The sequence below is a fragment of the Crocodylus siamensis genome, chromosome 10 (assembly GCF_052110815.1).
Source record: "Crocodylus siamensis isolate JL-2025a chromosome 10, ASM5211081v1, whole genome shotgun sequence".
In the NCBI taxonomy this organism is placed as follows: Eukaryota; Metazoa; Chordata; order Crocodylia; family Crocodylidae; genus Crocodylus; species Crocodylus siamensis.
Genome location: NC_143404.1, coordinates 18,847,463 through 18,919,551, shown reverse-complemented (window position 1 = coordinate 18,919,551; position 72,089 = coordinate 18,847,463). Strand labels below are relative to the sequence as shown.

General features: G+C 46.9%; 1 protein-coding gene across 1 annotated transcript; it reads right to left on the bottom strand.

Annotated features, from left to right (window-relative positions):
- Positions 1-14,853: 14,853 nt before the first annotated feature.
- Positions 14,854-64,932, bottom strand: ADRB2 (adrenoceptor beta 2). The gene is made up of 2 exons (XM_090064614.1): positions 63,649-64,932; positions 14,854-16,617 (listed from the first exon to the last, which is right to left on the bottom strand). Exons 1-2 carry the CDS (start codon positions 64,790-64,792, stop codon positions 16,583-16,585), a joined length of 1,179 nt encoding a protein of 392 aa, XP_089920740.1. The 5' UTR covers positions 64,793-64,932; the 3' UTR covers positions 14,854-16,582.
- Between the last annotated feature and the right edge of the window lie 7,157 nt (positions 64,933-72,089).

The window sequence follows — 72,089 nt, the reverse complement described above, 5'->3', positions numbered from 1 at the left end:
ATTGTATGCAGAAATTGCTGGCTAGGGATAATTGTGTCACTACATATCTGAGGGGGAAACCCAATTAGCTCTTTATTCATATTCCTGAAAATGAAATGTTCTTGGAATGTCTTTTTTGTGGAAAAAGTAAAGAGAAAACAGATATGGTCCAGTTTGGCCTGTAATCAATTCTTTAAAAAAAAATGCATGTCAAACTGGAAATCCTACTTTCTGGGCAGCTCTGGACATCAGGGGAGCTGCCTTCTGCAGAAGATAATTATGAATGTTTGGGGACCACTACCCATCACCCAGAAGGATTGTGAGTATATCCTCGCTATAGCAGATTGCTTCTTTAAGGGATCAGACCATACCTATGACCTGGCAAAGAAGCACAACATGCCAAGGAATTTGCTAAGCAGGTTTTCTACCCCTCTGGTACACTTTGCTCCTTGTACCCTGATTCTGAGCAAAACTTCAGGTCATGGTTATTTCAAGAGTTGTGTTGAGATGAATGTTGTGTTGAGATGAATGAGACACCTCAGTGGCTTGGCAAGCCAGGGGCAATGGGAAAGCTGGAAAGCAGGCAGACTGTGTACAAAGCAGCAGGTGGGGAGCTGCTTTTGGGTAACGCAAGTGAGGGCAGGTCTGTGCAGGACTTGTGGAGAAGTAAAATGACTGGGCTGGGAGTCAGTGCAGAGAGCTGTAATGAGAGAGACGATATCAGTTAATCCTAGCTAGAAAGGCTGCATGCTTCTACTCACTTGACTGAGCAAGGCGCCCAAGAACCCTCTATGAGACCTCTCTCCAGGGCCCCGAAGAAGAATGGCTGTTGTTTCAAATCCTCTAGGAAACAGTGGTTTACACAGCTACAATGCAAAGAGTAGTAGAGAGAGAAGAGAAGTAGCTTTTTGGGGGGAGAGTCTTTTGGCAAAATGTAAATAGATTAATACAATCATCCCACTTCAAGAGCACTGTTCATAAATGCTGCTGTCTTAGCTTAACTAGGCTCTTTAACAACAGCTGCATAAAGCAATTTTACGTGCTGCCATCCAGGCAATTTGAGATGCCATAATTCGAGTTTGTACATCTAACCAAGAAAGGATGAAGTTGAGTTTTATTGCAGCCATATGCTTAGTCAGTTCTCCTTGCAGTTACTTTTTGGAATGGTGGAAGAGGCCATGTTAAACCTTTTAAAAACCTTTCTGAAAAATATTTAGCTGAATTGTGAAACATCTTGGTACTTCTGATTCCCCCCCCCCCCCCCTAATTTGTATAAGAAGGCTCAACACATGAGGTGGCTCAGCGGTCACCTCGCTGTAGTCTTCTGACTCCAGTTGTCTTTCCTGCCTAGTGCAGGCGAGCTGGACTCAATGATCTTGCAAGGTCCCTTCCAGCCCCTTACAATCTATGAATCTAATCTATGAATCTATGAACTGCTCTTTGTCCTCTACCTGAAACCAATGTAGACCTCAGAGCTTTGCTAAATTTTTGAAGCTAAAGCATTCAGAAACATTCAGGACATACAGGGCTGGAGAGCTGCGGCTTAGGAGTGAGGGGCCTGGACTTGCTTCCTGGTGAGTGAAGGGGGCAGGGGGAGCTGATTTCCCATGGTTAAGAAACCCAAAAATCAAATACCAAAATGTATAGGTACTTAGAATTTATTTTATAGTGATTGAGGCACTGGTAGGCATCCAGTTTGCTTTAAAATTCTAAATATATCAATAAAACATTGTGTTCAATTGATACCTATATCTATCTATCTATCTATCTATCTATCTATCTATCTATCTATCTAGGTATCAGTTAGCTGAATTGTGAATATCTATCTATCTAGATAGATATAGATATATATAGGTATTAATTGAACACAATGTTTTTTGATATATTTACAATTTACCCCCTCAGCAGCCGCCGAGCCCCCTGCCGACCCCCAGCACAGCCGGAGGTAAGCGGGCTCGTGGTGGGAAGGGGTTAACTCCTCGCTTGCTGGGAGGAGGCCGCTGCCTGGTGCAGGGCTGGGTCAAGCCCCCGCCCAGGCCCCTACTTGGCCCAGCCCCCCAGGGAGAGAGGAGTGAAGGAGGGGGTACTCACCAGTCCCCCTCCTGTAGGGCAGGGCCCCCCAAATCCCGGGCAGGGCTCCCCTGGCCTGAGAAGCCAGCGTTCCCCGACGGCAGGCCCACTGCGCATGCGCGTAGTTTAAAAGGGCCCGCCAAACAGGGGGATAAAAAAAAAAAAAAACCCCACACTCAGGTAGGCTCTGGAGCGGTGAGAGATGCGCGGGTGAAGCCTGCTGCGCCCCCACTCCCCCGAAGCCCCCCAGACACCCCCTCAGCAGCCGCCGAGCCCCCTGCCGACCCCCAGCACAGCCGGAGGTAAGCGGGCTCGTGGTGGGAAGGGGTTAACTCCTCGCTTGCTCGGAGGAGGCCCCCGCCCAGGCCCCTACTTGGCCCAGCCCCCCAGGGAGCCCCGCGAACAGGCCGCGTAAACAGGCGCTTGAGTTAGCGCGGAGTTCGCGCAGGGGAGGGCGTGGGAGGGCACGAGACCCTGCCTGCGACCCCCCCCAGAGTAGTCAGCCCCAGCCGTAGCCAGCCTACCAGAGGCATGACACGGATGGGCACGCGCCGCACCCCGAGGGTCCCCTCGGGCTCTGCGGCCCCTCCACTGGGCACCTCAGAGACGGCCACCCAGACGGAGCCCATGGTTCCGGGCTCCATGCAGACGGAGCCCCTGGCTCTTGGCTGCGGGGGCTGCCTGTCCCTTTTTCAGGCTCTGGGGCCCGGGAGCACGGCCACCTCCCCTTGCGGGGTCTGCTCCCTACTGGGGTCTCTGGCGCGCCAGCTGGAGGAGCTCCAGGCCACAGTCCAGAGACTGCGTGCCATCAGGGACTGTGAGCAGGAGATAGACTTCTACTGCCAGGCCCTTCTCCCCCGGGAGCCACAGGGGAGAGCTCCGTCTCCCTCCGCGACTAAGGAGGACTCTGGGACCTCCCGCTCTGCCCAGTCAGGGGCATAGACCAAGGTGGTCAAGGGCCCCAAGGCCCGCCTCACCAAGGCCCCTGCCCCGCCGGAGCTTAGCAACAGGTTCGCACCTCTTGCAGCCCCAGCAGAGCCCACACAGTTGCCAGCTCCTGCAGGCAACCCAGGCTCGACCGCAGCTACTGGCCCCGCTCTCCCCAAGACCAAGCGAAAGGTGTTTGTTGTGGGAGACTCCATCCTGCGGGGCACTGAGGGGGCAATCTGCCGCCCCGACCCCTTAGCCTGGGAAGTCTGCTGCTTCCCGGGGGCCCTCATCCGAGACATTGCGGAGAGGATCCCGCAGCTCCTCCGGCCTACAGACCACTACCCCATGCTCCTGATTCATGTGGGCACCAATGACACGGCTCGGAGCACCCCCAGCCAGGTCATGAGGCGCTACAGGGAGTTGGGAGCGGGGCTTAGGGGTCTGGGAGCTCAGGTGGTGTTTTCGTCGATCCTCCCAGTCTCGGGCTATGGGCTGAGGAGGGAGAGGAGGATCCATGCGGTGAACCAAAGACTGCGGCGCTGGTGTTATTGGGAAGGCTTTGGCTTCCATGACCACAGCCCGCTCTTTGGAGAGAGAGGCAGCGAGCTGCTGGGAAGAGATGGCTTCCACCTCTCTCCCCTGGGGAGGAGGCTCTTCTCAGCCAGGCTGGCTGACCTGCTCCACCGGGCTTTAAACTAAGCCCGCTGGGGGATGGGGGGACTACTGCCCCTGCTGTCCCGCTGAACGGCCCTTGCAAAGCCAGCGGACCAAGGCACTTAAAGGGGCACTTAAGGGAGCCCAGCCCTGGTACAATCTGTGGGCAAGGCAAGAGCCCCCAAGGGCACACTTGCCTGCCTGTACACTAATGCCAGGAGCCTGGGCAACAAGCAGGACAAGCTCGTCCTCCTGCTCAGTGCAAAGAAATATGATGTCATTGGGATAACGGAGACCTGGTGGGACTCCACCCATGACTGGACCACGGGGATAGAGGGCTATACCCTGTATAGGAGGGATTGTGTTGAAAAAAGGGGCGGGGGTGTAGCTCTCTATGTGAAGGAAAGCTACATGTCCCTGCAAGCTGATGTTGGCGACCGGCATGGACAGCTAGAGACCCTCTGGGTAAAAATTTGTGGGGAATTCGGCACAGGGGACACAACAGTGGGAGTCTACTACAGACCTCCCACTCAAAGTCCCGAGCTTGACCAGGAGTTTGCCCGGGAACTGACTGAGGCCGCTTGCTCCAGGACCTTGGTTGTCATGGGTGACTTCAATTACCTGGACATCTCGTGGGAAGATCACTCAGCTAAATCTGAGCGGGCGCAAAGCTTTCTCTCGTGCGTGGATGGCCTCTACCTGACTCAAGAAGTCTATGGGCCAACGAGAGGCAAAGCGCTGCTTGACCTGGTACTGGCTACGGGGGACGACCTAATCGGCGACCTAGTGATTGATGGGAAGTTGGGTGACAGCGACCACGAGCTGATCACCTTCACCATCTGCCGTAAAGCTGGCAAGTCAGTCAGCAACACAGAAGTCCTTGACTTCAGAAAAGCCAACTTTGACAAGCTCAAGAGGCTAGTCGGTCAGACCCTCAGGGACCATGACCCCAGGGAGTTGGGAGTTCAAGAAGAGTGGTTGCTTCTCAAGGAAGTGATCCTCAGTGCACAAGCTAAATCTATTCCAACACGGAGGAAAGGCAGCAAGAAGGCACAGCAGCCCCCCTGGCTCTCCAGGGACCTAGCGGACCTACTGTGGCTAAAAAGGAAAGCCTACAAAGGATGGAGGATGGGATTCACCTCCAAGGAGGATTACTCCGCGCTGGTCCGGTCCTGCAGGGAGCAAACCAGGAAAGCCAAGGCTGCAACTGAACTCCAACTAGCTTCAGGCATCAAGGACAACAAAAAGTCCTTTTTAAGATATGTGGGGAGCCGGAGGAAAAGCAAGGGCAATGTCGGACCCCTGGTAAACCAGATGGGGCAACTGACAACTGACGCCCAGGAAAAAGCCAACCTATTAAATAGGTACTTTGCGTCAGTCTTTCATCAGTCACACGGGATGCCCATGCCTGCTATGGGACAGGGAAATCTGGGTGAGGGGGATCCCCTACCCTCCATCAATGCTGACCTCATGAAGGAACACCTTGAGAAGCTGGATACCTTCAAGTCAGCTGGCCCTGACAACCTGCACCCCAGGGTACTCAAGGAGCTGGCAATCTTTGAAAACTCCTGGTGCTCTGGTGTAGTGCCCGAAGACTGGAAGAAGGCCAATGTGGTGCCGATCTTCAAGAAAGGGAGGAGAGTGGATCCGGCTAACTACAGGCCCATTAGCCTGACTTCTATCCTGGGGAAGATCTTAGAAAAGTTTATTAAGGAGGCCATCCTTGAGGGACTGGCCCAGGCTAACATTCTAAGGGACAGCCAGCATGGGTTTGTTGCGGGTAGGTCTTGTTTGACCAATCTCATTTCCTTCTATGACCAGGTGACCTATCACCTGGACAAGGGAGAAGAGATTGATGTCATATATCTTGACTTCAAAAAAGCTTTTGATCTGGTATCCCATGATCACCTCTTGGCCAAACTGGCCGGTTGTGGCTTTGGCTCCACCACGATCCGCTGGCTGGGAAATTGGCTTCGTGGTCGGACCCAGAGGGTTGTGATTGATGGCAGTCACTCATCGTGGTGCCCTGTGACCAGTGGGGTCCCTCAAGGCTCTGTCCTGGGACCCATACTGTTCAACATCTTCATTAATGATGTGGACATTGGAGTCAGGAGTGGACTGGCCAAGTTCGCCGATGACACCAAACTTTGGGGCAAAGCATCCACGCCAGAAGATAGGCGGGTGATCCAGGCTGACCTGGACAAGCTCAGCAAATGGGCAGACGAGAACCTCATGGTGTTTAACATCGAAAAATGCAAGGTTCTCCACCTTGGGAGGAAAAACCTGCAGCACCCTTATAGGCTCGGCAGTGCTATGTTGGTTAGCACTACAGAAGAAAAAGACTTGGGGGTCATCATTGACCACAAGATAAACATGAGCCTCCAATGCGATGCTGCGGCTAGTAAAGCGACCAAAATGCTGGCGTGCATCCATAGATGCTTCTCGAGCAAATCCCGGGACGTCATTCTCCCCTTGTACTCGGCCTTAGTGAGGCCGCAGCTGGAGTACTGCGTCCAGTTTTGGGCTCCACAATTCAAAAAGGATGTGGAGAAGCTTGAGAGAGTCCAGAGGAGAGCCACGCGCATGATCAGAGGTCAGGAAAACAGATCTTACGATGACAGGCTGAGAGCCATGGGACTCTTTAGCCTGGAAAAGCGCAGGCTCAGGGGTGATCTGATGGCCACCTACAAGTTTATCAGGGGTGAACACCAGGATCTGGGGGAACATCTGTTCACCAGAGCGCCCCATGGGATGACGAGGTCGAACGGTCACAAACTCCTGCAAGACCGTTTCAGGCTGGACATAAGGAAGAATTTCTTTACTGTCCGAGCCCCCAAGGTCTGGAACAGTCTGCCAGCGGAGGTGGTTGAAGCGCCTACATTGAACACCTTCAAGAGTAAATTGGATGCTTATCTTGCTGGGATCCTATGACCCCAGCTGACTTCCTGCCCTTTGGGCGGGGGGCTGGACTCGATGATCTCCCGAGGTCCCTTCCAGCCCTAATGTCTATGAAAATCTATGAAATCTATGAAAATAAAGCAAATTGGATGCCTACCAGTGCCTCAATCACTATAATAAAATAAATTCTAAGTACCTAGGGTCTTAATTAGAGATTTTGTAATTTTTTAATCAAAGAATTTGCAAATTTTAAACAGAGAGAACCTAGATCCCTCACCATTACACTTGTATTTCACCTAGGAGGTGCCTGTCCTAGGCAAAGTTTTCATTAATGATCCTGATGATGGAACAGAGGCACGTTTATTAAATTTGCAGACAATCACAATCTTGGAAGGGGCTGCAAATACTTTGGAGGGCAGCATTAGACTTCAAAATAAGCTTGACAAATTGGAGAAATAGTCCTGAAATATTAAGGAAAATAATAAGGATGAGTGTGATGTATGACACTTGGCAGTAATTGATTGTACAAATAAAACTTCAGGAATAACTGGCAGGTCTGCAGAAACAGACTTTGGGGTTATGGTAGACCACAAACGGAGGAGATGGAACTGGGACTAGCAACCCAGATCAAAGATAACAAGAAGTCCCTTTTTAAATACATAGGGTGTAAAAAGAAGGCAACGTGGGGCCTCTGCAGGACACACTAGGAAATCTGGTGGTCACACCAGATGACAAAGCTAACCTCTTTAACAATTTCTTTGCCTCCATTTTTCTAAGCAGGGACCAGGTCATACCCACCACCAGGATCCCAGATGGACCCAGGGGAGGCGCAGCCAGGCCCAAGGTCAGTGAGGATCTAGTCAGTGAGACTAGACACGTTCAAATCAGCAGGTCCTGACGATCTCCACCCCAGAGTGCTGAGGGAATTGGCAAAGGTCATTGCGAGACCCCTGGCACAGCTTTACGAGCACTCATGGTGCTCTGGCAACGTGCCAGAGGACTGGAAAAGGGCCAATGTGGTTCCCATTTTCAAAAAAGGGAGGAAGGAGGACCCAGGAAACTATAGGCCCTTTAGTCTTACCTCAGTCCTGGGGAAGCTCTTTGAGAAAATTTATCCAGGAGCACATGTGCAAGGGACTGGCAATTTGATTATGCTTAGGGGCAACCCACATGGGTTCATCAGAGGCAGGTCCTGTCAGACCAACTTAGTTGCCTTCTATGACCAAGTCACTAAATCCTTGGACCCAGGTATCATGGTGGATGTAGTCTTTCTGGACTTTAGGAAGGCCTTCAACACTGTCTCTCACCCCATTCTCATTAAAAAATTAGGCAACTGTGGTGTCAATGCCTGCACAGTCAGATGGGTTGCAAATTTGCTGGAGGGCCACACACAGAGAGTGGTGGTGGATGGGTCATTTTCAACCTGGAGGGATGTGGGCAGTGGGGTTCCACAGGGCTCAGCCCTCCAGCCCGCACTGTTCAACATCTTCATCAGTGACTTGGATGAGGGGGTGAAAAGTACCTTGTTCAAATTCACGGATGACACTAAGATGTGGGAAGAAGTGGCATGCTGGAGGAGAGGGACAGGCTGCAACTAGATCTGGACAGGTTACAGGGGTGGGCGGATAAGAACAGGGTGTGTTTTAACACTGACAAGTGCAAGGTGATGCACCTGGGGAGGAAGAACCAGCAGCAATACCTACAGGCTGGGGAACTCCCTTCTTGGCAGCACAGAGGCTGAAAAGGATCTTGGAGTCATTGTTGACTCCAAGATGAACACGGGCCACCAATGTGGGGATGAGGTTAGGAAAGCTAACCACACCTTGTTATGCATACACAGATGCATCACGAGCAGGTCCAAGGAGGTGATCCTCCCTCTCTGTGCGACACTGGTCAGGTCAAGTTCTGGGCACTGGACAGCATTGAGAGGGTCCAAAGGAGGGCCACTCGCATGGTCAGGGGGCAGCAAGGCAGGCCCTATGAGCGGAGGCTATGGGACCTGAACCTGTTCAGCCTCCACAAGAGGAGGCTGAGAGGGGATCTGGTGGCCATCTATAAACTGGCCAAGGGGGACCAGGAGGCAATGGAAGAGTCCCTGTTCCCTGAGCACTACCAGGAGTAACAAGGAATAACAGCCATAAGTTGACAAAGGGTAGATTCAGGCTAGACATCCGAAGGCACTACTTCACAGTCAGGGTGGCTAGGATCTGGAACCAACTTCCAAGGGAAGTGGTGCTGGCTCCTACCCTGGGAGTCTTCAAAAGGAGTCTAGATAATCATTTAGCTGGGGTCATTTGACCCCAGCATCCTTTCCTGCCCAGGGTCACACTTGCTGATCTGCTCAGGTCCCTTCCAACCCTACCAACTACGAAACTATGAAACTGAACATGAGTCAACAATCTCTAACTATTGTGGGGAAAAAGCCAACACAATGGTGGAATATATAAACAGAAGTATCTTATAGTAAAATACATAACACAACCCTACTCAGCATTGGTAAGGCTTCAGGTAGAGTATTACATCCAGTTTTGGAGACTATACTTCAAAAAAGACGTGGACAAACTGAGGAGAGTGCAGAGGAGAGGAACAGAAGTGATCAGAGTTATACAAAACATGATGTATGAGGAAAAATTGAGAGGATTGCTTTGTTTAGTCTGGAGAAAAGACCAAGATGACACATGATAGACTTAAATCTCCAAGGATTCCTGCAAAGAAGAAGCTTATAAACTATTCTCCACCTCCACTGGACTAACAGGCTTTAAATGACAGCAAGTGGGATTTAGGTTAGATATTGGGTGGCTAGGATCTGGAACCAACTTCCAAGGGAAGTGGTGCTTGCTCCTACCCTGGAGGTCCTCAAAAGGAGGTTAGATAGACACCTAGCCAGGGTCATTTGACCCCAGCATCCTTTCCTGCCCAGGGCAGGGGGTCAGACTCTATGATCTACTTACCCTATCTTCCAACCCTATCAACTATGAAACCATGGAAAATGTTTTTCACTGTAGGAGTAGTTGAGCACTGGCATGGATTGACTAGGACTCTCTATCGTAGAAGGGCCCTTATCCCAGAGTGCTGAAGGAGGTGGCCATAACAAAATCAGCCAGAGTCCAGAGGCAGAAGTGGGCAGTTCCACAGCCCGGGTGGGGACAGCACATGGGGCAGGAGCTGTAGCCGGGCCAGAAACACAGCAACTGTTATTTTTGTGTCCTCTTCTCCCCAAGTTAATGTGTGGATCTGGTGCCCTAGTCACCCTCCCCTGCTCCCTGACTATGCTATTGCCACCCATGCTATAGAGTATACAGAGAGCCCCCTCCTTCCCCTCAACTGAGTTGTGCATGTTTACATCAGGGCTGAATGACTCCTATTGTGTTATACCCTGCTTCTGAGTCTGTGGGTTAGAGCATGTGCTGGAGAGAAAGGTCAGCTCTGCAGATCAATTATCTGTTTTCATTCTGTGTAGTCTCAAGGGAAACAAAGGTAGAAAATGATTCAATAGGACGAGCAGTCCAACAGAATTACTGATAACACAAGAACCAGTTAATAACTCATGACGTGCTGCTGGAGGAATGCCGGCTCATCTGACCTATGGACAGACTCTCCCAAAGGATCTTCCAGCCTCTTACTGAACAGTACCCACACTATGACATCCTATCAAGGTCCTATCAAAGGGAGAAGGGGCAAACTGCTGCCAATGCAGGAAGCATGTCTGTAGCAATATAGAACCAGGGGAAAAGTGTGGAAGTTCTTTATATAGAGAGGCTCCTAGGCTCAGTGGAGCATTGGGACTGCAGCATACCAAACCATAGATAATGTTCACAAAACAGATTGTTTGCATAATGTCAGGCACGTTTATGGGAATGCAAGACAACTGGCTCAGATATACGTAAATATTAAACACTGGCAGAGCACTCTGACATTTGGGATACAGATGAGATTACATAATTACTTCTGTAATAACAGAATCTGCTGAAAGTAATGTCACTTGCATTCTATAACTGCACAAGGGCCAAATACTTCCCTGAGGGTTGCTCATGGTAAAAATGTAGGGCTATCTCTGCTATTCCATTTTCCCCCTTCCAAGCCCTGTCAGTTCCCTCAGAGCTCATCAACAGCATAGTGAGGGATTTAACAGAAAAGATTAAAGAGTATAGCATTGCGTGTCAGTGGTTTGAAGTTACTCAGAGGACACGCTTTAAATTATGTACCTTGAAGAGTTTAAAGGGTGACCTACTTGCTCCCAAAATCTTATATCAGGGACTTATGAAACCCAGGAAATTCTCAATTTATTTCCTCACTGATCTGGCTGTCAGATTCTGCCTAGTTCCAGATGAAAGATCAGGATGACACAGTCCTCTCCTGGGCTACACCAGCTCATAGTCTCTCCTGAGTTATGGCTTTGTCTGATAAAATGGCTATTGCTTGACTGAATACCCCAGTAACAGCAGCCTTTGGAGTAGATGCAGCCTGTCTCATGTGACCCTAACCTGTACTAGATGACATGGGCCAGGAAATAAAGACAGGCTTTTGAGCCCAATTCTTGGTGTCACTTTTGAAAACTACTACTTGTCTGTCATTGGTGCACGATGGGTGAGTTATATACAGTGGCTCCTTCAATGTGAACTGTGGCATGAGCTACTGAAAATCATTTCAGGCTGGCATGAGAATATATTGTAGCCACGTGCTTACATGTGGGAAGAGAAACCTCTTCCTATAAGCAAGTAGCTGATGTGGCTAAATGCTGCATGCTGCCACTACCCAACTTGTTTCGGTGGGAACTGGTTGTGTTAGGGTTGTCCTGTCCACTGTAAGACTTGGTTTCCTTCTGGATAAAGAAATTCTTTCTATTGAATTTGCTCCAAATTCTCTGGAGCATCTCTTTTTTGATGCACGAAATCTGTCTGGCCCCTCACTCTAAAGTGGCATTTGCTGCTCCTAGGTGGGGAGAAGATAACTTCACTAGGGCCACTAGGGATTCTAGGAACAACACTCATGCTTCAGGCAATGCAGCCAGAGCTGCTTGAGAAAATCCATCACAAGTTATGCACAGCTGGGTTCAGACATGAATCGCCTAATTCTATGTCAAATTAGAGGATTCAAAGAGCAGCAATTGGACAGCTGGAGAGAGCAATTTGTAAGGAAAGATGGAAGAGTTTGACTAAAAGAACTCTACCCTCATACATGATGATCTGCATGTCTTAAAGGGTCACGGTTGGGAAGTAAGGAATGACATCTTTGGAAGGGAAATGTAGGTAGGATATTAAAAGAAGCTTCCTGCCCAACATGGGCTCTGTGGTAGTCTCCAAAGGGAAGTGTTGAGAGTCTGCTTGTCTGAAGCATTTAAAAATAGCTTTGACAAACTATTAGCCAAAGAAACATAGGGAACAAGCCTGCAGGCCTCGGGACAGGTGATCTCCTACAAACCTAATAGGTCTCTTTGCCCTCTGTTGCCCTGACTCTGAGGAAGTAATCAGCAATAAGTAAGCCATAGATTACCTTTGGGTCACATTTATGAGTTAGCAGTGAAATTATCCACTTTACCTATCCCAACACAAAAGTATTTAGCAAGTAAAGTAACCAAAAAGGTCCTGTGTTGCTCTGTAACTTGTAAAGTAATCCCAAGGGGAACAGTCCTAATGAAGAAACTGTGACCAAACCTGGTTGGCAATTTCCTGACCAAACAAGTATTCACTGGAAATTGTGTGTGTGTTAAACCAAAAATGATTCATGAAAATATATTGGGCTTAATGAGCTTTTGATGACTCACAGGTGGGTACCCTGGCTGTTTATGCTTATAGTCCTTCTCTGATATGCTGGGATTCCTTAGTTTACCTTGTGGGATGACTGGGAATCCAGGCATCCAGAATCTGAGCTCCAGGGCAGTCCAACACACAGACCTGTCCCGGGTAAGGGAATCCAAGGTTCCCTCGTGTCAAGCTTGGAGCCTCCAAGCTCTGCTCAGAGGTCTGTCACTAGCTCTTCAGCAGGGAGCCTGGAAGCCCTGAAAATACAGTTAGATGGGAAAGAGTTATGCTGTTCTGTGGGCATGATTTTTCATTCAGCATTGGGAAAACTGAAAAACCTTTCCACATTTTTCATGAAAAATGAGACTCCTGCCTTCTCCAGAAGAGCCAATAATCCAGTACTTGGGACAGGTGCTGGGGAAGCAGGAAACTAAAATTCAAGCCCTTGATTGAGCAAGTGTTTATGTGATAGAACAGCTCTAAGAGGTCATACCAAGAGTGCCCCATTCCAGGATAATCAAGAGTTTTGGAAGGCAAGGCACTCACCTGACATGTAGGAGACTGAGTGTCATATCCTTGGTCTGGACTCAAGCACAGCATGGACTTGAGGCTGGGTTTCCTATGCCCCGTTTAAGGGCCTTACCCACTAAACTATGTGCTCTTTTGGGATGGATCAATCCTTTTTATCTCTGTCTGTCTCCACTCTTTCCTGCCCTCAGGACCCTCTTTCACATGCTAGACTTGGACTTCTGTAAGACTGTGCACATCTTCTCTATCCTGTACTGAGCGACCAGGGGGAGTGTGATCTGCCTGGCCAATTTCCTGTTTGGCCAGCCCATGATGGCAACTCTGAAAAGCCACAGAAACTGGCTGTGACACCCTCCAACTCTTTTTTGCTGTCTGGTCTCGGCGCACTTACATCTGTACACTTAAATCTGGATTCTTCACCCTGCAACAAAAAGTGGATTTTTTTGTGTCATACTGGGCTATCAAGGGGCCCCTGTTCATGGTGGAAGGTGGACAGCTGGTCCTATGTTTGCAACCTAATGATGGGCATGGAGGCTTAGGGGGCATTGGTCTCCAGTGTCTTTTGTTGCTGGCAAGTGTTTCATTCCCAGTCCATGGGAGGGCCTTTCACCACTTGTTTCTAATATTTATATAATAAAGATTTAAAAACGTTCTCTCTCTTCCACTCCCCCCACTTTTCCATTTTCACTAGAAGTACCATCCTGGAATTGAGAACCTCTTTCTAGCAAAAAATATATTGACAGAAATTGCACATTCTCACAAAAATCATGTTTCAATGAATTAGCACCTTCTGGAGAGGGAAAAAAAAAGGGTTTCCCCCAGAAAAATCCTCACCTGATTCAAGATGACTCGGGTAACTTTCCAGTGGCGTGAGACTCATCCACTCTGGGAGAGCTCAGCGGGTGCCCCACCTGCTCAAAGCTCAAATCTGAGGAGTCAGAGCAGCTCACTGCTTGGTTTTGGGGAAAAAAAATCAACGGGGATATTGTCAGTTTTTCCAAACTTAGAAAGAAATTTCTTAACAGAGAGATCTTCTGAAAATTGTGGTTTTCCTTCTAAACCAGAATGGACGCACTTGTCAGAATTTCCCACTGATCAGAAATTAGACCTTTGATCAGCCACAGCTCCTCAGTGACTTGAATAACTCCTCAGCTTGGTGCTACAACAGGGCACTCCAGGAGCTTAAACGGGGACTGAGCCTTGCGCTGTAGCCTGCAAAGTCATGGGAAATTCTGTAAAATTTGCTCTGGGGCAGCAAAACAGGACGAGTGACCATCTGTGGCCAGTGTTCACTCCTTGTCAAACAGGTTCAAATGGCTGAGACAAGAGTGTGAGGTATGATGGGAAAACAGCGCTTACCGTGTTTGCTTACAGAGTCACTGCACAGCCAGAATCCTTCTGGCTACACTATGCAAGAGTGTAGGAAAGACCTCTTTGGAGATACAGGGCTAGCTCATTAGCTGGCATGGCTGTTTTTTTTAATGGAATCATGCCCATTTACACCAGCTGAGGATCTGGTCTGTGGGGGAGTGTACAAGGTCCATATGAGCCTCATTGCCTTTAGGACAATTATAGCTAAAGTGCATTATTTTTGGTGCCAGTGGCACATGGCCAGCACCACATCTGGCTGCCTTTGACTCCCCCCAGCCTGAATGACTCCCACAACCTATTTACAGTTGGGTCAGTTGGGGTCAGCCCTGGTATGAATCCAGAGGGGGGATTGAACTTATGTCTGAAACCCTAAAAATACATCTCAACTGCTTTTCCACTGCACCCCAAGAATGCAGAGCCATCACACATTGTATGTAAGCGAACTCTGCTCTGGAATGGATGGTAGTACCAAGAAAATAACATTAAGGACATCAAGTGCAAGTGAGTATATAACCAGTACATGGATACATGTATACCTGCCCATACATACAATTGTGTTCGCTCTGTTCCCCATTTGTCTACCTGCACACTCTCCCATGCACACACTTACACTGTGCCTTTTGCATGTGTACACAGCAAACAACATCATACTACCACCTCCCTCCTCCACAAGTCCAGCAACCAAGATGAAACAGCTTTTTATTTTGCTAGAGCTGATGGCCCACTACACAGTGGGCATTCTCAGTCACTCTCTTTAGAGACACCAGTTAAGAAGCTGGCTGACAACAGACTGAAGTGTGGGTGGGTGTGCAGATTTACATTGAGTAGCAATAAATAAATAAATAAATACAATTGCACATCTTCGTGGAAGGTTTCAAAGTGGAAACCCAGGCTGTCTGCACAGTTCATGTCAAAACAGGACTGTAAGCAGAGTTTGGCTGCCGTCTGCAGGCAGCCAGGCTGCCATCACCACTGCTGGTACTTAGGGCTCAGGTGGCTGTAAGCAGGTTGTTGCACTGAGACCTGCAGTCACAGGCTGGGTAGGTTAGCCTGCAAACAGGACAGTCATTTATCATTAGGACTGGGATGTTTTCCTACTGTCTGAGTTTCTTTCCTATCAGTTGTTGTGGCCTGTAGTGCTCTCTGTCCTTTTCTCTGCTACACAGGTAAAATGGTTAAGGGCTTCCCGATCTTTTGAGATGCTGAGCTCCTGGAAAGTTCTGGTCTCTCAACTCTTGTGAAGCCAGTTGGGGAATGAGCATTTTAAATACATCTGTCGGGCATCCTCCGGATATCATGGAATCAAGCTGTTAGTAAACAAACCAGTAGCTTTTTTCTTTAGAGCCCTTCTGTATTGTCTTTGTGTGTTTACAAGCTTGGGGAGCCCAGTGTTCAAGATGTGTATGTGTGGACATGCCATTCTTCATAGGTGTATGAGGAGTTTGGATGTTGTATGGTATTGGTGTGCAAGTGTACAAACTGGGCTTTAGTGATGCTTGCACATTGGCGCTGAAAAATAAAAGGTAATATAGATCTCCTCTCATCCCTGCTCAGGGCAAAAGCATAGAGTCAGATCACTTTAGGCCATGCTCAAGTACAATGCCACTGAAGCCAGTGCACTGGAGTTAATAGGAGCTTAGGCTGAAATAAGAACTGAGAAAAAGCCACCTGAGGACATCAGTATTTGACCCATCATAATAGTGCTCTTCCTCTTGAGTGGGACAATATATTGTGCAGGGTACTTGTATGTCTAGAGAGAGACAGGAAAGGTACCATGGATAGAAGCTAAGACAAAGTCAAAGAAAATTTCAACATTCCTTCTCTTTCTAGCCTTTAATAGTTTTCTCATTTTCATTTAAAACCCACAGCCAGCATGCAGACAGGCAAAACCTGGCCATGTTCCTAACCTGGCCTGACCATGCAGCGGTAAGCTTGACATTTCCTCCATTAATTAGCCTATAAAGAGAACAATGCACCGCTGGAGCTTTCATTCCTTTTACAACTGTGCTTTCCAAGGTTGGTGTGGCAGGGAAACCCCTTGGTGTCCTTCTCCCTGTTTGAATACTCAGCTTGTTTGGTGCTAAGAGATCCTTCTTTTGTTGTGCCTTGCCTCAACCTTCCCAGGTTGGACACATGGCTGACTCCTGGGGAGTGGTTCTTTCAATGCAGATACCCCTTTTCCATGTTCCCTACATGCTTGAAGTGCAGATGGATCCTCACTGGTTCTTTGTCACTACTTCAACTTCTCCTTTGGATGACTCCCCATGGGTGATAGGCTGGGATGAAGGCAGTTGCCAAAACAGTAGTTTCCCACAGTGTCCCCAGTCTCAAAGAAGCTTGACTGCACTCCTGCTTTCTATCTTTTCAGAGCCCTGTGAGCTCAGGGTGGTGAAGAAGAGAGGTCCATCCATTCAACTCTCAACCATTCCAGGACAACCAGGAATCTCTGTGGATTAGAGAAGAATGATCAGCCTTTCAGTACAGCTTTTTAATAGACAACAGACCCCACAGCCAGTCCCAGGAGATGGATTACACCTCCCCAGTTGCTGCTGGTGTCTGCTCTGTCCATCAACCACAGCCTAGGCATACAAGCACCCAATTCTGATCCTTTGGGAGCTGGTAACAAAACTCTCCATAGCTCCCAAGAGTGTTTAACCAACTGATGGAGGCTCCACTTGTACAAGCACACACACATTGTAACAGTCAGGACTCAGACTGGCAGATTTAGGTTGCAAAGCCTGGGGTCCATGCACTCAGTACACAGCAAATCCCATGGCAACCAGGGAAAGCCCTCTCTGGGATTTATGAGTTAGTAAGTGCCTTCCCCTGTCAAGTGTCTGAGCATATTATCTAAACTCATACACAGCTAATTGTTGGCCTATCACTCGTTCACAGGACTCCTCAGTTTCCCCTGTCCCCCTCCCCCTGCAACCAGATGGGAATCCCCATTACAGTACCACTCTTAGGAGATGACACCTTAGCTTTCCTTGATTATATAAAGTGTTCAGCCAATTAAGCAATGAACCTGTTTGACGGACAGAAGACAAGGAAGCTCTTAAGGTCTTGAAAATGAATGGATGTCAGAATACCGGCGATAACTGTTTCCTATTTTTGAATGGTGTTTTAATGAACATGACTTGTTGTTTTTTAAATGAAGGCTTTCAGAGGAGGGAAAAAGAAATTTTGTGTCATGAAGCACAATACATCTCCTGAAACATTTTGGGGCAAAGAAAATTAAATAAAACCCCATTTCTGGTGTGAATAGGCTCATTTCCATAATAAGAAAGGGTCCGTGAAAGTGTTGGCTGCCAATTCCATTCAGTTTCTAACTCTGGCTTCAAAACTATCCAAGTTATTTCTGCTCTATAAAAATGCAGCCCACCCTTTGCATTTCCTTCCTTCCTTCCTTCCAGAGGAGGGACTAAGTTTTGTGATGTGAATCTGATCATCTGCAAGGCTTAGAAACTTATTTTGAGCAGTCCTCCCTCTTGAAAGGGGAGGATGAGTCTTGAACTCATTGATATGGGAAATACATTTTGCACAAGGTTTTGTGTTACACAGCATGAAACCAGAAAAATGAGCCTTTTTTTTTGGAAACCAAAGCAGCATTGGACTTGCCCTGCTGAGGCACAAAATCAGCCTGACAACTGGAGGAAATCGGTTCAGTAATGTAGTCCCTGGCAAAAGCTATGGGACTGCTGCAAAGACACCGCCCCCCATCAGTGAAGAGATGCCATGCACTTCACTAGCTTTAGATACGGTTTTTATAGGAACGATACAGTAGGAAACCACCAAACTTTCTGCTATGACTTTTACATACAAATGTGGATTCCTGAGCTGAGGGGAAGACTCTCTTATGGGTTCTCACCTAAATGAATGAGTAATTCTGCTGCTTGCCCTATGAGTCATTAGGACTTCTACTGCTGAGTGCTCAGATTTCTACTCATGCCATATCACAGAGCAATGGCAGAATTTTGGCAGGTCTGGCTGTAAGTGGGGAAAGGGAAAAGGGTGCAGATAGGATTAATGAAAGTGAAGGGGACAGATACATGTTGGACTAGATGGAGATATGGGATGGGAAGAGTCGGCGTAATGTTTTCCCACATCAGTACCGGTGCAGCACTGTCTTGATAGGCAGCACATTTAGGACACCAGACCTGGCCCCTCATGTAGCTCTGACACTGTCACTTGATCCTGACCTTGCAACATCAATTGACTAATGTGGGTTGGAGCCTCTCATAAAAAGAAATTCTTGTCCGTGATAAATTATGCAGTGTTTTTGTGCAGGTCAAGTAAAAACCTCCAAACACACTGCTGACACAGCCGTGTGTGTGTGTGTGTGTGTGTGTGATGACTGTTCAGTAATAATGGAAATTACAAATACTAGAAACACAATATTTAAGGAAACAAAACTAAGCCCTGAGGACATGCATGAATGTTGAAACACTAATTGCCATAAAGGTTTCTACTGTTCACAAAAGGAAAAAAAGGGAAGAGGATCTGGCCCTGGATGTTTCCCTTTCTAAAAAAAGGCTATGGACTGTAGGTATTTCTATTGTCACCACTAGTAAAATACATGAGGGGTTTTGTCTGAGATCCATTTAACACTAGTCCAGCGGAAACTGAATTGGTAAATAATCTTTTTCTCATGAGCAACATGTTGCTTGTCACTTCATTCACAAGATATCAGATGCTGTTGGAAGTTAAATAACTCATAGTTAGTATTCCAGAGAGCTCACCAACTAGAAATACATGGGATCAGACAAGAAACGTTTAAATTTCTTATGTGGAATGTAACACATACAGTATTGAGGTTCCATTTATTTTGGTGGACAATGGTACCATGGCAGGTGCAGGGAAAGACCCAGAGCTAAAGGTTTAATAGCAAGCTGAACATAAAGCAGCAAAGGGGAAACCTAACATATTAGGTTCAGTAACATAACATGAACCCCCCTGGAGCTTTTTTTCCCCACATGAAAACTGGAAGCAGGGAGTGAAACTGCTTTTCTTTTCTTCCTAAGTTGGAGCCCAAAGGGATCTTTTTCAGTTTCCCTATAGGTGGAGCTTTTGAGCTGATGTTCACATGGAAACTTAAAGAACCTGAAGCTTACAGAAGCTCCAGCCTGCAACTTCCAAGAAAAGATTGCATTGCTTTTTCTAAGGGACTTGCTTCAAAATAAGAGGAAAATATATGTTGGGCAAATAATGTGCACAGACTGAGAAGCAGGACATCCACAAAGCAGAGCGGGGCTCTGCAGGACTGGAACTGCAGCATAATACCTTCAACCTCCAAGTCTGGAAGGGCTCCATTCTGGCTGTGTTTCACACCCAATTTTGGGAGCTGATGACTTTTCACAGCCATCATTAGTCAAACTCTGAGGGTCCTTACTTAGCAGTGTGCCTGAATAAGAACTAGAGAAGTAATTGATTTTTGATCTGCAGACAGCTTATGAACTTTGGCTAGTTTTGATGGGACAAATAGGTCATGTTGCCTATTCCTACTCCCCAGTTTGATAAGCTTAACATTTAGACTCAGGTTTCCATAACACTGATCATAGTTTCACTCATTTCTTGTGGATAGTTTTTAGTAGTTACTTAAAACACACAGTTTCTTTCCTGTGACCTCCTGTTCTAAGATATATGAAGAGAGACTGCGGGACCTGAACCTGTTCAGCCTTCGCAAAAGAAGGCTGAGGGGGGACCTGGTGGCCATCTATAAACTCACTAGGGGGGACCAGTGGGGTTTGGAAGAGATCTTGTTCCTCCTAGTGCCCCCCGGAGTAACAAGGAATAATGGCCACAAGTTGGTAGAGAGTAGGTTTAGACTGGACATCTGAAGGCGCTACTTCACAGTCAGGGCAGCTAGGATCTGGAACCAACTTCCAAGGGAAGTAGTGCTGGCTCCTACCCTGGGGATCTTTAAAAGAAGGCTAGACATCCACCTAGCTGGGGTCATTTGAGCCCGGTTTTTCTCTCCTGCCCAGGGCAGGGGTTTGGACTTGAAGATCTACAAGGTCCCTTCTGACCCTACTTCTATGAATCTATACACAGCTAATGAGCACAAAAAAGGAAGGAAAAGTTGTACAATCACTCCTTGTCCCCCACATTCAGTAACACTGGGCAGTTCTCATCTTCTACCAGCTTGTCTCTCATGTAGCCCAGAGGTGTGACTGCAGTATTGTGTAGACATTGCCAAGCTCACTTTTTAATGCTGCTAGCTCAGCTGCTGACAGCATGGAAGCTGTGACAGCCCAGGTTTCAGCACCAGCTGTACAAATCTCCCTGGGACCCAAGTACATACTTGGGCAGCAAGCCAGTTCTGAAGCCCACTCTGCTACATCTGTACTGCTCCAGGTATGCTAGCTAGCCAGGTTCAAGCTGGCTTAGGTAGCGACTCCAACCACATCTCCCAACTGCAGCTCAGAGGCAGATCCTCAGCAGGTATTTCATGCTTGTAGCCAGGGACTTCTGAGGATGGTGATGGGGGTGTCCGCTTGGTAAAGGTATGTTTTATTTTCATGCTCTCCATTTCATCCAATGCCTGCGAGCCATGTACCTCACAGAGAAGAACTTAAAAGTGAGGACCACATTTCTTCTCCAGCGTGTTGTGTTCTCTTTATTGGGACTCTGGTCTTTGTCAGCGGGAGAAGGGCTGTTGTCTGAGAGGATTTGGGGTTTATGAAGGATCCTCACAACACAGAATACGTAAAAAAATCCTCATTTTCTTTTCTTTGTTGGGCAGATTCATTATTTTTTCCTGCCAAAGCAACCCTGTTCCCCTTTGACTTTATGGAAAGTAACAGGTTTGGATGCATTATACTGTATAATATGCACTAATTGAACCACTCTATTAACAAGCACACACTCTTAAAAAGGTCATTTAAAAACAATTAACAGATTGGCTGAATGCCAATAGAAAACACCAGGCCAGTGGGCATTAATCTTCCTATTTTATTCTCTCTAATGTACAGACGATTGACACCCACTGCAGCACTGGCTTCCCATCTCTCTATCCCTTCCAGCCAGAAAGAGCCCATGTACTTTCTTGTATTGCCTCCTGGAAAAGCCTGAAAATTTAAGCCTTGGTTCCACCTTTCTTTCCATTTAAACCTGGGGGCTGGCAGGTTGACCTGGAGAGAGGCACCTATAAGGTAATGAATACCCAACATTGTGCAGTGAGATTCCTCTACTTTTATTCCTTGGCTCTTAGAGCAATCCCTGCTCAGTCTGAGGATGAAGAAATATGGCCCATGGAAATGTAGGTCAAAGTCAACCGCTAATGACCCTGAAGAGTTGTTGTATCATATGGCTTGAGTGCCCTGGAAGAATGACAGCCAGCTGACAGCCCAATGAATCTTATGCTAGTGGCAGTTTCAGGTGCAACACCTGTACATGTACCATAGTATCTGTATTTGAGACTAACACAGTGGTAAATGGTAAGGTATTACTGGGAGGGGCTGATACTACTGTCCAGGGAACATAGCCTGGCAGGCATGAGGCAGAAACTAACATGTTGTCCAAGGTGCTAGGTGTGGTAGCAACGTTAGGGGTTATTACTTGCCATGCCTAGTCCCCCTGATCTTATAAAAACACTTTTTGTTAGGTAAGCTAACTGGGCTAGAACCATCATAGTTTCATAGTTTCTAGGGTCGGAAGGGACCTGAGCAGATCATCTAGTCCGACCCCGTGCCATGGCAGGAACGAATACTGGGGTCAAACGACCCCAGCAAGGTGTTCAGCTAACCTCCTCTTAAACACCCCCAGGGTAGAAGCCTGCACCACTTCTCTTGGAAGCTGGTTCCAGACCCTAGCCGCCCTGAGCATGAAGTAGCGCTTCCTGAACCTAAGCTAAACCTACCCTCTGCCAGCTTGTGACCATTATTCCTGGTCACTCCTGGCAGTGCTCAGGGGAACAGTGACTCCCCCAATGCCTGCTGATCCCCCTTGACTAGTTTATAACAGGCCACTAGATCCCCCCTCAGCCTTCTCTTTTGGAGGCTGAACAGGTTCAGGTCCCATAGCCTCTCCTCATAGGGCCTGCCCTGCTGCCCCCTGATCATGCGAGTGGCCCTCCTCTGGACCCTCTCCATGCTGTCCACATCCCTCTTGAAGTGTGGCACCCAGAACTGGATGCAGTACTCCAGCTGCGGCCTGACCAGTGCCGCATAGAGGGGGAGGATCACCTCCTTGGACCTGCTCGAGATGCATCTGTGGATGCATGCCAAGGCGCGGTTGGCCTTCCTGACTGCCTCTCCACACTGCCGGCCCATGTTCATCTTGGAGTCAATGATGACCCCCAGATCCTTTTCCACCTCTGTGCTGACAAGAGGGGAGTTCCCTAACCTGTAGGTATGGTGCCGGTTGTTCCTCCCGAGGTGCATCACCTTGCACTTGTCTGTGTTGAAACCCATCCTATTCTCGTCCGCCCACCCCTGTAACCTGTCTAGGTCTGATTGTAGCCTGTTGCATCCTTCCAGTGTGCCCACGTCCCTCCACATCTTAGTGTCATCAGCAAATTTGAACAGGGTGCTTTTTACCCCCTCGTCCAAATCACTGATGAAGATGTTGAACAGTGCGGGCCCGAGGACCAAGCCCTGCGGAGCCCCACTGCCCACGCCCTTCCAGGCCGAGAAGGACCCATCCACTGCCACCCTCTGGGTGCAGCCCTCCAGCCAGTTGGCGACCCATTTGACTGTGTGGGTGTCTACATCACAGCCCCCCCAGTTTCTTAATGAGAGCGGGGTGAGAGACAGTGTCAAAAGCTTTCCGGAAGTCCAGGAAGACTATATCCACTGCTACCCCTGCATCTAATGATCTGGTGATCTGATTGTAAAAGGCCACCAGGTTGGTCTGACAGGACCTGCCACTGATGAACCCATGTTGGTTGCCCCTAAGCATGCAGTCCCCTGCTGGCCCCTCCTGGATGTGTGCCAGCATAATTTTCTCGAACAGCTTGCCTAGGATCAAGGTAAGACTAACCGGCCTATAGTTTCCCGGGTCCTTCTTCCTGCCTTTTTTGAAGATGGGGACCACGTTGGCCCTCTTCCAGTCCTCCGGTACCTCACCAGAGCACCACGAGTGCTCGTAAAGTTGTGCCAGGGGACTTGCAATGACCTCGGCCAGTTCCTTTAGAACTCTAGGGTGGAGATCATCCGGGCCGGCTGACTTGAATACGTCCAACCCCTCCAGAAGCTCCCTAACTAAATCCTCGCTAACCCGTGGCCCAGGTGTGCCTCCCCCGGGGCCCGAGGGGGGCCCAGGAGGGAGGTGGCTGTTCTGGTCCCTATTTAGGAAGATGGAGGCAAAGAAATCATTAAACATGTTAGCTTTGCCGTCTGGTGTGACGACTAAGTTTCCCATTGCGTCCTGCAAGGGCCCCACATTACCCAGGACCTTCTTTTTACCCCCTATGTATATCATTGTTGTAGCTTCAATGAAGACAGCAGGTTGCAGCAGGAATTCACCAAGCGCAACTAATTTTATACAGGAACAAAATTGTACTGTGTTGGAGAACAGGAAAAAAAAATACCTCCATGTTTTCATGTGATTCTCCAGGACCCAAGCTATGGTGATGACTGGCCAGATCCTGATGTTGATGACAACTATGCAGATCAGGAATAATTCCAGTGAAGTTACCAATTTACTCTACCTAGATCTACGCTGGTGGAGCCAAGGTCAACACCTGACCACCAACATTCCCTTGGTTGGGGGTGGGGGGGTGTTAATCAGGTTTGTATCTTGGGCCTCAACTCTTCTTTCTCTTGCACTAGTGCAAATCAGGAGTAAACCCTCTGAAGACAACCAGTCTGATTTTCCTCTCCACTGCTGTAATTACTGGCCTGAGTGGGAGTAATTCCAGATTTGCAGCTGGGTATGGAAGAAAAACAGGACCCAGAGATTTACATCACTGTAAAACTGGTGCGAGAGGAATATCAGTGTGCAGCCACATCCAGACAGTGATGGAAGGCAGGGCTGGCTTCCCCACTAAGAGCACAACCTAAAGAATTCTTATTTATGGTTTCTGAATGTGTGTGCGCACGCAGAACGGAGGCGGGGAAAACACCAATTAAAACAAAACATCAGGGCACTTTTCTGAAACATCTGCCTTGTAAAAGCGAAAATCAGATGTTGCTCTGGAATGCTAACTATGCGCTGCTCCGGGTAACGCAGCGGGAGCTGCTGTTTGCCTGACCTCCCCATGACATTTCCTCTGACCCACTACTTGAGCTCCTCAGCATGCACAAACCAAAACATAAGCTTCAAAACAGAAGGCAGTTGTAGGGATCTCTAAATCCTTGCTTGGGACTCCCAGTTTCTCCTTCCGTATAAGGCTATGAGGAGCAGGCCTGGTAACAGGATGAGACACCTGCATACAGAGTGTAATGATTGAGAGATGGGGCTGGGCGCTAGGGAGAGGAAAGCTACAGTCTGTGTGCAACCAATTGCTAACAACCGAGCCAGCTGGATGTCATTCACCGTATTACACTTCTGTATATTAATAAATCATGAAATAAGGGGGAAACTGAGGGAAATGCTTCTATTCTATTGAAAATTACATATTTTTTACTTAATTGCAATATATACATTATAGGCTCCAGGACAACCATTTTATATGGGCAGTAAGTTGTGGGGAAAAGAAAATGACATTTGCAAGCCAGCTAAAGTACACACTGAGCAACTGGGACTTTTGCTGGGGGTTCATTGAGGGCTGAAGAGACAGAAATCCCCAGGCAGTGGAAAGTCTCTGTGATCTCTTCTGCTTCCTCAGTCCAGAGGAGTCCCTGGAGCATGCATGTTCCCTGAGGCACAAACCCCCCAGTGGAACAGCACTGTTGCTCATGAAGTGATATTTTTGAAGGAAATAAAGAATGGGTTACATTTTTTAGCCCACTCCAGCAGATATATATTTGTGCGAAGGAGGAGGGGACCATGGCTTAAACCTATTGTGGTTGGCATAGAAGTACTTCCTCTGGTTTTGGCAAATCTGCCTTGTATCACACCATAACAGCCAACATGAAAGAACAGCCTGAAATTCAGCTTGCCACCACAGTCACAACCCTGCTCCATTTCCCATCCGAGATCAAATCAGTGCATCCTGGGATCACAACACTAGATTGTGATGATGTGGTGTTCTCATGTTGCAATGTGGTAATACTACCTGTTTTTATCCTTATGCAAGGTTACAGCATGACGCCTCTAATGGGTAGCCACTAGTCCATCTCATATCTACTAAAGGCGGCCCTAGCTTAAGAGAGAGAGAGTCTATGCAGTGATTCTAAGCGGCTTGAAGTACGTCTATAGTGTGCCAGTGAAGGCCTACCTATTACTGTACTAGAAGATTCAAATCAACTGCTGCAAATGGTCATAGCCCCACTAAAACCAATATAACATGTATTGATACTGATTTGCAACATAACTATACTGAATTGCACCAACCAAGGATCTAGCCCAATGTAACTTGGAGACTCCTGAAACTTGGAGGAGTGTGCTTAGTTTAAACAGGCTGGACCTGTGGGAGTGCACAGAAAGAGGGACAAAACCACTACGGAGGGGGAGATGGAGGACTCCTGAACATCTCAAGCTGCATGGAAAAGTTCAGAGGGTTTGTGAAACTAGTTGAGCTTCAAAAGCCACTTCCCTCTGTAATTTAAATGTGCGGTTTTTTTCCAGGGCTATTCAGCTTCAGTTATTTTTATTCAGTTATTCAGACTTTTCCAGTTAAATTTTGGAAGGAAAGGACCTTTCTAACAGTGGCAGCAGGCATGTAGGACTCGGGTATATGGGTTGTCAGGATTAGCTCGTTTTTCCTTCCTTACTTGGCTCCTTTTTTACTTTCCCTCTGATTTCTTTTCCCTCCTCTTTCCATCTGCTCCACTTCCCACCCTATTTTTATCACTTCTCCTAGGAGGAACACGAATCTCATGATTATATTTCAGCCAAACTTCTGAACCAACTTCAACAAGGAGAAAGACACAGGTCTAAGATCTCTGGCCCCATTACTCATAGTACCTGAACACTTCACAGTTTACAACTGCTACCCTGAGAGGCCAAGCAGGAGTAGTGTCTGTATTTGACAAATGAAAACCAGAGGAACAGAGAGAGTAACCAACTTGCTTAAGGTCACACAGTTTATGATAAAACAATCCAGGTCTCCGAGTTTCAGAACAGTGTCCTAACCCCAGACTCATGCTTCCCCTGTTCTAACCGGTCTTATTTTTGTTCCACAAATTTAACTTTACATTACCACTTGGTAGCAACATTATCCATCATCAGTGCAGACCCAGATTCTCACTCATTTATCAAGGAATAAATCAACAGCCCCAATGCTACCTCTAAGTGTCACTGTGACCAGCAAAAAACATTGGCTTTTAGCATGTCCAGTCCAGCTGCTAAATTCTAAACCTGAATCATCTTTTACTTCAACATCCATACAGAATTTTAGATGTAAGGTACTTCTTCCCCCGGCATTGGATAATTGGAGAAATTCTAGTTTAGCCAGAATGGAACAGCTGCAAGGCAGCAAGAGTTAAAGCAAATGTTTCATAGTGCTTAGGGTTAGAAGGGACCTAAACAGATCATCAGGTCTGACCCCCTGCCCTGGGCAGGAACGAGTGCTGGGGTCATAACACCCCAGCCAAATATCTGTCTTCTTGAAGATCCCCAAGGTAGGAGAGAGCACCACCTCCCTTGAGATCCCATTCCAGAGCCTGGCAGCCCTAACCATAAAGTAATGCCTCCTGATGTCCAGCCTGAACCTGCTCTCTAACAAGTTGTGGCCATCATTCCTAGTAACCCCTAGTGGTGCCTGGGGGAACAGAGCCTCCCCCAATTCCCACTGGTCCCTCCTGCTGAGTTTGTAAACAGCCACCAGATCCTCTCTCAGTCTTCTCTTGTGGAGGCTAAATAGATTCAGACCCTTTAGCCTCTCTCTATAGGGCCTGACCCACTGCCCCTTGACCATGCGAGTAGCCTTCCTCTGGACTCTCTCAATGCTAGCCATATCCCTCCTGAAATGCAGCACCCAGAACTGGACGCAGTACTGACCAGTGCTGCATAGAGGGGAAGGATCACCTCCCCAGACCTGCTTGTGATGTATCCGTAGATGCAGGACATGGTACAGTTAGTCTTACTGACTGCTTCCTGCGTTGGTGGGGAATGTTATCCTATTCCACCCCTTGTCTGTCCCAGATTTTATGCCTTGTTTCTTTTAAACCACTGAACAATTTGGACTTGTGTCCCACAAGTGCTGTTACTCCCTGGAAATGCTGTAAAATCAAACTATGAAATCTCCACCCTGATAGCAATTTGTGACTATATGGGAGTCAAGGGAGTTTTGCCATGTTACTTGCCAGTAATGATTTTTCCTCGCTTGCATTTCCATGACAAGAGTGCTTGCTTGTGCATGCTCTCTGTCTCTCTCCCCCTCTCTGAAAATATTCTCATGTGTTGCTTTTGTGCAATCAGATATGATTTCCTTAGCCACTGTAGAGTGAATTGCCTTTGGGAGAGGAAAGCCCATGGAGATGGAAAATGCTTCCTTCAACCTGATCAGAAGGAATGACTGAGCTGGCTTACCCTGAAGAATAGGTAACTGTTTTATTCCTATCCAGCAAATCTTTTGGGAAATGTTTTATTATTGTCCATGAGTAAAGGAAGAAAGGTTAAGTTTTTATAGAAAGCAGAATGCTCTGTGAGAGATTTGATAAGGGGGATGCAAAGGAAAAAGAAAGCACATGGTCCTGACAACCCAGTAACAGCTACATCATGATAACGGAGCATGTGGTGACAGCTGGGTAGTTTGCCCTGGCAACAAAAATGAGACTGCACCAATTTCTCAGGGGGCAGCACAGTCTGACAATGACTGAAACGTGGTTCTATTTTGTCTGCACTGCAGGACCAAAACCTAGGATTTAACCATGATAGAGGCAAGCGTGTTTTAACCAAATTGCCTAGCAATGCATAATGTAGACAGGGCCCCAGTCCCTAGCTAGTGCATCCCATCACTGCTTGTTGCCAGTGATGGCAGGCAACGTTCTACAATGGGTTCCAATGTAGACCGGGCAGGTCTCTAGCCTGGGTTTAAACACAGTAACTGATGCAAGAGCTTCAGCAGCGACAGTTGTACAATAGTACTAACCTGAAATTTTCCCTCCCCCTGCATGGACGATGGAGATTCTGGCTGTACTCATCTTCTCCCTTTCTCAGCACACTTATATATGTACTTGCCATGGTATCTGAATAGCTGGGACATGGCACTGAACTTTTGGCCCAAAACAGAGCAGAAATGTATAGTGAATCCAGATACCAGTTGGTCTGTCTAAAAATATGGCCACAGAAACTGCTCTCCTCTGTTGCCAACAAAGTGGGATAAGAAAAGTGGCCACTGACTGATTGAAACAGCAATGAAAGAGGGGAGAAAATGCAACTGGAACTGCCAGTGTTCACCAGTCCAGAAGGCTGCACAGAAAGATAAAAGTATCCTTCATTCCTCTCAGGATTACACCTACAGCCATTTATTGTCAGTGGCCACATCTGATACGGCTGCAGACTGGCCCCTGGGTCATGCATGGTACCCCCGATCCACCCAAGGGGACGACACCTTCTGTGCGACAGGCTCTACAAGGCACCTGGAACTGGCTGGTGCAATCACTGCCTGTTGCAACAAAGGGGACCTTCCCGCTACCATCTCCGTCAAGGGCTCTTGCTGCTGTTAGTAAATTGCAATAGCAAGAGCCCTTCACAAAAGTGTCACTGGCATTTGGATAGTGCTGAACAGTATATGTGGGATGAAAAGGGAGCTGCCTATTTGATTAAGACTTAACACTGACTTCCTTATAGATCGTTTGCTTGTTTATTTGTTTTTCCTTTGGTTCCCCAAACCTGCCTTCTCCAGTGATTTGATTCATCAGAGTTTGAAGAATTTGAGAAATTGAATCTATCCTTGATGAAAGCTTCCAAGAGCCTGAAGCCTGTTATTTACTGAAGAGGCATGGTGGCAAGGTACAAGCTCCCTTTCCTGCCAAGGGTGTGTGATTCAGTACTGACAGGGTGAGAACCTTTCTAGGAGTGAAATAGGAGTTCAGCTTCATGACGCATCCAACTCTTGGCCTCTCTGTTGGGCCCGACAACTGGGTAGTGAGTGTTGATTTTAGTGGTGTCTGGCCACGTCCTTGGTAGGAAACACAAAGAAACATGTCAAGCTCATTTACGTAGGTAGCCTGAAAATTGTGTTTCAGCAGGGGTATGATAACAAGGATACAGAGCTCTCAGAGCATGCTAGGCCCATTAAAGACCGAGTTAAAAAAAAACCCCAATCAACCAAGATTTTCAACCCTGACTTATAATTAGGGTGCTTCAGGTTTGAAGTGCCCCAGATAAGATAATTTAAGGAGGCCTGGTTTTCATAGGGTAGGTGCTCAGCAGGCTTTCAAAAGATCCACCATGCTGGAGCTCCCCCATACCAAACCCCTACCAATAACCGGTGCTGGATTGCACCTCTTTGTGGGCTGGATCTGGTCTGTGGGCCATAAGTTACAACCCCTGGGTTATACCATAATCAAGACAATAAAACTCATAAATCACTTTTGAAAATATTAGGCAAGGTCCCTGTCCTATATAATTTTAGAAGCAGCTTAATGAGCAAGATAAAAAACAATAGGGCCATGAGTGAGGGAAAACAGGGGGTACAGTAACAGGATCACATGGTTCCTTGGTGCTGACACATGCACATTTTTGAAGGTCCAAAGAAATATGACTATGACATTAAAACTGGTCCTGACTCTTATGAAGAAAAACTTTTTGGACACTTGGCTTCATGCAATGGAAATACTTCAACAGATGTAAGACAATTGCTTCTGGAATCTGAATATGAACTATGACTCCCCCTTGACTGCTGAACAGTTGAAACAATTTCTGGGAAACTTCATGAGTATATTTTTGGTGGCTTATTCATACTATATCTCTACTGTTGTGCTATACAAAAGTACAGAGGGAGAAACTAATAATGTACCTTATTTTGAAAAGTTCAGTTTGGTGACCATTAGGCCTGTGTGACTAGGCAGCTATTCGATCCAGTTTCGGATTCAGCTGCTTCAGATGCCAGTGATCCGATCTGGAGCTCCGGACCAGGTTTCCACTTTGATCCGGCTGAAGCGGCTTTGAAGCTTTGGAGCCACCTTGGCGATCCGGCCATAGGGTATAATGGGGAATCAATGAAGCCTGAGAAGTTTCAAAAAGATTGGTGTAGGGGTTTGGGGGTAGCTGCACCCCAAATTCTCGAAAGCAAAACTCATGTCACCTCTGTGTGCTACAACACAAGGGTGAAAACTGCAGGGGTGGTAGCCCCTGGTGAGGCCACAAAGCCTGCCAAGATTCAAGGAGATAGGTACAGAGATTTGAGGAAAACTGCACCTCAAGCTGCAGACAAGCAAAACTCATGACATGGGTGACCCTGTATGTGTTAAGATGCACTGGGGTGACAGCTGCAGGGATGAAGCCATGCCTGCTGCAGCCATGAAGCCTGCCAGCTGTCAAAGAGATAGGTGCAGGGGTTCTGGAGCCCTGCACCCCTAGCTGCTGACAGGCAAAACTTGTGACATGGGTGTTTGTGCAACTGTGTCTGTCTGGAGGTGGCGGGGGGAGGGGGAGACACTACTGCAGGCCTGGCTGCTAAGCTACTGTGTTACCAGTTACCAAGCAATCATGATTCACTCAGGGACCAGTTCAGTACAAAGTAGCTAGCTAATGTAGCCAGTTATTTACCAACGGTTAACACCTACAAAACCACAGACTAAGGAAAGGAAATAACCAATACAGACAATCAACTGCCCCAAGACAGAGTCAGTTGGACCCATGGCATGAGTTTTGCCTGTCAGCGGCTAGGGGTGCAGGGCCCCAGAACCCCTGGACCAATCTCCTCGACAGCTAGCAGGCTCTCTGGCCACAGCAGGGGCTACCATCCCTGCAGCTTTCACCCTGCTGCACCTTAACACACACACAGTATCACCCATGTCATGAGTTTTGCCTGTCAGCAGTCAAAGGTCCAGGGCCCCAGTAGCCAGACTCCCCCTGCACCTATCTCCTTGATAACTGGCAGGCTTTGTGGCCTCAGCAGGAGCCACCACCCCTGCAGTTTTCACCCCCTGTGGTGTAACACATACATGTGTCATGAGTTTTCCTTTCAGGAATTTGAGGTGCAATTCCCACCAAACCCCTGCACCTATCTTCTTGATACTCAGCAGGCTTCATGCTCCCAGCATTGGCTACTATCTCTGCAAGTTTCATCCAAATCAGACAAAAAAACACCAAAGTTATAGATTCCCCATTATACCCTATGGCCAGATCTCTGAGGCGGCTCTGAAGCTTTTCTGAAGCAGTTCAGAAGCTCCAAACTACTTTGGAAAGCCTAACGAAGCCAGCGCTTCAATCCAGACATGCTTCTTCAGATGCCAAAGTGTCTGAAGCTTCTCCGGATCCGAAGCATGGTCCAAAGCCTCACACAGCCCTAGTGACCATCCAATCCACACATAAAGCAGTGTACATGTAACCCAGTGACAATGCTGAGAGCACTTACTGGTAGCTTTGGCTGTTACCCCAATGCAGAAGGATGACAATTCCTAGAAGGAATTCCTTTGGACTTCTATTAAGGCATTGATCAAGTTGACAACCCACCATTAAATCCATCTATGCTGAAATATTGTTAAGGGTCTGACTTGCAATAATGAATATGAAGTGAAATATAAATAATATATATAATAAATAATATATAATAAGTAATATATAATAAATAATATCAATGAATATAAAGTGAAACTAAGCACCAGGGAAAGAGGTTTCACATTAGACCTGTCAGCTAACTTATTTTGAGGGATACTTGTTCAACTTGAAGTCACTTAAGTCTGTTATCCTGCTTCCTTCTTATGAACTAGCAGGGCTCTGGAAAACTTCCAGAATGAAACACTGCAATAACAAAATAGCATTAACAGCAACAACCCTACAACCACCCAGTGGTTTACTTATAGCCCATTTAACCAGCTAACCATGCAGAAGGACAGATCATCAGTTTTTTCCAGTGGAACATTTTGAGTGAAACTTCAAAATCCTTTCATTGGAAAAACATCTCGGGTCCAAAATAGCATTTCTAATAAAAATATATGTATCTGAGACAGTCTTACCCCAGAGTAGCCCACATGCCAATGATTGACTGTCATATGGAAGGAGACCCAGGGGCAAATCCTTGCTATAAATCAGGGGTCAGCAACCTATGGCCCAAGGGCTGGATCTGGCCTGTGAAGTCTGGATATCAGCAGTGTTTTGGTAGCCAGGCCATTTGGCATAATTTTAGTGCTGGAGCACTTCTGCAGTGAGGTATATGTGCATTGCTTAGCAGGAGACACATTAAAAATGTTGAATCAAATGGAGCTGCAGTAGACTGGCCTGTTGCTGTGAAGAGGCTGCTGACCCCTGCTCTAAATGATTAAGATTTTAGAGACACTCAAATTGCAATAAGAACCCAAACCACATGGCTCATCCTAGCGGAGAATCTGACAGCTTTAACTGGAGTGACTATGATAAGCCCCATTCCACTGCTCATCAAATGTGGAGACACAAGTTCCTTCTGACCACACTCTAAATCATGAAGAGCAGGGGTTTGAACCTGTGTCTTCCACATCAGTCCCCCAGCCAGTGTGTTTACCAGCTATTCCTGGGAGATCTCAGTGTCTCAGTTTTTCTAAGAAAAATCTTCCACAGGCTTTGGCCTTATTGTAACAGAGGGTAACTACACACATGACACACCTCTGTTCTAACGTGTGCTAATTAGCACACATTGGAGCAGACTCAGTTAATCAAGTCATCTGTGAGTTTGCTGGATTGTGCTTATTAGCACGCTCAAGCAGCCTCTGTGTCACATATATTCGGCCTCCCCACATTTCAAAATAGTGGCAGGGGTGCTTTAACTAAAGCTCATCAGACAAGCTTTAGTTAAAGTGCCCCACCACCATTTTCAAGTGTGGGATGCTGAATATGCATGATGCTGTGGGCACTTTTTAATTAGAGCGGCTATCAGAGCCTCTTTAATTACAGTGCCCCCTACCCCTCCACACACCGTGGAGCATGTGTATAGATGCCCAGAAGGCTGCTGTGAAGAAGCAGCACAGAGAGCCTCAGGCAGGGAAAGCTATTCATAAAAGGCTGCCAGGGAACAGGTATTCAGGAATTTACCTGATGCCAGCACTTACTCCAGAACTAGCTGTGCTACAGTAGCACCATGGAATCACAGAATCGTAGAAGCTAGGTCAAAAGGGACCTTGTAGATCTTCAAGTCCGAACCCCTGCCTGGGCAGGAGAAAAAACTGGGCTCAGATGATCCCAGCTAGTAGGCATCAAGCCTCCTCTTAAAGACCCCCAGGCTGGAAGCCAGCACCACTTTCCTTGGAAGTTGGTTCCAGATCCTAGCCACCCTGACAGTGAAGTAGTTCTTACACATGTCTAAACTAAACCTCCTCTCCAACAGCTTGTGGCTGTTATTCCTTGTTATGCCAGGGTGTGCTAGGGGAAACAAGGTCTCTCCCAAACCCTTCTGGTCCCCCCTAGTGAGTTTATAGACGGTCACCAGGTCCCCCCTCAGCCTTCTCTTGTGAAGGCTGAATAGGTTCAGGTCCTGCAGTCTCTCATTGTAGGGTCTGCCCTGTTGTCCCTGGATCATGCAGGTGGCCCTCCTTTGGACCCTCTCAATGTTGTCCACATCCCTCCTGAAATGGGGTGCACAGAACTGGATGCAGTACTCCAGCTGTGGCCTGACCAGTGTTGCATAGAGGGGGAGAATCACCTCCTTGGCCTTGCTAGAGATGCACCTGTGGATGCACAACAAGGTCCGGTTAGCCCTGCCAACCGTGACCTCGCATTGTCAGCCCGTGTTCATCTTGGAGTCAGTAGTTACTCCAAGATCCCTTTCTGCCTCCGTCCTCTCAGGAAGGGAGTTTCCCATCTTATAAGTGTGCTGCTGGTTACTACTGCCCACGTGCAGCACCCTGCACTTGTCAGTATTGAAACACATCCTGTTTTTGTTAGCCCACCCCTGTAACCTATCCAGGTCTTGCTGCAGTCTTTCCCTCCCTACTAGCGTGCTCACCTCACCCCAAATTTTGGTATCATCAGTGAATTTAAACAGGTTGCTTTTCACCCCATCGTCCAAATCGCTGATAAAAAAATTGAACAGTGTGGGCCCAAGGACCAAGCCCTGGGGGACTCAGCTGCCCACTTCTCCCCAGGTCAATGGCTGGACTCTGAAGCCAAGTCTGGCACAGTGGGCCTAGGCTAAGGGAATGAGTGAGAGAACAGGGGCTGAAGCCAGTAAGACTGAGGCCCCAACAAGAGTATAGAGGTCTGAGGTGGCCTGTTATTGGATTGAGGCCAAGTACCCAACAAAGTCATTAATTGGTAATGCCTATGATGCGTGGGCACAGCTGTTGGGGAAGTTGGAGCCTGTGATTTATCTAGCCCCTTAAGGCTAACAGGTGTCCTGGGGAAGGGCACTGGTGGGCCATAGGGCAAGGTGGAGACTAGTAGGAGCTCAGAAGAGCAAGCTTGTATCTAGAGGAACTGGGGCTCACTCTAGAACCTGTTAGGCAGCCTCCCTTCCAACTGAACAATATATGGTGTGGCAGGCGAGTAAGAAGGGACGGGCACCCTAGAGCTGGAGCTGGGTAAGGGCTGCACGGCCACCATAGGAAATCACAGTCACCCCTGAGCCCAAATAGGGTTACACTCATACAAGTGCAGAAAATTTTTGAAGTTTTGAAATCTCTGTTTCATGCCCAGCTGTAACCATGAGGAGCGCTGTAGTCACAAACCAGTCTCTTTATATCTGTGACTGAGGAATGGAATTGGCTAAGGAAGTATGTTTCTGTCCACAGCACATGTAAGGGTGAGACAACAGAGCAACACTTTTATTAGGACTGTATAAAATGTCACAAAGTATATGTAAGACTAAGTCTGTGTTGACTGTGTCCAGCAAGAATACTGAGGTGCTCTTAAGATTCCTCCTGTGGCCTCTATTGGATTGAGTTCATTTGCCAGAAAAAAAACTGTTTGCCTTAACAAGTAATTAATACCATACTCACAGTTATCTTTCATTCTTATTTTAAATCCCAGGTAATAAGGCTTTAGTCTTCTTGATCTAAAGGTTTCAGTACTTTAGCATCATTTATATTAATCACGTGCAATTATCATTCTAATGTTGTGAGTGTGTGTGTGTGTGTGTGTGTGTGTGTGTGTGCATGCATGTGCATGCCCATAGATATATATTTAAGGAATTAAGAAAATTCCAACTGTATGTTTGTCTCAGCATGCTCCCTCTATTTTAGAAACATTGGGCCCCCAACACACATTATATTTCTTATGCAGTTAAGGTGTTAATCACATCAGAAATACCAACTGGCCGCACAGTCATAGAATTTATGGTATTGTAAAATCACAAACCAGCCACAAAGATATCACTCAAAGTTGTGGTGGGCTTGTTTGGCACCATATCTTAAACATGTGGCATGCCACACAGTGCAAATTGTAGGGATCCCATCAAGATTATTCATGAATAGAAATGCCCCCAGAAGGCCTGAGGAAAAGGAATTGCTCTCTCCCCTCTTGAATTTTTCCTGCTCTGTAGGCCATGCACACTCTGTTCCCATGAGAGTCTCTCATGCAAATTCTCAGTAATCCAAAGGACACAAGCAGAACAGATTTGAATGTGGGAAATGGTTTACAGCCTTAGAGCCAAGTCCCTAAGTCCCAGGCAGTTTATTGTCCCTGTAGGTGCCCTGGAGAATAGAGTGTGAGGGGGTTGGAGTCAAGCACTTTCACTCTTCTCTTTCTAATTGTAGTGCCCCATGCTGAGCTGTAGCTGGAGATTATTACTGCTACTTTTTTCCCACTCTGTGATAAAATGATAAAACTAAGCTATTCAGAGTAGAGCTAGGGATACAGGCTGCTATGAAGGAGACTGTTTCCATTCTGTGCCATTGCTCAGGCCCAAACTTTCAGTGTACATATTTTGGGGATAAATTTTTATTTGTATTATCCAGTCTTATTTCAAAGGGACTGTGGAGTATTCTTGTGAGTGTTCCAGACACAGAGAATGATTGGTCAAAGACTCTCACTTGCGGTTGTAGTGGTCTGGCACAAATATCATTCAAGCTGAATGAACTATCAAAGAACTTTAGTTCCAACAGCGGCTGGAAGAGTTCTTAACTGATCTGATGCAATCAAGAGTCTCATGCTGTTTGGTGTTTTTCTTCATCTACACTTACGGAGACACATTGATTGGATAAGGGCTGCCATTTTTTCATTAAAAAGCAAAAATCAATCTTTGGCCCTCATAGTGGCAGAAGAAAACTTGAAAACTTAACGTGAGGACACCTTCAAGGCTCAGATACAACAGACAAATTGACCCATTACCTCTCTTCTTTAAGGGGAAGAAACCCCCTCATGATGGTTTTTTTTAAGCAAGACTTTGAGAGCCTCAGCTGAGATTTCTGAATGCTTGTGCTTGGCAATACTGGGAAAGAAGAGTTACAGAACTGCATGCAGAATGATTCAGAAAAAAATAGTCTGACAGAGAGAGCAAGGGTTACCCAGGAGTACATGGCTACTGTAGGAGAGTGACAGAATCAGAATGCAACCAGCAGAAACATCACACTGGCCTGGTGGCTTGTGTGAGCAGCGCTGTTTCCCTAGACCTCCTCCCACCCCCAATAACACATCTAATGCCCCTGAATGAGAGAGGGGATAAGTGAGCTCCATTTGCTTACCAGTGTCCAGATAAAGTCCCTGCCTCTGTTGCAACCCCTAATCTGAAGTGGGCTTGGTTTGTGTATGTGTGATAGCCATAAAATGAGGGGCAGTCGTTTTTAGTGTGTTTATTTAAGACTTTCCTCGTCTTCTAATAAATCTCAAATGTGGAAGTCTTTTTTTATCAGAGACGCCCTGGGAGCAAGGAGGACTAGGAGAAATAAAACCTAACATAGTTCTTCTCTTTTCTTCTGAGTGAAGTCTACAATTGCAACCAGCTGAGTGTAAATGTAGCAAATAAATTGGCTTTGTTACACTTCTCTCACCTGTAACCCAGGTGGGATGAATAACTCTATAGATGAGTTGAATACAGACATCTGCTGTAATGAAACCAAGCAGACCAAAGATCCATGCAAACTCGATTTCCATTTGTGCTATTCTGTTCTGTCAGCCAGTCTAATAATAATGCTGATGACCAGTCCCATAGCAATGAAGTTTGGTGCCTGGGGCAAAGCCTGCAGAGGCAGCCCGCCCTCACCCTGTGCACAGATCCATGGGCACATGTCCCCCACCCCATGCTTGCCCAGGAGTGCACGCAGCAGCGGGAGCCACCTGTCTTCCATCCCCATGCCCCCCCACTCCCCAAATGAGCCACTCGCAACTCCATCCCACGCCATGCCCCAGCTGGGCAGTGCCTGTCAGCACCCCTTTGCTTTGGAACCAGGGGCAGTTGCCTTGCTTGCCCCCCCTTGCCATGGCACTGCTGATGACCATCCTGCCTTTTATATCTAAAGGCAAGTAGCAAAGACCTTGAGCCTTAATAGGAATCTCTACTGCAGCCCAACAGAACACCAGTTTAGCATCAACATAACCAGTCTAAGAGGAGCAGGAACAAGCCCTAACCATGTTTTCTGGCCTAAACTTGGCAATGCCTTTGTATTTACAATGTAAGTGCTTGGGTGTGTTCCGCATGCCACGTTTCAGGGCCTGAACCTGTTCCAAAATGTTGGGAGCTGAGGCGGTTCCAAAGGAGTCCAAAGCTCTGTTAACATAAACAGGGCTCTCCAGCACATGCATGTTTGGCATGTGTGGATGTGTGTTCCTCACCCCACTCAACCTTGACTGGGCAGCATTTGTCAGTCTCGGCAATAAGGACTGGATATAGCTGATCAGCGTTGGTCCTTGATGGAGGATTCAGTGCACTGGCACAAGTCATCTCCACTCCTTACAAGTGGTTTTCTCAGCAGTAGTGCTTTTTGCCTGTGTTGCCCAAAGCAAGTGGGCAGTTCCTGATCCGTAATGAAGACACTAGTTCTTGCCAGGCCCAGAAGAATGAGCGGCTGAACTCAGTCCTCTTGGGGAAGTGCAGAATGCAGAAATGAACCCTGCAGTCTTAGCTGCCAAGTCTTTCTTTCCTATAATAAATCACAGGCTGGTAGATTCCAGCACTGTTGCTTCCTTCCAATGAAGAAAGTCTTATTTTGAAATGTTCTCTCAGTTAACACCGAGCTGCACTTGATGCTGTTATCCTCTATGCCTGTGGGGCATTCCTCTAATGGAAAGTTATTCCTTGCACTGAAACTACACACGGGCGATAGGTTCCATCTTAGTCAGGGGGGTATGTGCCCCCCCTCCCAACCAATCTCGCTGCCCTTGGGGGTGGGGGGGGGTCCATCACAGTCAATCTCACTGCCCAGAGGGAGTTCCCCTGTGGCCAATTGCTGCAGCCACTTCTGGGAGCAGCTTCAGTGATATGATTGGCACTTGCAGAGGGGCACCAGCTGCCCCTCCTGTCCATCACCTAAGCAGCGAGCATGGCCGATCAGGGCTGCACCGACATTCTCAGGGGGTGCATGTGCACCCCCTCCACATCGCCACTGAAAACTTACTGCTCAAAGGTACAGCACCTGACCACTCTCCCCACTCCTTTCCTTCATCTCTCTGTGATATGTAATCTAAATAGAAAACATCTTGCCTACACCAGCAAAAATCAAGACTAAATCCATTCACTGCAATCCAATTGTGCTGGATTGATACACAGATAGCTTAGATCTGAATATAACTGAAAGTCACTCTGAGTGGTATGTTTATCCAGGCTTCTCAGTGCTAGTTTATGCTCTAAGGATATATCCTTAAGCAAAATGCAAGCAATCCTTTCACCTGGTTACTGCAGCAATGGGTATGCTATTAGTATGTGACTGGATAGGAACAACTGACTCTTCAAACCGTAATCCTTTTTTGCAAGATCAAACAAAGATAACCTTTTCCAAAGTGTCTTTAGAGCTTTAGAGCTTTTAAGTCCAGCGTCAGAAGTGACTTGGGCAATAGCCTTCTCTCACTGCAGTGAGTATCTTTTATTTGACAAGGAATGAGAATGCAATTTATTTTTGTTACTCATCACTGCAAAGGGGTGGGGCAAGAAGACTTTTGTCTGTATGAATAAATGTTCTGGAGCTCTGCATAGTTGTGCTGGTGTGCAGAAAGCCTGTGAAAAGAATATGAAGTCCAAGAGCGATGGAGTTCAACTACATTTTGTTTAGTCTTGCTCATCAAGGTGATGTTACAGCTAGAAGAACAACTGCTGTGCATCTGAAATGTTGGGCACCGCTGATGTTTTAGCAGACAGAAAGCAGCATGATAGAACACAGACCCATGGCGGGGGGCAAGCGACCTCATTCTGAAATATAAGCAGAATAAAAGGGATGACCTGGAATTTATGGGTGGCATACATGTAATGCAGACAAATAATATCCCAGCAGTGGGACCTGTTCTTCCAGCCCTTAGCTTTGGGCTGTGATTACACCATATCAGCCCTTGCAGGCTTTCTCTACATAGTTCTCTGGCAGTCACCACGAGGTTGGCATCTGCCACAGGGATATAAAAAGATTTCCACGTGAGGCAGAGCAGCACTCACTGATGTTATCATGGTTTCAGTCACGGTGATCTGCCGTGCGTGGTTGCAGCGTGCTCTCCAGCGTCCTGTACACTCCCTGCTTCATTAGCCATTTTTCTTTTAGCTGAGTTTACAACCAGGAAACCCAAGAGCTCATCATTTGCTGCTTTCCAGCATTTCTCTCATCCCCAGTGCGCAGCTCAAATTCAGGACATACCCTACCTATCCTCAGAAGGAGCAAGCAGATGCCAGACAAACCTTTAAACGGTACAAAAAATCTCCAGGAACATTTGTAAGAAGTGGTTACAAAACCTTAAGGGAACATTGGAGCCTATTTTTTTTTCATTCCCACTTTGTAGGAAGGTCCAAATTGGTCCCCATAGCACCATGACTCCATAGCATAATTTCCTGTTGAGTTGAAGTCAAAAAGTAATATGTCATCTGATTTAAAATGTGGACAGTGCCGTGACATATTGAGCCTGTACGGCAGCCAGATAACGTATCCGTAAGCCCATGAGTCTATCTTGAGTAAGATCCTCCAGATTTCTTTTTCAGAGTAAGGGAAGATGCAAGGCTGATGTGCCCAGAGGCCGAAGGCCTCTGTTTCCCCAAAAGAGAGAGACAGCTCAACAAGTGGCTGTGAAACCTCTTCCAGCCCCAACATATTGAGCTTGATATGGAGCAATTAGCTGTAAAGATGAGGAGAAAGCAGTCTTTATGACCATTCTTTGTTTTGGACTTTTTGTTGAGATTGCTGAATGATTAAAAAAACAAGTTAATATCTTTTGTGCTGGTAGTTGTAGTGACAAGGAAAACAATCCATTTTGAATCAGAAAGTCATAATACATTTCTCACATGCTTCCAAATAACCATCAAATACCTAACAACTTCCAAATTATCCAGACTGTGGTATGAGCACCTTACATAATGATATAACTGGTTCTGTTAATCATGTCTCCTAAACCAGTCTGTCCAGCTCTTTAATTGGTTTGGTTGCTCTATTCTAAATTTTCTCTATCATCATTCATAATAATTTATTTATTCTTTATATAACTGTGGTGCCTGGGAGCCCAAACATAGACCAGAACCGCAGGCACCACACAAGCACTGAGTGCAAAGCTGGTCTGTGGCCCACAAAATTTACCATCTAAATAGATCGCATTTTGTTCATTTTATTTGGGGGGTGGGCGTTGTTCTGAAGTTAGCAAAGGTAAGGAAAGAATCCAAGGACTTTTTAATCATAGGGTAATTAATCATTGGCACATTTTAGTAAGGTTTGTGATGGATTCTCTGCTGCTGGGAAGGGTTTGTTTTTCCAAGAGGTCCTTCCCAATTCAAAGAGGAATGAATGAAAAAGGGTCCTTTGGCCTATGCTTTGCCAAGATCAGAATAAATGATCACAATGGTCTTGTCTAGCTTTCAATCCAAATCCCTTAGTAAATCCATCACGCAGAAGAATAAGAGGAGTATTGGAAGAAAGTATTGAGGCAGTAAGGAATGAGGAAAAATGGCTGGACGTGTACAATTTGGCCAAATGACTGTCAAAAGGGATTGGTGGAATATAACATCCTAGATTTTGAAGGAAAATAAAGTATAAACATTGCAAACCTTGGTGACAGAGACCAATACTTTCACTGCATCTGGTGATCATTGTCAGTACTGAGCCAATGAATAATAATGTGATTTTGAGTGTTTCAGTAGGAAATAATTAATGAAGCAAAATTGAGCATACTCAGATTTAATGGTTGGACAACAGGAAATGTGAGTCCCTCCACTACTCCCAAGGGAAGTGGTGAAAGTCCTATCATTTCAACTAGCTAGAGCACTCCATTTTATTTATTTTATCAGCCTTACAGCTATTTACCAGTGACTGAGCACAGTATTTACACTGCAGTACAAAACCAGTCTGCTGCTGGGCAATGGGCAGTGGAAAAGACAACCTTGTAAATCCAGTATATATTAATGATTTATTTGCAAAAACCAGCTTGTGGAACTCCTGGTCTGAAATCTCTAGGGACGCCCTCAGAAAAAGCTCTGGTCAGTTCTGGCTCTATGATGCTATAATTAGTGTGTATGCAGAAAACTATCCATTGCATCCTCCTACTCCTCTGAACTAATTCTCTCTGATTTTTGCCCTAGCATTTGTGATGCAATTGCTTCCTTAGTGCTGGGTTGTTACAGCACAAGCAGAGGAATGTGGCATCCCCAAATGAATCATTCAAGACGCTGGGAATAAAGAAGAAAGTTCTGCGTAAACAGAAACACACTTGCTAATCCACATAGGGGAGGAAATACAGAAAACATTCAAAAGTGCTTGAAGTTAACAAAAATGAATTTTTGTGAAGGGTCCAGTTACTTTTAAATAGGACAAGCATTACTTGGGTCTAGCTGAGAAGTTAATGCCTAGAGGAGAAGGGCTTTCTTATTCTAATGGTTAAGAGTTGCTCTCTTAGCTCACTTGTTTGTATCCAGTGCTCTGGAAATGCAAGCACTGAGTTCTCCCACTGCTGGTAGTGCAGGGATAATTAAACAACACAGGTCCGGGCTGTTGCACCTAGTAAGCTGAAATGATTTAACAGTTCACAAAGCCTTGCTGAAGCTCCACTGAAAACCATTTGGCATCTTCAGCTGCAATCTCAACCTCATTTGATGATATCTGACCATTATAAATCACTTTCTATCAAAGATTTTCAAAGTCCTTTGCAAAGGTTTCACCCACCCAGCCACCATGTAAGACAGAAGAATAATATAATCTCCACCTTGCAAATGGAAGACCCAAGGCAGACAGAAGTGAAATGGTTCAACCATGGCTGAACACAGAACTCACACTTTCTGATATCTTAGTTCTGTGCTTTAACCATAGATGTCTGCAATACCAGAGCAGGGGCATAGGCCAATAGTTCACATGAGTATTCACCAATCCCATGTTCTTTCTGTGAATTTAGTCAACCTTTGCACGAGGCCCAGGTACTGAGGACCCTTTGTGAAAAGCATGAATAAGTAAGCATACACAGGCAGACATGTATTAGCAGCAACAGGTATATCAACACCTCATCTCTGGCTTCTCCCTGGAGGGCTGATCCCAAGCATTCCCCATCCATCCAATTCTACTCTGAAGCCTCTGGAGCAACTTCACCACCACATATTCAGGCTGGGCCCATGTAAGTAGTTGCGGGTGGGTAGGCTGTGTTGGCTGGGTGTGTCCCACCCTAGACAAGCCGAGGATGTGATGCAGTTGTACCTAGAAATCTCCACCCAGTAATACTGGCTACTGTGGTAGCTCTTCAGTAAAGCTTGCTGATGGGTGTATGCCTACATTTATCAAAGAGGTCACTAAACAGGTGGGACTATCGCATACAAGCCATCGCTATTTTCCCCTAGCGTAGAGGCAGGTTAAAGCTTTCTGCTTTTCTTTTTCTGGACAAGTTTGCTCTAGGAAAGAAGCTTGTACTTGTGCTTTAAGTTGAGCAAATGCATGAGAATTAGCAGGAGTGGGGTGGGTCATTGACTGCAAACTCTTAGAGCAGTGACTGGCAGTTTTTCTGTTTGTGCCTGCCCAGCACAATGGGGCTCTGACCTCGAGGCTCGTGGGGAAACCACCACAATCCTACTTATACTAACTGTAAATTAAAATGGGAGGGGAACAGAGAAAGACAAACCACAGAATAGAGATGTTCTAGGTCTGAAGCTCAAGCGTCCTAGTCAGTCACCCCTAGCTGTTAAAGTCTTTTTGGCCCAAAATGTCTCTGTTCCTTCTGCAGATAGAGGTCAACTGTTTTGATTCCTGGAGGGAAAATGCCATATTTCTTCCACATCCACTGGGTCTCCACACGATTAAAACCTAGTCCACTCCAAGGGAAGAGGCTGGAGGAGAGAAACAAAAAGGCCTTGCAGATTCATCTTGATACCTATCAGATACACTCAGATCAAAAGCCCATAATGGCTGTGTGGCTTCATGATGACAGCAATACGCCTGCTCCACACCCAGTGTAATAATGTGCCTGTGGTAATTAGACCAACTTCAGAAAGAAGGAAGCTGGCTGCTATTAATCTTAAAGAGACACCGCGTCAATAAACACAACTACAACAGCCAAGCAAGGATTTAGCACTGAGGCAAACAATGAAACCACTGTTGCCACAGGTAGCCCGGGCTTTATAGCAGGGCTTGGGAAGGGCATTCTTTGTTCACACAGCCTGTCTTTATTTTTCCCAGCAGAAGGAAGAGGAAGAAACTCCTAAAAAAAGTACCAAGTCAGGAAAACAGATCTTACGATGACAGGCTGAGAGCCATGGGACTCTTTAGCCTGGAAAAGCGCAGGTTCAGGGGTGATCTGATGGCCACCTATAAGTTTATCAGGGGTGACCGCCAGGATCTGGGGAACGTTTGTTCACCAGAGCGCCCCAAGGGATGACGAGGTCGAACGGTCACAAACTCCTGCAAGACCATTTCAGGCTGGACATAAGGAAGAATTTCTTTACTGTCCGAGCCCCCAAGGTCTGGAACAGTCTGCCAGCGGAGGTGGTTCAAGCACCTACATTGAACACCTTCAAGAGTAAATTGGATGCTTATCTTGCTGGGGTCCTATGACCCCAGCTGACTTCCTGCCCTTTGGGCAGGGGGCTGGACTCGATGATCTCCCGAGGTCCCTTCCAGCCCTGATGTCTATGAAATCTATGAAAAGTCAGGGGATTTAAGTTGAGTAACTCCAGAAAGGAGGAGGGGAAAAAAACGGGAAAAACTACTATAAGATGGGAGATCAGGAGCTGGCCACATGAGCTGCTGGCCACTTTTCATGCAGTCTCCATTTGTCAAGATGTGGATGGTGATCTGGGAAGGTGGATGCTAACAGGAGAACCCTTTTAGGGATAAGCAAAGTTAATAAATAAAAAGAGAGAGGGGGACTTTAGCCCTCACAAAAATGAGAAGCTCAAAGGCTGAGTCGAGTTCTACCACAGGACCTGTAACTGGATTGTCAGCCCCAAGCTGTCCGCATCAGGAGTCTGCCCCTGTAGAAAACATGACGACTGAAAAAAAGTAGTGTGGCGACTTATTTGTCTCCTGGTTGTTGAGCCTTTTAGGCATCATGGTTTCAAGCTTTCCTCCTCTCAGGCAGGGTGCAAGTGTTTATGTTTAAAAAAAAAATGAATACAGGTTCTTCACCAGTGAGACTTTAAGACAATCCCATGTACTGTGATAGTCACAGGTACATTGGGAGGGCTGCCAACACCGCGTGACCCTTCCCCAACCTGGTGCACAGCTCTGCCAAAGCCTCTCCAGCCTGAGCAGCACCACCTAATGCTCCCCAGTCACCTGCCATCCAGGCTGTTCTGCTAACTCCTCTCTCAGCCCTGCAGTGCAGCATTTCTATTGCTTAAAGCAGGCAAAGCAGCCTTTCTACCGAGCTCTGTCCCAGGTTCCTTTGTGACCTAGGGCTCCTGGGTACCTCAGTGGGGATTACACTACACATCCACCACATCACACTTCTTGAAGGCCTAATTCATTAATGTTTCTGAAGTACTTCTGTGATAGCTGGTATCTCGACTGACACTGGTGACTTGAACTCGATACCCCCAGAGCTGAAAGTATCTATTTCTTTAGCTGGAAGTAAACAACTGGAAAACAAAACCAGACTACCCAGCTTGGAGATGCAACATACTCTGGGGTGGGCTCAGAGGGGCCCCAGTGCATTATCTTTTGAAGCGTTTTTGCTATTGTTGTCCTAATTCTGGTGCCCCCCACACATTACAGACTGTGAGCTCAGATAGCCAAAATATGCTCCTGAGATAAAGTCAGACTTCCAGCTCTGCCATGACCCATGCACTGTGTCCCCCTGCTACTTCAGTCCTGGGGTCTTCTTTCTGAGACGGGGCTCTGGGGAACAGCGTTTACATGTCCGAGCCTGTTATCACTTTTATAAAGAAACACTGCCCACTTCTGATTTTAATAACACTCACTTCCTGATCTGCTGGGGCTCCATGTTTGCTGTACTCGAGCCTCAGAAGGTGGTGTTATTTTTGTCAGCACCCACCAGTCCACAGGAAGTTAGCCTTTGTGCGGCTATTCAGTCTCATCTGAGCAATGCTGTGTCACAGGAGCACACACTGGATGATCTAGCCTAATTTAAATTGAACGTAGGCACCAAAACCAGAAGACTGACTTTTACCAAAGGAGACCCCATCAGTGCAGCTCAGAGCTCTCAGAGGATTGAATTAACAACCTTGAGTGATAAGGCTCTGTGCACCCTTGCTCAAGTGTCTCAGTCTGAGACTCACTGAGCATGGTCAAATCATACTGGACTATGCTAATCTTTCATTCAGGTAAGGTAGAGTATATTTTTGCCTCCATCACGTAGGCTCCCATGTTTGCAGCATCTTGGCAAAGTAAAGTGCCTCTTGCCAAGATTGCTCTATGAAGTCACTGTCTGGACCAACAGCTGCAGACTGGTTGGCCCCCAACTTCCAGTAACAGCGTGTGAGAAAATGCAAGCGTCAGTGCTTATTGCAGTGGACTGCATGTGAAATGAGGCTTGGGCGTGTGTGGAGATGCCACTGCGAGCGTAGTCATTGATGAACGAGGCGGCTGTTCACAGACGTTCCCAGAACCAAACCAGAGGGAGGCCCAGCTCAACACCACTCCTAGCAAGGAGGAGCTCTCATTCGACTGACTTATCAGTGAGTCATGTCACCGCCCCTGCAGGGAAGGAGTCTGCTGAAACACTTCTCATGCTGTAGGTAGCTGAAGCTAAAAGCAAAGAGGGGGTGATGAATACAGCTGGAGGGGTGGGGGGCAGGGATAAGTAACAGGTAAAGGGACAGGCTGAGATGCCATGTATAGATGAGTCTAAAGGTACAGACAGTGTTCAGATATGTGTGGTGGCTGGCTGTTTTTCATCGGCAAAACAGCCTTGCACACTCTGCTGCCCAGTAGGGAATTGATGCTTTTTGGGGAGAGTATAAAACACCTTTCAGTTTTTCATTACCACAGTCATGACCATTACTGCCAAAGACAGCAGAATAGATCTTGTGCTGGGGCAACTGGGTTTCATATCAGTTTTCTATGAAGCTGAGCCACTGGATTTCAACAGTTTTAAAAACAGCAATAACGTACCTACACTAGTGAGTCACATAGCCCTCACCTCAGATAAATTCACATGAGGTCCTAAACACGTTGGTCACGTGTATTCTTCTTCCACCTAATAGAGGGGGAGCAGCGTGCAGTCACCTTTCAAGGATGTCTTTTTAGAATCATTTCTAGAAACCTTCCTAAAACCATTATTTGGACTAGCAGGAAGGTGTGGCAACTCGGGCTACATGGAGTTCCCCAGCTAACCCTGAACAAAAAACAGTTTCAGGATCTGGAAACCCCCAGGACAAAGCCTGGCTCTACACATTTCTCAGAAAGATCCTTTTCAAAGAAGGTTCGATACAGTGTAGGAAGGTAACAAGAATCACAGAGCAGAGGTGTGTCCCATTTGATTCTGGCAACAGCTCTAGCTGTGACCTTCGTCACGCTATTAAGTCCAATATAGACTTTGTTCTGCCATTTTTACTACTTTAGTTATAGGCACTGGAAAGTGAAGGACCCAGGTGAAGATGAAACTTATGGGCCAGACCTACCAGCTATCTGCATCATCTTCATTAGGTTCTGGGCTCAGCTTAGGGCCCAAATAAAGATTGGATTGGATTGTCACCCCCACAGTCCTAATACAAACTGGTTGTCAACCTATTGCACTTGGGGTTGTTTAGAAGCTTCACTGAAGATTTCTTCCATTGTGAGGGTCCATGATGAAAAGCCATATAACTAGAGGCACATGGTCAAACCCATTCCTATTTCAATTTCATGTACTCCCTTGGAGGTGAATTCTTGTGCCTATCCCCATGGCATGAAATGGCACAAGTAAAAGTGCCCATGAATTTTGGGCTCAGGGTATTGATTCTGCAGTTTATAACCTACAGCTCTGATAAACAAGGATATAAGCAACACAGGAGTTTATTGCACCTGTCTCTGGAGACCCAAGTTTACATCCTTCCAGATGATGTGAACTGAAAATGATGGCGAATTCCAAGCAGGGACTAGCTCCTGGCGATCGCCATTGCCTTTCTCCAGCTCTAGCAGTGCAAATAAGCCTACTGAAGGTTTTATCCAGCCTGAAAGAATACTGGAGTGCCAAAGTATTGGTGCAGCCTGCTCTATGTCTGTTCCTGCAGCCTCCCAGCTCAGAGGGTTTGTCAAGGGTATGATGGAGGAACCACAGTGCTGTTGCTCTGTAGTGTTCCCTAATTTCAGGATTTAGCACAAACACCATTTCTTTGCACCTTGGGCACTGCCTCATGCAGTTTGGCTGGATCTGGGAATCAAACCTCTGCTTTCCATTATGCTGCTTCATATATCTGCTAACAACTTAGTGTGACCATCAAGTCTTGGAAAGCTTGCAGTGGTCATCTTACACTGGCCATAAACTGAATGCCAACCCTTGGGCACTTAAATCCGTAGCTGCAATTCTAAGCTACTGCAAGAACTTTTTTTTGCAACAAGAACTCTGCTCCTTTGCTGATTCCATGCACAGATAAGAAAAAAATACGCCAGTGTTTGAAAGTGGAGGAAGAGGATATTTTTGCAAAGCAGCTTTTACTGTTACTAAGACAATCACTAACCAAGCAAGAACTTCCTTCTTTCCTTGCTTTCTCACACTGTCAGTCTCTCTGAACTGGGTACTGAGTGCACTCATGGAGCCTATTCGATTCATGGCAGATGGACAAAATACAACCCCACTCAAGTCACAATCACCTGGCGAGAAGTAAAGCTACTTTGCCTGATGTGTTGTCCTCAAACCAATAGCTCCCATAGTTCAGTCTTAAACCCAGCTTTGCCCTCCTGAGCCAGATTTCTATCCCTACTTTATGCCAAAAAGATCTGCTCATCCTCTCCCTCCTTAGATATTTTTTCTGAGGTAGCTGCTTGCTGATCCAGTGTTTCATGCTCCAGTAAAATAGTGCTGCTTCTGTCAGACCAGAAGGAGAAGAGAAATCATCAGAGGCAAAAATACCAGCTAACACACAGAACAAAGCTAGAAATAAATGTTTTTTTAACCTTTTTTTGTCACCTTCCCTAACCTGCTTCTGTAGTATTGGAGTAATTTCTGGACTCAACATTAATAGTCTCTGAAAGAGTATATTAGGAACTAGCTAGCCCAAGGTGAGGAGATTCATATTAGCAGGCCCACCAGCCCTGGCAACAAATTGTTGTGAGAAGCAGTCATCTTTTGCTGACATTTGAAACCAGCAAAACTAATCCCTGGTTTAGCTGCATTGTTGTCAAAGGAGCTTGACCATTGCTGCTAAGCATCCCTGAAAATGGCTCACTGTGGCTCATTATTTCCATGAGCTGCTTTCCTCTCACTGGGAAACCCTTTCTTGTCCACTGCTCCATCCACCATTGCCTCTTTCCCAATTCCCCGCAAAAAGGTCTGTCAAGCTTTTGTGGCCCAGAACTACCAGTACTCAAGGTGTGATGTGACTGGCATCCTAGCCAATTCCCTTGGAGAACTGGTCATTTGGGCTGGGTAGTCAATCTACAGCTGAATTGACTGGGCAAGGACTTCAGCATCAGTCATAGTGAGATTCAAAGTCATACTTCTGGACCCACAATGAAATACCTTAACTGCTCTGCTACCAGACCACCTTCCTGCTGGTTGGTTCGGTTCCCTTTATGTTCCCATAATCCAGCAGGAGGAAGGGAAGCTCAGAATGCAGTTACATGGTCCCATGACTTCTTCCACTTCTCTTCTCTTTCAGTCCTTGCCTTTCCAGTATGAAATTCCCTTTCCTTGCTCTCACCTCGAGGCTCCTTCAAGCACCTCGGGCTTTGTTTTCTCTGTTGTCCCTTCTCCTACACTTTACTTCATTCCATCTCATGGGGGACCCTACTCTCAGAACAATCTCCACTTGCCCCTCCAAACTTTCCCTTTAGCATCACTATCTTCATCACTGATCTCCCGCTCTTGCCATTTTGGCAGATTTTTGAGTTCCCTTCGATTGCAAGTGTAGCTGCATTGTTGTTGGTAGATTTTAACCAGGGACAAGTTTAGCCCTTACGCTATTGTGGACTTTCATTATTTTTATCTTGGGTCTTACAGTTTTTACTTGGAATTTTATCTTGGAGTTGTGATTATATGGCAATGTTAAAGTTTGTTTTTCAAAAGAAGTCTCCAATCCTCATGGCACTAGGGAAAGCTTGAAAATGTGACCCCTGAATGCTCCAAACCGACAAGGAAAACAGAGAGACTAAAGAGTTCAGCATTAAAAGAACCCTCAGCTTATCTCATGGCTGGGGGTGGGGGAGGATCTATTTCATAGTTTTCCAGTGCTGGAGGTGGGCAATATTACTAATTAATGATTAGTCACTTGTTTTATAGTAGTGGCTAGGAACCTCAGCCATGGTCCCTGTATCCTACAGTACCAGTGCTATACAAATAGATAATGGAATGATGGTCCCTGCTCCAATAATTTACTGTTATTGTATTAGGCATTAGAAAGAACTTGTATTCAGCACAAAAATATTCCTTAAACCACATTAGGTTTGATGTAGGCCTGTCGCATCACAGGCACAGTGACACAAGGAAAAGATAGGCCACTATCCAGTGCCTCCAGAGCTTTTGTAGGCATTGTGTGTGTGGTCCATTGCCTTAGAATACAACAGCACTGCCTTGAGGTGATGTGTATCTCCATCTCAGAGGGTGCAACGAGCCTGATAAAGCCTGCTCCCGCAGCAGTTATCCATGGTATCGCCGTTACGCTCCCAGAGACTGGAAGGGGGCACTGGAACGTGTGTGTGATGGGCACTCAGGGATGGTTAGAGCAGGATGTTGCTGCAGCCCACGATTATGAAAGCTGGGGAGCCAAGGCTTTGTTCTGGCTTGATTTGTGTTTTCTTTAATTCATTTTTATTTCCTCTAGCCAAAGTAGACAAGTCATGCCTAGAAAGAACAGTGCTGTCTGCCTTCAGGCTGAGATGGGTGACACTACTAATGTGTGCTGCGTCCTTCGGTTTCCTTACAGGGAATGGCATGGGCCCTTTGCCTCAGATCAGGTACCAGAATGAGAAGCAAAGGAGTCAGGTACAGTGCGGCTGGACAAGTCATGCCACCCAGAACGCGACCCCTGCCTCCACTCCCTTCTCCCTGTCCCCAGCGCTGGCAGTGTACAGTATGTCAACACCTTTTATTGCTACTGAAAACCAACCAACAACTGTTGCTTACAGTCTGCTAGCAAATGTCAGCAGAGAGCAAGCCATAGCGGGGGGACGGATCAGGACTGGAGAAGAACAGCATGTACACAGTGCTTTCCATGTGGGAGACACAAAGATGTTCATTCAGGTCTAGGTAGTATAAGAGGCCTCTTGGCAGGATTTTCGGGCTAGAAATAAGCTCTCTCGGGAGTCCCTTTCAGAGGGGATTCGCTCCCCTCCCTGATGCAGGGACTGCCCCCAGCCTCCCTGACATCATTTCACCAGTTTTTTCAAGACAAAGCTCGATGGTATCATTAGTAGGTGATGTCCTTTTCCAGGCAATAGGCTCATAGAAAAAGAGGGCTGGAAAGCACCTCAGGAAGTCGCCTAGTCTAATCCACTGCTCTAGGCAGGATTGTCTCTGTTCATATCGTCCCACCCAAAGGTTTGTGTGACCTGCGCTGAAAACTTCTGCTGATGGGAGATCCTACAGCCCCTCTAGGTCATCTTGGGCCAGTGCTTAACCACTCATAGTTTGAAGTTGGATACTAGGAGCAACTTTCTGTCTCGCTGCAATGTAACCCCATTATTTCTGGTCCCGTCTCCAGTAGACAGAGATTAATTGATCATCATCCTTTTTTATAACTGCCCTTTCTCTATTTAGAGCTGGTTATCAAATCCTCCCTTATACCCCTGCCTTTCCCTCTCCCTCTTCCTTCCTCCTTTCCATGCTTCGTCTCTGTGTCCTCTCATGCTCCCCAGCCACACTGAATGAGTAGAAACTCACCGAGCTTCTGACAGTGCAATCTGCTAAGCCCTGTTCACTCTCCTACACATCAGTTAAGGGCTGTGGTTTTCCGTTCCTGGGCCAGGTACAGACATTACACTCTTACTGGTATAAGTGATTGGAAACCCGCCTATACCTGTAACACACAGACTGGTTTAAAAATGACAGAGTCCTGTCCAAGATCTGCTCCCCCCGCCCCTACCAAAGGGCTAATATGCTCTGTATGCTATCGATCTCAACTATGCCACTTACAGAAACCACGTAACTTAGATCGACTCTGCCTCAGGCTTTTTGAATGCCTGTATCTAGTCCTGGTTTTTCAAGGCAGGGCCCTCCCTCAGTGCCCTTCCATGTAGCTGCCTTGGGCTTCTACCATCTCTTTGGCCATGTGAAAACAGAAAGCACCTGGAGCTGAATGAGTCGAGAGCTGAACTTCCAGAAGAAACTCTGTTTGGCTTTGTAGGGTTTATCCCGCATGCAGTCTCCTGAGCCAGAGAGTATGCTGACAGGGTGTTTATTGTGGAGCAAGCTTACTCCCAGAAGGACCACGTTGCCCAAGCTGACCCAGTGACCACATAAGAGCTCATTTCTCTCTCTTAAAAGGATTTTCATTTTGACATTCTCCTTAAATTACATGTTAAGAGTGATGGAGAAACAGAGGGCCCATGACTGAAAGATGGGATGGGATGAAGCACAAAGAGTGATTCCAATCTAACCTTGATTTGGCATTGGTGGGAGTTACTCTAAATCTATGCATGTCTGAGAGGAGAAAAAAACAACTGCACTAGGGGTCAAATTACATGCCTGCATGTGGTCTGAGGAGCAAAGCAGCACCCTGCACAAGCTTCTGGGGTCAAGCTGAAGGAGATGGATGCCTCCACCTCTTTGTTCAGGCTGTGCTTAAAACCTCCCAATCTAGCCCTAGCAAAACACCAAGTGAAATGAGCCTGGTCTATTCAAAAGAGATTTGCCACAGCAAGCAGTCCATCATGACTATGAAAGGCGCTTGGTCCAAACATAAAATCTCTGCAATCATTTATTGCCCATGCTAATAACTGTGCTTCATATACCATGCTGTTACAGAGCTTAATACTGATTGATCCCCAGTGGTAGCATTGACTTTGGCGTTAACTCCTGATTTATACCTGTGCCGCTGGCAGCAGAATCCAGCTCTAAAATGATTCCGCTCCTGAATACAAGGCAGTAATGTTAATCTATAGCTCTGAAGTTCACAATACGGATTTGCACAGGATCTAATGATACACTGCTTTGAACAGTCCCTTTTCTTTAGAAAAGGGGATGCGAAGACCTACTGAAAGTACCTGGAAAGAAGGTGGGTTCACCAGAGGATGGTACTGGTAATTTGGAGAGGGATCTAGAAGCAGGGGTGGTGGGCAGAGCAAGATTTCTGAGGGTCAGGAGGCAGTGGTCATTGCAAGGCAGTAAATATTCACTGTAGCATTACCTCTTATCTTGGCTTTCTGTCATACAAGTGTGTGTGTGTGTGTGTGTGTGTGTGCGCGCGCGCGCAGCGCGCATGCATATTTTCTTTTTCTCTTTTTTTTTTTTGCTCAGTAGATTGATTAGAAAAACTTTATGCCCAGGAATTCAGGAATCAACCATTATCAAAAGGGGCATGTAAAGGTAAAAGTTTGAGTGTAAATCTTGACCATCTACAATAAACCATAGTAATAAAATTGCACTAGTTTTGTAGTAGTGCCCCTCCTTTATGCTATATGTTAGGTTCTGAGATTGCTACATTATTGAAAGAATTAAACAATTAAAGCACGGTCTTCTCTTTTCTCAATTTGTAGTAATGTTGTAACTATCCATCACCTCTACTGCAGACAGAAACATTTCACTTAAATATCACCGGAAGATCTGTTTTGTTGAACAATCTGCTTTTGGGCCTGGATTATAAGGTATTCGCTCAGTTTTCATTCAGTTCTTACTTGGGCAAAGCTCCTATTAAATTCAGTGAACTTGAGCAAAGTAAAAATTGGATAAGGACCTTAAGATTTGGCTCTTGGTCCGGGCAACATTGCTACCAGATCAGTGGGGCTAAGGAGCAGGCATTTAGCCTACTGTGGTCCAGCTATGGTGAGACTCGGACAGAAAGAGTAAGGCTCTGAGCTGTATTGTTCCAGTAAGAGAGATGGCTGCAGGCTCGCATGCAAGCTCTGTGGCAAGAGGCCTCTGCTCCCACCCAAAGCTGCATGAAGTGTTTCCTCCTCGCTGCAGTTATAAGATTAAGGAGGGATTTTCACACTTGCATGCACTTGAGAAAAAAAAATATTTATACCAGGACAAAGGACTTGGCAGGGATATCTCTGAGGCCTCTTTGATGTTTATACATTTCTCAGGATTCAAATAAAACTGCAGAATTCAGCTAGAGTTTGAACAACCTGACACTGAGAAAAGGGATGACCTGGAGGCTGTGGTCAGGTATGTCTCCAAAGATTTAGTAACAATTCCTTCCTCCCAGTTCAAATGTTCCTGTTGCTTGAGTCATTTTCCTAGTTTCCCACAGTAATATCATGATGACATCACTATAATGCATTACATCACTGTGGGATCAAACTGAAGAGAAAGCAGGATAGGGAAAGAAGCAGCTATGGTTCAAACAAAAAGGACTTAGGAAAGTGTTGTGCATGGCCTTTAAGGGTAAAATGCTTTTTCCCTGTGATGCGACATAACTCAGACTTTACTCCAGTGAGAAGCTCCCATTTTAAAGTTTGGGCCTGTTGGGGGCTGCATGTCCTCAACTCTCACTAAAAGTCTGGCTCTTAATACCTCAGGGGCCGCCCAGTCAGAAGAACACTTGTATCTCTCTGTAGGGCTCTTAGGCCCTTTGAAAAGCAGCAACTATAACAGAAAAAAATTATCAAAATTTGTGAAGCTGTAATGACTTTGGCAGCACTGATTCAACCCCTTCCCTGCTCAAGCCATGCCATGCCTCTGTAAAGCCCTACTGTTTTTCGGAAGGGGTAATGTTGAAATGTGCAGGGCATGCGAACTCTTTTCCTACCAAGAAGCTGGTCAGGGTTTTAAGTGGCATGAAGAATGCCAAATGTATTTACATTGCCACACTCTGGGCTCGGTTTCTGGATGGCTTTTTTCATTTTTTTCTCATTCTTTCACTGTCGTGATGAGTGTTTTGAACAGCGAGAACTTTTATAGCCATCAGGATGCAGGCCAGAAAACTATCAAGCTTTCCCAAAAGCCCCTTGAGGTTGCTCCAGTCCCTTAAAGGAGCTGTCAACTCATTAAAGATACAACTGGAAAGGATCTAACAAGGACCCCGATGGTCCCTCCCTGAACATGCAGGACTGTCCTCAAGGGCACATGTTGTGATCTAGCAGGTGTTTCTCTGATGGCTCACTGGAATATCAGCACTGAAAACTAGCAACAAAAGATTTTAAAAAGCTGTTGATAAATACTTGACAGCACTTCTTAAGCAGTCCTGTTCCATGGCACATGTACAGGATTCATTCAAGACAGTGCTGCAGTGCTTGCAAAATGAACTGTCAGAAGAGCAAAAGGGTTGTTTGAAAGCCGTTTAGACTGATGGCCCTGAACTCTGAGATAAGACAATGAGAGAGCTCAGCTCTTTATAGGATCAGGCCTCAGGAGATGAAGGCCTTTTGCAGGCTCCGCAAGGTTTTTCAAGCCTGTGCACTAACACGTGAATGGGGCTTTTTTCAAGCCCTGGAAAGTCCACTGGAAAAGCCTGAGAGAACATGGGGAAAAATAGTTGGCCAAGACCACAGTAAAAGAACTTTTAAACAAGGACGCTTGAACAGAAGCAATACCATAAATACTCTTTATTTAAACACACATGGCAAACAATAGGGCCTGCAATAAATACTCCAACTTCGACCATACACATTTTCATAGATATGAATCTTTATAGAACTGCCTAGAAAAACAAAAATAACTGTACATTTGACTTATATCTATTTATTTATATTTTTGTGCAAAAAATGACCTTATGTAGGACAGTAAACAAGAAACATTTCCCGAAACACTCTTGCTGGTGTCAGCAATATTGCACAGAAATTCACATGTCCGCTCCTGGCTTTGGAGAGGTAAGAAGACTGAAGGAAAGGTGTCATTATGGCAACAGAGGAATGATACATTCATATTTATGTTAAAGAGCTCTTAAGAACTTGAAGCCTCCTAAAATATTTGTGCCTAATTCATCTCTCCATTACACTGTGATTCCAGCTAATGGAGGGGTGAATCTGGGTTTCATGTTGGAGTCTTATGGATAGGCCCAGCTAACACTATGGATGAGGGATGGACCAGCAGGTTATACAAGTAGCCTGTGGCTGCCCCCCTCTCTACAACAGACATGTGATCCATGCAGAACTCTAGCTGTCAGCATGGAGTGTGCTATATTCATCTAAACTGCTTTGCTGATACCTGTTGGAGCACCTCTCCATTGAAGATTAGCTTGGCTGTAATCGGCTCTATATTCTACCATCATGGGCCCCAATCCTATAGCCACTGGTAGCACAAGTGAACTGCTGTGCCCTTCTGGAACTCAGGTTGTCTTCAACCTGGTTCCACCTGAGCAAAGCACTATGCTATCAGCTGCAGGCTTGGGGGCTTAAGCTATTGCCATAGGGCTTCTGGCAAGCTGCAATGCTGGGCCATAACTTAATCATCCTGCTTTGCAGTATCACAGGAAATAGCTAGTACTGTGGACTTCCTCCCTCCCATCCTGCTCCTAAAGGATGGATATGGGGAGAACAGGGTCTAACCAACCTATTTGCAAAACAAGTGTGAGTTCACAGGAAGCACCGTGCATCTGTCGCAAACAGGTTTGTCTGAAGTGGGGGAAAAGAGTTAAGGATAAAGCTCATTTTGAAAATATTGTCAATGAGAAAACAACAATGGTATGGAACATCAGTGTGGATAGGTGCATTAGCACAGACAGCAGAGATCTTCAGTGAGAAAGGGACCGTTCCATGCTCACAAAATACTAAGCAGTGCCTGGGCTCTTGCATGGGAGCTAGAGTAACCAAACAGTAAATGTCTGTGGGTCTAATTTATGAATACCCTATAAACCACAACATAATGTTTAAATGAACATGTGGCCGCTTATATCTGCCTCTGACAGGTTCACTATCCAAAGCCTAGTTTTTCAGAAAAGCTCAGAACCATTTAGGCATCAGACTAAGAATTATTTGATATCTGGCCCTAGGCACATGCACTGAAACATCACTGATGTTTACTGGGTTTACAGGGGAGATAGGCTGGAAAGGGCATTTTGCCCCATATATATCAGAGGTTGATAACTTGCTCCAGAAACCCTTTTTTTCTTCCCTGTTTCAGTGGGATAACAGTTTTCTTTACACTGGTGGTTCTTTGCTCTGAACAGCAAACAAGAGACCAATCAAAATAAACAGTGGACAGAGCTTGCTGCCAAAAGAATGAACCGAAATCACGGAAGCTAATCTTGTCAGAAAATGGATTAGCTACGCTGGGGAAAAGAAGCAAGCATAACAAGTGGAGAGAAAAGGTGAATGGGAGAGATGCAGCAAGAAAGAGAGAGAGAAACAAAGTCTGGCCGTCTTAGCAGCATGGGTGCCTCTAGCCCATGTAGTTAGGACAGCTGTAACACAGGTAGGGAGGGAGATGCTTTCAAGGGGATTTCAGCATTCTGTTGACTCCTGGCTGACACACTCCAAATTGGAGGGATCATGCAATGACAAAAATATCTCCCTTCTAGTAAGCAAATAAATAAATAACACCTTTTAAAAAGTGCAAAGGCCCATGACTTGAGGGAGCTGAGGAGCACAGCATGTTCTGGCTCCCCCCACTCACTCTCTGTCTAGAGAGGCAGAGGCTCCTTCCTGTTTCTTCAATTTTTTTTTTTTTATTAAGCTCAGCCTGTTCCCAAGCATTTCTGGGTATATAGATTGCCATACACGATTACTGGCATCTCAGTCACTCACACTTTGGGTCCATAAGAATCTTGCTAGCTTGCAGCCTTTGCTTACCCTTATATATCTGCCCATACACAGACTTCAATATCACATTACAGTATAATAACATTCACTGACAAGCAGCTCCTCTCATTAGTAGTTTCCTATAGCAATCAGCGGTCAGAAAATTGGCTAAGTTCTGTCAGTCTGTGTCATATGTTCAGAACAAAGAAAGCAGAGCAAAGATAGCAAGATGCTATAGAAACCTGTGCTGGGCATGAAATAAATCCAGTGTAGGCAGAATCAGACTCTGAATAAGAGGTGCTGAAGCCTGCATCTGAACCAGAATTACTCGAGGATTTAGAACAGGGCTAACAGTATTTTAAAAGAGCAGTGAGCCAAATGCATTACTGAGAGTCTGGATTAGCCTGTTTCTAATATGTTAACAGTGCCCACTGCACTTCAATGATAATCTAAAAGTGCAGTGAGTTTCAATTCATTTTTGGAGACCCAGAGCCTGCAGAATGCAGAAGCCCTCCGGGAATGTCTCCTGAGGCAAGACTTGACACAGTGTAGCAACTCTTAAATGCTATACCTATTTGAAGGGTGAAGCAAAGAGTTATCACTGGAAAATGTTAGCTGCCAAAGGTAAAAAATGACTTGGGGATCTACAGCTAGGATGCTATTTTGTGATGAGGCAAAGCAGGAACTACAACACTGAACTAGACTGAATGATTTAAAAAAATACTTTTTTTTCCTCAAAGTGCAAAAGGTAATGGATGTAGTGGCCACTATGATATCTATTTACAAGTAACTGTACATATCATTACACAAGGAGTCAAGATTCTCCAGTTTCTTCCAAGTCAGTTTCACTGACTTTGCAGGGATTAGGCAAGGTATAAATCAGCAGCACAGCACGTAGCCTTAGATGGGTTCAGTGGAGTGAATGCAATGTGGTGTTTCATTTGAGTAAAGGAGGGGTTTGGTAGGACTTTTTCCCACTAGAGAAAATAGGACTGTGTATTTTATTGTGGATATAACACACTCTTGAGTTAGACCCTTTGTTGGTGAAACTAGTAATCGCTGAAATCACTTTACAGAGCTGGAGAGTTGGCTCAAACACTCTGGTTATATATACCTATTTCAGTCTTGTCTAGGTTGTTTGGTTCTTCATTACAAAATTACCACACAAGAGATCTTCTTTTCTAGCCATTATTTTAATCTTTGTGTGGTAGTTACCATGAAGGCCTGTTTATTGTGTGTGTTGTATGGTGGCTGACTGATTTCACAGCACTCTTTCTTTTTGTGCTTTTAAATATGATATGTCTTTGGAAGGCCACCAAAGTTTAATGGGCCTAATTCCAAAGTGAGATTTTGACTGCGTAAGACCAGAGTAATATCTAAGTAAGCACCTGAGGATTAGCTTCATTTTTTCTGTGGATTTCAGAAGGAACTGTTAAGTATTACCTTCAACTTCTAGGGCTCTCAGCAGTTCGCAACCCCCTAGTTGTTTTGCTACTGTTGCTTTAGAAAAAAGACATGCAATCTGCAGCAATTGTAAGTGGACCTGCGTGAATCATCTTGGCTCATCCGAACTGTGTGCCCACATCACATTATCTAGGTCTCCTTCCCAGCCTTATAGTGAATAATCTATTGCTACTTCATCTTTCCACAGTCTAGTGCTTTGAACCTCAATGTTGTTCTGAAATAAACTACTTTGCATCTTTGGCTATACAGAGCAACAGCATTTGAAATTTGAGTGTAAGATGCCATATAAATGTGGTAGCTGTTTGGGTGCCACCTACCACAATGGCATCCTCATTTGTGACTAGAGCTCCTATATCCAACTGTCATGCAAACAGGAACAAACAATAATAATAGCAATATATGAACAGCACTGTAATACTGGTATATTTATTTGTACTGAGGGTCAGATTTTGCTCCCATGAAAGTCTGTGTGAATTTGGTTAACTGGGCCCTTGCTAAAGAGAAAGCTAACTTCCATTTATGAGAGCTGATGCCATTTTCCCCCTACTAGCTCATTCAGTCTTTTAAGGCCCCTCCAACTGGTAATATCCTCTATGCCACATATACATATAATTCTATTCATGGGTGTATAATCATACACATTATATATTATAGCATATGTTATTATAGTCAATTATACTGCAAGCAACTTGTTGTTGCTATTATGAAACTAAGAACATGGGCAAGGAGATCAGTTGTCACTACTGGGAAGTTAATTTTCACTTCCTCTAGGGTGCTATGTAATAGTAATATCCACACTTGCTGATGTAGACAATTCAGCATGTATGTGATGAATATGTGTGTTTACTTGCACATTCTGTACTGTACATTGGTGTCCTGTATCCAATTCCTTGTACTGTACGAAACAAGCTTCATTAACAAACAGCGCCTGATTCCCTGCGTTCCTAAGTCTTGCGCTGTGTCAGGTTTCATTTTGCTAGGACAGCCTGTTAATGTTTATCTTCAGAGATAATGTTTTTGTAGACCCAATGACTTCTTCAGCAGCAGTTGCATACTCCAAAACGTCACCACTCTATATGTTTGCTTGAGCTGCTTTAAAATTTAAAAACTGAATACAGGAATTAAATTGTACATGGGATCTACTTATGACCTTACATTGACAGCAGAGGGAGATGCACCAGGCAAAATCCTTAAAGCAAACCCTGCTCTCTGCTTGGTGCTAGGGGGCGGCCAATGATCATAGACCAACCTGAACACCCTGAAACTCACCACACATAGGATATTAATAGATAATGGATGAGGAAAATGCTCTCTCAGGACATATTCCCTTTTTCTGCATCTACTTTGGGCTTGGTCCTACAGTCCTGATTCAGGACAGCTAGTCATGCACTCATTCTTTTTGCAGTGGAACAGAAGGATGAACCTCAATCTATTTCTTTTTCTCAGCCACTCTTCCTAAGTGATCAGAGCACATTGCTGTAGAGAGGAGGAAATGGAAATTTCAACATGTCCTTCCCTAAAAGCCAAAGCTTTATGTCTACATGAGCCTGTATAGTTCAGACTGGTTCTGAGATTCATTCACTACTGCCTGCGCTTCGTACCATCGTTTCTGTCTGTGTGGAGTAATTACAAGGGGGTGTAAAGCATTATTAGACTGGGATGGTAGTACTGACCTTCATTTATACTGGTGCAGATAACGACCCAAAGTGCAGGACAATGGCAAACTGGCCTCTAAGAGCCAAAATGGGTGATGACTGGTTATTTTCATGTTTCTCCATATTGGAATGTGCCGTGCGTTTTAAAGAAATGCCAGGCATCTTTTGTATGAATTCTGTTGCCATCATTTTATATTCCACTTGCTACATTTTTAAAGGAGACTTGACTAATACACATGAGAGCTCCTTAGCTTTCCATGCACACACATGCTTTAGAGGAGCCCAAGTCAGTATTTTCAGTGGCCAAAAAGATATGAGCCAGTGACACTGCTTTTAGCATGCAGATGGTAGGCATAGTGCGGACACGTTGTGCAGAGCAGTGCAACCGCCCAAGTGCTGGGACTGCAATGATCTGTCTGTAGAAACTCACACTCCCTTGTGTCACATGGGGCCTACTTTCTCTCTTATAACCTTGTCCCATAAAGACAACAGCAAACCTGCAGAAGACAGGATGTCAGTATCTATTGCCCAAGTCTCCAATCTCCTGTAACACCAAAGATGCTGCAAGTCTTTCCTTTGGTTACAACAGCTCTTCCCTTCTCCCCACCCTCCAAGTGCAGGAAACGTTGCCAAAAAGCTTCCCCAGGCATTTTGTTCTCCAATAGGGCTTTTCTATTACCTCAATAACTGCTTTGCTCACTGCACAATTTAATTCCCAAATTGACTGTGCACAAAGTTGACAAGATTAAGGAGACAATTGAAAAAAGGGCAACAGAGCTGCTTGTTCTGCCCAGCTGTTGAACAAGATGGTTGGAGAGAGGTGAGAAAGTAGGGCATGTTTTGGCAGAGCAATGTACACAAGGGAAACTCACCAAAGACTTAGTGTGGCCAGGGGAGGTTTCCCCCATTATGGTCCCAGCCAGGTAGTGTGTGGGTCACATGGACACTACCTGGGGTATCCATCCATTGCATCTGGCTTGCAGCTGTCAGATCAAACCACAGCCCTAGTCTGAATAGGAGCCACCTGCAGATTTCTGATGGAGGTGCACACAGCTTGGCCCCTGCAGGCCAGCTCTCCCAGTGACAGTCTCTGTAGCTGTCCTCACTGGACATGGTAAAGCCTAGGATGATCTTAGCCCTAGCAGCTGCTGAGTGCCCAGGAAGCTATTGAGAAACTACCCTGTGTCCCAGAAGTAAGGCAGTGCAATAAGAACAAAGGGAGAAGATAACCTGCGCTCTGCAGCAGCTGCTCGTCTGACTGTGCAGCAAGTGGTCCCTCTTCAATCCACTGGCAATACCCCTGAGAATCGCAGCACTGGATGCTCTGGGGAGAGAGTTTTGTCCTTCCAGCCCCTTGGCAGCAGCATTGAGCTGACTGCCAGCCCCATCCCTGGTATTTTGTTCACTCCTGCTTGACATTTCCTCCCCACGGTAGGATTCCTAGGAGCCCCTCGGGCCTGGGCACCAGATTCAGAGCCCCCTGCCCTCAGCAGGATGCGGGCAGTGAGCAGGGGCTGCCTACTCAAGCCAGACAGACAGCCGGGGGAAGGTCCCTGGCCCAGGCGGGGGGCACTAGTGAACCAGCAGAGCAGCAACACGGGAACGGCCCAGGAGCCAGGGGCAGGCTGACACCCCGCTGCGCTCCCCCCTCTTTGCAGCCCTTCAAAGCACGAGGGATCGCTGATTGCTCCCTGCCACCGCGGATCCGAGAAGGGCCCGTGTCGCTGCTCTCTCCCGCCTCCCCCCGCACCTGTCCGCCCGCGTCTGAGCATCAGCTTCCCTCTGACAGCCCCCGGCCCGCCGCCCGCGGCGCGCCCCCGCCGGGCTGGGCCAGGGCCGGGAGCCGAGATGCGGGGCTTCAAGAGCTGGCAGGAGGGGAGAGGAAAGACCCGAGGGGCTGCGGGCTTCGGGCCGCCCTGGCAGTGCTGGTCGCGATGCACGTCTGTACACCGTGTCCTGCCAGCCCCGCCGCGCGGCCCAGCCGAGGGGAACTAAGCACCCAAACCCCTCGTCACGTGTTCAGCGCAGCCGGAGCCACGGCCGTGGCTGTCGGAAGCCTTCGGCCCCCCGCGCCCTCGGCCAGGCCGTGGGAGGCCGGAAAGACGCCTGCAACCGGGCCAGCGCTGCCCCCTCCCGGAGCCCGCGGGGGAGGCGTGCAGCACCCCCCGGCCCTCCCCCGGCTGATCTGCCCGGCGCGGGCGCGGGTCGGAAGCGCGCCGGAAAAGCGTCGCTTAACAACAAGTTGTCCGCCCAACTTTCTACAGGTGCCCGCGGCTGAGAGCATCCGCAGCGCTGGGGGGGGGAGGGGAGGGGCAGGCTTCCGACCCGAGCCCTCTCCCGCCGATGCCCAGCCCCCGAGAGGAGGCAGCTCCGCGGTTCAGGCCACGGTGAAGACGAAGATGATGATGGTGGTGACGGTTCTAACCAGAGCTCTGAGGTAGATCAACACAGGGACAAGGACACCACAAAAGTCACCCGCTCCTCCCGGGACGAGCCTGCCACACAGGCTGAAAATAACCCCCCGGCGCGCCTATAAATAGGTCCTTGCTACAGCGGTTGTGCATCCGCGCACCCCGGGCAGGCACCTCCCGGCCGTCCTCTGGCCGCCGCGTGCCCTTTCGCCCCTAAGGAAGGCCGAGCCCTACAACACGGAGAGCTGGGTGCTCGGGTTGCCCCCCGGGGGCTCGGGGCGACCACTGGGCACAGTACCTTGACAGTGCAACAAGCCTCCTCGGGCCGCGCCGGCACCTCCCTCGCACAGCAGCTCGCAAGTCTTATCCGGCCCCGCGGGGTAGCCGTTGTCGTCCTCGTGGAAGTCGCTCCTGCCGTTGCTGTTGGAGTAGCCGTTGGCGTAGAGCTTGAGGGCGGAGCGGCGCAGGCACAGCAGCTCCTGGAAGGCGAACCTGAAGTCCGGGCTGCGGCAGTAGATGAGCGGGTTGAAGGCGGAATTGACGTAGCCCAGCCAGTTGAGGAGCATGTACAGGTACTTGGGGATGATGTCGTCCTGGATGACGTGCACGATGTTGACGATGAAGAAGGGCAGCCAGCACAGCGTGAAGGTGCCCATGATGATGCCCAGGGTCTTCAGGGCTTTGTGCTCCTTGAGGCAGAACTTGGAGGCGCGCCGGCCCGGCCGGCCGTTGTGCTCGGGCTGCTGCCCGCCCTGGACGTGGAACTGGTCGATCTTCTTCAGCTGCTGCTTGGCCACCTGGAAGACCCGGGCGTACACGAAGACCATGACCACCAAGGGCAGGTAGAAGGAGATGATGGAGGAGGCGATGGCGTAGGCCTGGTTGGTGAAGAAGTCGCAGCACGTGGCCTCCTCGTAGCAGGCCCGGGCCTCCGGGCCGTCCGCCCAGTACCAGTGCATGTGGATGGGCAGGAAGGAGGTGAGCGCCGACACGAGCCACACCACGAGGATGACCACGCGGGCCTTGCCCTTGGTCAGCAGGCTCTGGTACTTGAAGGGCGAGGTGATGGCGAAGTAGCGGTCCACGGCGATGACGCACAGGGTCTCGATGCTGGCCGTCACGCACAGCACGTCCAGCGACGTCCAGAACTCGCACCAGAAGTTGCCGAACTGCCACATCCGCAGCATGATGTGGCTGGCGCCGAAGGGCACCACGGCCAGCCCCATCACCAGGTCGGCGCAGGCCAGCGACGTGATGAAGCAGTTGGTGACCGTCTGCAGGCGCTGGAAGCGCGCGATGGCCGTGATCACCAGCATGTTGCCGAAGACGATGGCCAGCACGATGAACGACATGAGCACGCCCATGCCCACCATCCACACGTCCCCCGACAGCGTGGTATTGTTCGCGCTCTCCAGCCCGCTGGCGTTCCGCGCCGCGGCCATGGCTCCCCGCTGCCGCCGGGCTCCGGCCAGGCCAGCCGCAGCCCCAGCCCCAGCCCCAGCCCAGCCCCGCCGCCCGCCCCGTCCGGGCAGCAGCCAAGTGTCCCGAGCCCGTTATGTGCCAGGCAGCTTATAGAACAGCCGGGCGTGACATCACAAAGGGCGCAGCCAATGGGCGGCCGGCGGGACACGCAAGCCGACTCGAGCGTTCTGAGCGGGGACCGCGGCGCGGCGCCCGCTGTTCCGCGCGGGACCCGCTCCGCGCAGAGCTCCCGCTACGGCGCCGCCGCTGCGCCCGGCGGGGCGGGGCGGGGCGGGGCGGATCGCTGCTGCCGGCCGCGTCTCAGATCCGCAGCTGCTGCCTGGAGCGGGATGGGCGCGATCACCTCCCCTGCGGGCTCGGGCGGAGGCGAGCGCTCGACTCAGCCCGGGGCTCCCGATCTGCTCGGGACCCCTCAGCCGGGGAGCGGTGACGGCTGCCCCTTCCCTCCCTGCGCCCTGGGACCGTCTCTGACGGCTCGACCCAGGCGCCAGGTGCAGCGGAGCGCGGCGCAGCTTCCTCCTCGGGCCAGCCGGGTGGCGCGGGTAGATCGAGTTCGTCTAGTGCAGCCTTGAGCCGGCCACACCCTCCCTTTTAACTGCAGCACATGATCCCTGGAATCGGATCAGAAAGTGAGTGTAAACTTCCTTCTTCAGGAGGAAAGTGGAGGCTAAATGAAATGCTTGGCTTCGGGACTGGACAAATAATCAGGAGCCCCACAAGAAGAAGACAGGCGCAGAACCTGCCCTCCCCCTCCCTCCAGCTCCCCCAGAAATCAGGACCCTTCTCCGAAAGTCCCACTGATTTCAGTGTGACCCCTCCCAAGGTGAGGGAGAGCTCATATGGGCCCCTTCAGTATTGTGCAATTCCTGCTTTAGAAGCATGTGCAGAGATCCAGTGTACAAGGATGCTGCAGCTCCCAGGGCTGGTAAGACCAAGATGGGATCTGCAGTGCCCACCCCCCTCCCTCCCTCCCTCCCCAGCAGTTTTGCCAAATGAGCAGGTGGCTTAGACTGAATGCTGACAGAAGTGTATGGAGGATTCAAGAAAGGTGAGGCCAATATCTCAGCCAGTTGTTTGGGTAAGGGCGGGTGTTCTGATAGAGTCTCCAGACACTTAAGGAGCCATGTAGCCTTTTTAATTTACTGTAGAGCAATTGAGCTCATCCTGAGGTCACTAATGGTAATAGAAGGACCTGATCTTTCCTTAGCTTGTGCTGTGATGTACAATTTCTGGTGAGCATAAGGAGAACTTTTGACTCTTGAAAAGTTTCGAGGAGAAGAAGGGTGTACTTGGTAGCCGTTTTGGTCTGAGACAAAAAGACATACAAAAAACTAGAACTCTTGGTTCCAAAATGATACCTTTTATTAGACCAACTGGAAAATGGCAAGAAAAAGGACGGTTTTCTTGCCATTTTCCAGTTGGTCTAATAAAAGGTATCGTTTTGGAACCAAGAGTTCTAGGTTTTTTTTTTAAGTCAGGGAGAAGAAGGCATTTTTATGGACTTTTGTTACCTAATAGCATCTGTTTTTAGGCGTTTTTTTTCCCCAGACCAGACTTTGTAATACAGGTTGTACCTGCCTTATCTGCCTGTACGTTAGATTTTCAAAAGACCTTAAATTAGAAGTTAAACTTTTAATTTATATAACTCGTGGTGTGTTCATGGGGTCAGTTGCCTTTTCTCTAATCAGCCTGAAAGCATTGTTGTCCACACACAGCTGTTAACAATTACAGCAGTGACCCAACCACAGTAAAATATGGCCCTGACACAATGTACTCAGTGATTTCCTGAGTATTCAGGACACCAATGCTACTAGGAATATTTGTGATCATATAACTCCAGTGCACTCTGCTTCACCATGCTGAAGCCAGACATAGTTAATCTGTTCATTTAACTTTTAGAAGTATTTTCCCCAGAAGCAAAGAATCAGCTAACTAGGGGATAAAGATGGTGCCAAGCTTCTTGTAGCCTAAGTGAACAGAATGCTGCTGCTTTATGTTTCATTTTTGCTGCTTTTTTTAGAATACAACCATACTGTCTCAGCCCTGCATTTTTCATAGCTAAATTAAATTTCATGCAAGGCATGAGGTCTTTTGGGCTTGTCTTCCAGGTCTCAGGGCTGTGATTTGCATGGTCATTAAAGATCCAAGGGGGCAGAAAGGATTCACGGTTGTGTCACAGCCCAAAATTTTTTTCTGTCCACAGCCATGCTATGTATCCATTATCTGTGGCTGCGTGGTGGTGATGCTGTTGGTATATGCATGCTCTTAGACACAAAAGCAGTCCCTTCCTCACAAACGGCCCCAATGATGTCATCCACTGAACTAGCATATGAAGGACTGCAAGTATTTGCAGCATCAGGTACAGGGTTTGTTCAGCTTTTTAGATGAAAGGTGACAGGGAAATGCAAGTATTGTTATGACTAAAGTGGACCAGAGGCAGAGGGCTTCTGATTGATCTTCAGATTTCTGAAGGATTATTAATGTTGAATCGCACTCTAAGGTTCTCAGGACATTAAAGATTCAGTGGTTTTCAAGACTGTGCCTCGTTTTTCTATTCCTAATAGGAAATTAAATGCAAAAACAGTAAATACCCCAGATGCTCCCATTAGCAAAGTAAACCTGCCAACAGTTACTCTGCTCTGCTTGTTCTTCCCACTGTCTCCGAGGGGCAGTGGTCAGAGCAAGCATCTCAGAACCTGCTGCTTTGAATCCACTAGGTGTCCCATTTCATGTCAGTGCTACTCCTGGTGTATGTAATAGGCCTGAAGATTTTATTAATAGAGCACAACTGTGTATATCAAAGGAAGTTTTGTGGTTTAAGAAAGGGAGGGGGATGTGAGGAAGGGCACTGAACCCTTGAAACAGGAAATAAGATTAAAAGCAATGTCAGTTACTAGGTATTTTCCATGTTGGGCCAGTTTATTTCCCCTGAAGCAGGAAAAACCTCATTTCTGCATACATTTCTTGCCCTGTTCCTGAATACCACTGTTTGCCCAGCCTTCACAATCTTTAATTTATGAAAATAAACAAGTTTTTAAAAATAAAATAGATGGTATACATGGCCCTTGTTTTCCCTGCAAATACCCAAAGCCTTCAGAAAGAATGAGGATTTGACTAAGCAAAGCAGGCTGCAGGTTGCACTAGGGAACAGAAATGACCTTTGCTAAACCATGAGTTTCAATTAACTGGAGGTTGGGTAAAGGGTTTGTGCTCTAATAAACCTGTATCTATAGTTACAGCTGTTCCTAGTGAGGGTAAATCGGCATAGGTACACTGACTTAAACTGAGTTGTGCTAATCTAGGTCAGTGGCCCATAATTGCTTAACACACCTCCATTTACTTGCTTTGAGACAATTTAATGGGTTGCACATTCCATCTCTCCTTTACACATATAGCCACCCCTCCCATGCCCAAAAGCCACACACCTTGAAGTGGAACCACTGAAGGAAATGATTGGGAAAGAGGAATTGTTGACTAGACAATGTTTGAGAAGAGATAAGGACCTGCAGGCAACATGGGGAAGGAAAGCAGAAAGCACAGTAAGAAAGGACAAGTCATGGCACCTCATCTACCTGCCAGTTGAACAGTGCAGCATCAGCTCTGGCTGTGTGTCATGCATGCACAAAAACTCACACACCTTCCAGATACTGACCCACCTCTAACCTCCACGGTGTACTTCAGGGCTGTTTATCAGTCAGGGTGGAGAAAATGACCAGCTCATCTAAAAACTTGATATATTCTGTCTTTGCTAATTTGTGTTCACCATGAACCACTCTTGTGGTTAATAAAGTAAGATGGAGAAGTTGGGAAAAAGGAAGATTTTCCTGAGGCCCAGGGGCCTGCTAACACACAGAGCTATGTCCCTGATGGGAATGAGGTACAACACTAAGTTTATTAGTGCTCTATTTGATCTGTGGGATTTACATCTTTATAATGACAGCCCTTTGAGTTCTTATATAAAGACAGTCCATTTTACAAATTATTCAGAGCACTATTAACTCACTCATAATCAGCTTTACTAACATGAAAACACAGATGTTGTTGGTTATCCCCAGCTCAATCTTTGAAAGACTTAATTACAATGTCAAGAAATAACAGGCTGGATTTTCTTGTCCATTAGGGAGGACCACTGAAATAAGGCAGAGACTCCCAGCAGAGATTTGAGTTTTGCTACACTAGATTCTGGGCCAGTGTAAATGACCTTATTTATGCCAACAGTGCCAGGAGCATAAATAAGAGCAACATCCCTCCTGCTTTACCTTTCACCGGAGTTTAGAATTGGACATTTCTATAGCAAATTCAGAGACAAAGGGAGAAATAAAAGGGATTCATCTGCACCAGGCTAACGGAAGGCAACCTACTGAATGCCAGCCAACATGGTTTTATTACTGGAAGGTCTTGCCTGACCAACCTCATCTCCTTCTATGACCAGGTGACGCATTGCGTGGACAAGGGAGATGAGGTTGATGTCATTTATCTGGACTTCAAGAAGGCCTTTGGCTCGGTCTCCCATGATGTCCTCATGACCAAGCTGGGGAACTTTGGCCTCAACTATCTCACGGTCCAATGGCTGGGGAACTGGGGTAGGACCCAAAGGGTACTAGTTGATGGGAATAAGTCAATGTGTGGTGCAAGGTCACCAGTGGAGTCCCCCAGGGCTCAGTGCTTGGGCCAGTACTCTTCAATATCTTCATTAAGGACCTGAATTTGGGCATCCGATGTGGACTGGCAAAGTTCACGGACGACACTAAGCTATTGGGGAAGGCGGTCATGCCGGAGGGCAGGCTGGGGATACAGTCTGACCTGGACACACCTGCAAAGTAGGCAGACCAAAACCTGATGGCATTCAATGTAGAGAAATGCAGGGTACTCCACCTTGGAAGAAAAAAAATAGCATCATACTTATAGGCTTGGTGGTGGTACGCTTGCTAGCACCACAATCAAAAGAGACTTGGGGGTCTTGATTGACCACAACATGAACATGACGCCCAGTGTGATGTCTTGGCCAGCAGAGCAAACCAAACTCTGGCATGAATCTTCCAATGCATCTTGAGCCAAAACCAGGGATGTCATCCTCCCACTTTACTCGGCCTTAGTGAGGCCACAGCTGAAATACTGCATCCAGTTTTGGGCCCCCAGTTCAGGAGGGATATGGATAAGCTTGAGAGAGTCCAGAGGAGAGCTACCCATATGATCAAAGGCCAAGAGAGCAAGCCTTACAAGAAGAGGCTGAGGGACATGGGACTCTTCAGCCTGGTGAAAAGAAGGCTCAGGGGAACTTATGTGGCTGCCTATAAGTATATAAAGTGGGGGTGCATCAGAATCTGGGAGAACAGTTGCTCACCAGGGCTCCCAAGGGATAACTAGGTCTAACAGCCACAAACTTCTGGAAGGCCAATTCAGACTCGATAAATGGAAAAACTTCTTTATGGTCCAAGTGTCCAAAGTCTGGAGTAGACTCCCTCAGAGGTGGTGCAAGCACCTACTCTGGACTCATTCAAAAGGCAGACTTCCTGCCTCTGGCAGGGGGGCTGGACTCAATGATCTCACAAGGTCCCTTTCAGCCCCTAATATCTATGAAATCTATGAAATCTATACCTGGGGTGGAATTTTGGCTCAAGAGAAGTCAGTGGACAAGCTCTAATTTATTTTGGTAGGATCAGGCCTGTACCACTGGACTCATCAAAGTACAACCTTCAGAGGCCTCAGGTGCAATCTAAGGCCTCTGCAAACTGTCTTTACCCGAGAAATCTTTGCTTCCATGTTCAGGGCTTTACAGGATTGAGCCTACTCACCCTGAGCTGAAGTGTGCACCCACATACTCCCACTTGCACAGTGTTTGGGTTCTGTATAAGGGCAGAGATTGGCCCCATGCAGAGAGAAGTTCCATAACCAAAAACTTGGCTTAGGTGAAGGTGAAATTGCAGCTACAGCCATGCTTTGAGTAATTATTAACTTTGAAGATTTTTATTTTTTTTCAGGCAAACTCTCCAACATCAGAAGCCTCAGAATTGCAGAATTAAGGTTTAATTTCTTAGAGGAGGAGTCCAAATGACAGGACCTCTGCCTGGATAGCAAGTGTTTTCTTTGAATGGAAACTATCATACGTACATCTGATGTCAAAATTGCTGCTTTGCCATTACAATAACCTTTCCTCTCTCTTAAGCAAGCACTTTCATTTCATGAGGGGATGAGCACTGTTTCTGTATCTGATGACAGTTGGACAACTGCCTGGCCTAGATCCTGCCAGAGGAGCAACACAATCTAAAAGATATTAAGGAACCCAGCAATTGCTTGGATCCATCCCAGAGCAAGGTCTGGGGAATGACTGGCTACAAACTGTTGTTTATCCAGTCAAGAGTTAGTAAATTCTGTTACTGGAGATAACCTGGACTGCTTCAGTGATGATTGTATAGTGTTTCTGCTGCTTTTACAGTCATACAGTCCTAACAGTATTGTGGTCACTGATTAAAATCAAGTTCTTGGTTGTCAAGGGCATTTCAGATCTACAAGGAACAGAATAAAGGTAGTGTGCTTGTTTGAGAAGTGAAACCTCTGTTTTGCATTTCCTGCTTTCCTAATGTTTCAGTTTGCTTTAACATTCTTGAAATGTAATATACACTCAAACCACTGCCCTGTGTGTCTGCTGCCATGGAGCCCAGCGGTAGGGATTGGATGCTGTCTCCAGAGCAACTTCATGGGTAAGTTTGACTGTTGTGATGGAGTCTCAACAGAATTAAAAGCCAATGCAAAGGAGACTTCAGTGGGTCATTGCAGTACTTCTATCCAGCATTCTCCTAGAGGCATGGGTGGGTTCAGTTTGTCTTGAATTCAAACAAAAGAGTATGGCAGGAGTCATGTACCTTTTATGATGGCTTGTTGTGGTAACAAAACAATGTGGTACTAAAGACTCTTTATTTCTCTTACTCTCCTGCTTTTTAAGTGGTGAGGTGGGGCTACGTGTAAGGAACAAGGAGTTGTGAATCACGAGAAAAAGGAACATGTTTATACTTGTTTGGAGCTGGAATTTAGTTCAAAATTGACACAGGAGTGATAGATAAAGTTGAGTTTTTCTCTTTTGGCTCCCTCCATTTTGCTCGCTCCCACAGCTGCACTCTGTAGCTGTCGTTTTTAGAACCAATAGGGAACAGAAGGGAGCTCCTGTCTCAATCCATCTACACATTTGCATGAGGGTTTGCCATAGCATAAAGGGGAACACTCCCTCTTCTTTCCTGGGGGCGGGGAGAGGGTTTGGGG

Bases quoted from the DNA above. Each gene is read 5' to 3' on its own strand.
- ADRB2 (XM_090064614.1), bottom strand. From the start codon at position 64,792: ATGGCCGCGGCGCGGAACGCCAGCGGGCTGGAGAGCGCGAACAATACC. The intron at 16,618-63,648 runs GTACTGTGCCCA...TCTAATCCACAG, and splicing joins AGGCTTGTTGCACTGTCAAG to AGATTCCTGGTTGTCCTGGA.